At 37.1% G+C, this 72089-nt stretch overlaps 4 protein-coding genes across 4 annotated transcripts in view; 1 reads left to right on the plus strand and 3 right to left on the minus strand.

Moving 5' to 3' along the window:
• The window catches only part of afg1la (AFG1 like ATPase a), a 10767-nt gene extending 1793 nt beyond the window's left edge, over positions 1-8974 (minus strand). The window contains exons 1-10 of the mRNA XM_052145850.1: positions 8866-8974; positions 7141-7358; positions 6998-7049; positions 6802-6903; positions 6485-6615; positions 6223-6322; positions 3442-3500; positions 1441-1523; positions 1173-1243; positions 762-862 (exon numbers count right to left, since the gene is read on the minus strand). Coding sequence (XP_052001810.1) covers positions 762-862; positions 1173-1243; positions 1441-1523; positions 3442-3500; positions 6223-6322; positions 6485-6615; positions 6802-6903; positions 6998-7049; positions 7141-7358; positions 8866-8974 — 1026 coding nt within the window. The remainder of the gene's footprint in view (positions 1-761; positions 863-1172; positions 1244-1440; positions 1524-3441; positions 3501-6222; positions 6323-6484; positions 6616-6801; positions 6904-6997; positions 7050-7140; positions 7359-8865) is intronic.
• Positions 8975-20930: 11956 nt separating this feature from the next.
• On the plus strand, positions 20931-32445 carry LOC127656689 (visinin-like protein 1). The gene is made up of 4 exons (XM_052145128.1): positions 20931-21213; positions 23623-23789; positions 27213-27428; positions 30776-32445. The coding sequence occupies exons 2-4, from the start codon at positions 23628-23630 to the stop codon at positions 30971-30973; spliced, it is 576 nt and encodes a 191-aa protein (XP_052001088.1). The 5' UTR covers positions 20931-21213; positions 23623-23627; the 3' UTR covers positions 30974-32445.
• Positions 32446-32622: 177 nt separating this feature from the next.
• smc6 (structural maintenance of chromosomes 6) lies at positions 32623-58997 on the minus strand. Its single transcript, XM_052145127.1, has 27 exons — positions 58955-58997; positions 58378-58530; positions 58145-58262; positions 55118-55223; positions 54893-55029; positions 54746-54807; positions 54223-54303; positions 52479-52580; positions 52267-52386; positions 52083-52178; positions 51825-51971; positions 51465-51553; positions 50900-51064; positions 48717-48895; positions 45274-45475; positions 44822-44936; positions 41595-41758; positions 41324-41459; positions 40849-40929; positions 40582-40752; positions 39532-39669; positions 39068-39213; positions 38135-38260; positions 37759-37864; positions 35835-35987; positions 35348-35445; positions 32623-32974 (listed from the first exon to the last, which is right to left on the minus strand). The coding sequence occupies exons 1-27, from the start codon at positions 58967-58969 to the stop codon at positions 32896-32898; spliced, it is 3285 nt and encodes a 1094-aa protein (XP_052001087.1). The 5' UTR covers positions 58970-58997; the 3' UTR covers positions 32623-32895.
• A 6337-nt stretch (positions 58998-65334) lies between these two features.
• The window catches only part of LOC127657233 (adhesion G-protein coupled receptor F1-like), an 11525-nt gene continuing 4770 nt past the window's right edge, over positions 65335-72089 (minus strand). The window contains exons 9-15 of the mRNA XM_052145932.1: positions 71511-71692; positions 71232-71417; positions 68023-69336; positions 67875-67916; positions 66148-66183; positions 65947-66032; positions 65335-65867 (exon numbers count right to left, since the gene is read on the minus strand). Of these exons, the coding sequence (XP_052001892.1) occupies positions 65970-66032; positions 66148-66183; positions 67875-67916; positions 68023-69336; positions 71232-71417; positions 71511-71692 (1823 nt within the window). The 3' untranslated portion in view covers positions 65335-65867; positions 65947-65969. The remainder of the gene's footprint in view (positions 65868-65946; positions 66033-66147; positions 66184-67874; positions 67917-68022; positions 69337-71231; positions 71418-71510; positions 71693-72089) is intronic.

The raw sequence follows: 72089 nt of genomic DNA on the forward strand, positions 1-72089 counted from the left end.
ATTTATTATTTATGCAGGTTTGGGCCTCCATAGCACGAAGATAGTCGCGAATTTGACCAAATATCTCGTAGTTCTTGTGTGTTGCATCCAGTTGTCCCTGTATTCTCTCGTCTGCCCAAATTTCCAGTAAACACTGCACCTATACCGTAGACCAAAGTGATCCATTGTTGCATCATTGACGTCATGTTTCGGGTTCCAGTCACGGTTAGCGATCACACTAGCTGCCATGCTTGATCCAACTGAACCGTGCCCGGGCCCACCTCTTCAAGCGGGCCAAGGCATGGTTCGGCGTACCGTTCCTGGTCATGGTACAGAGCAAATTACACAAGTCAAATGAACTAAAGGTAATAATAAAAGGTATGAAGTTCCATTTTGATATTGCCTGTTTTCATTTGTACTCCTGCACAAATAACTAAATTGCTGTTTCTGGAGGATTGCTATCATGAAACAGAGATCGGATATCAATGTTGAACCCATAGACCTTTGAAAAGATGTATCATTTGTGAACATTATTTACATTTATTGATGGTAAATTATATATTAAATGTAAGTAGAGTGACGTCACTATCGCGTGCGGGCGATTGCGTATCAACAGGTTAAAAACATATATACACACACTAGCTAGACCAGTTGTTGTTTTGTGATTTAGTATAAAGAAGCACAATTTATGAGCCATTATCAGAGATTTTATATCAGATTTGACATGACATGTTATTAAAACATAAAAGTGAACCCACTTGACTTTAAAGACACAAGCTTACCCGGTCACACAGCTCCTCGAAGGTGCAGTCTGCAATGGTCCCACAAGCTTTATTTAGTGTCAGTATCCTGCCGTGTACCTTTAGAGATCTGGAACGGGTAACTATGAAAAACAAAATGAATCTGAATCAGATTTGCAGACCTCGAACATTCACCAGCGACAGCTAAATCCAAGCAAAGATCGTGTTGTGAGGGCACGGCCTTTCTTATTGTTGTCATTTCACTAACAAACACGCTGCAATAATGAAAACCCGTGTTCAAATGCGTAGGGATATTACAGTACGTATTGGTCTGTCATAGGAAATCATTTGAACAGATACACCATCTATGAACAACTACTTAAACAAGATATTCTGCATTTGCGTGGCATCCAAATTGAAAAGTTGTGTTGTAACGCATTGAACCCAACTTACTGTCATTCTGTTTGAAGGCAAGCTCATCAAACAGCTTATCGAGTGTCGCATCAACACTGGGTTCACTGGAGCTAAAGGAAAAGATGAGACATTTAGCCAATGAATAAGCATTAATATCAACAGTAAATACCACAGAAATTGACATAATAATTTGATAAAAGAAGTACAACTTCAGAATAACTCTATTGAAATCAGTTAACAATGCTCTGTCATTAAACCTATGCACTAACGTTTCATTGTGTATGATGAAATTAGTTTATTTCCTCACAGGTAGAACAGTTTTCCGGCTGCAGGGCGATTTCTTCTCCGATAATCTATTCCAGAATCCAGACGCAGTGTGTTGCAATATTCCTGTTAAAAAGAATTTTGAAAATTGTAGCACGTCCCAACAACTATGTATTTTCAAAACACAACAACCCAGATCTTCACATATTTTGTCATTTATACCTGGAATGCTCGATTACAATTGTTTGGTTGCAACATTCTGCGGTCAAATATACTGTATAACGTAGGGTTATGATTGACCATTGTACCAAGCAACTCATTTCCAAAATAGCTAGATAGTTCTAGATTTCTTGCATCACTCTGTGCACTCTTCTCTCATAATCAAATTATTTAAACTCAAATCAATAAGTCATGTACATTTATTCATTTGGTAAGTACACTGAAAAATGTTTAACACTTGCTTTGTAAGTTTTTGCACACAGATTTTCTAAGTAAATCTTATAGGTATAAAATAGAGTAAAATCTCTTTAACTTCATAACATAATATTGATTAAAATAAGTGATTACATTTAACATAACATTTCAGTTAATACAGTAACTTTTTACATTGTATTGAAACGGTTCACATTTTGAACTTTCCTAAGAAGAACTTTTTTTAATCATGTACCAAGTGGCATGCAAAAGCCTTCCACAGAAATGCTTAACACATGTAGTCTATTAGACAGCATCACCTTGCATTTCTGGTGATAGAAGCAAGATCCAGAGCTGCGCACATCGATCTCAACACTTGGTGCATAAAACAAAAAAACATGCATTTGTTTTGATCATGCATGGGTCATTTTGAGTAGAAAATGCTCTTAAAAACTTAAGACTAAAACAAGAAGTCACCATACGTAAAAACAAAACAAAAAAAATAGAACAGTATAAATAAACTTGCAAACAGTGAAACCATGCAAGCTCATTAATTATTCAAGCCCAGTGCATGCTGGGAACACTAGCTTCGAAAAGTTAAGAAAAATTTACTTGTTTCATTTAGCGGTAACATTTACTCAAATTGGCGAATAAATACTATTTTCTACTAAAGGATTGAGACATGATGACTCATTGTAAAGATAACAAGCAATCATAAATAATATTCACTTATAAGTCAGAATTGCAGGGGTTCTCAACAAGGGCATTCAAAGGATGCTGGGGGGCACTCAGATCAAATTAGTAGAGAGGGAGGCGTTAGGTTACAAATGGGGGATAATAATCCAATATATCGTCAAGTTCCTCTTTGCATTAAACGTTTATCTAGACTTAAAGTATATCAGTTGGTTCTCAATTATGGGAATGAAGTAGGGGGCGTTCATAAAAGAATAGTTGAGAAATACTGAGCTAGAGCATTCATTTTTGCATGTTTGAATGGAGTACAAATTTAGAATTTACTTAATATTTTCAAGTTCACACTTAAATTAATGTATGCAATGTAGAAAGTAATCAGTGGTGGTGGCGTAGGGGGCTAAAGCACAGAACTGGTGAGCAGAAGGTTGCTGGTTCAATCCCCACAGCCGCCACCACCATTGTGTCCTTGAGCAAGGCACTTAACTCCAGGTTGCTCCAGGAGGAATGTCCCGTTAATAAGTGCACTGTAAGTCGCTTTGGATAAAAGAGTCTGCCAAATGCATAAATGTAAATGTAATCATTTCTGCTTTATTTTACTTACTACTACCAGCATGATAATGTTTAGGCAGCTGTTCTTTTCCACAAAAGAAACCTCCTAGGATTCCTAAATACAAGTCATGATCCCCTTGTCAAGGCTTGTTTTGCAATAGTGACTGGCTGACTGTACATTACAGAAAATTTAATGAAAAAAAAAAAAACACCCAAAAAGAAATAAAAATAAACAAAACACACAAAAAAGCAAAAACAGAAAAATAAATCAAGTGAACAAGTTCAACAGGGGAAATGAATCAGTACAGTAAGTAATGCCAATACACATTTTTTTCACATTCGTCATGTCTTGTTAACTATTAGATAATAAATATGCTGCTGTAGCACTTACCTTTAGCACAGCTATGAATGGCACAAAGTTCACCCTCTGTAATCCGTTTTTGTACAGATCTGTAAAATAATATATTGTGTTCAGTACAGACAAGAAGAGTTACTGAATCAAACAGCCAAATGTAGTACTGTGACGGCTGGCACATGTCAGCCCATTAATAAAATAACATACAGGTCAAACTGAATAATTAGACATGTGTTGTTATGAATAATAAATCAACTGACTGCTTGATTATGCAACTACTGTTGCCACCCACAATATTATAATACAAGCTTTTCCTCGTTTCTAATAATGTATGCTTTTGGAAGTTCTGTGCATTTAGATAGTTAAGCAGATATTTTACAGAATTATCCCCAAAAAAATAATAAAACTTAATGTTTTTTGCTGAGGCACTTATAAGAGATCTATGCAGAGACCAGGCAGGATTATTTTTTCTGAAATAGTTTTGCGTTCCCTCGCAATAAATTTACAATGGTTTTACCAGAGTAACTATATTTTAACCATATATCTGTAGTGAAACCACAGTGAAAATACAGGAAAACTACTGTAATAAAAATTATAATTTTGTGGTTATTATGGTTTTACAGTACCATAGTTTCCAGTAGTGGCTTAACTTTTTTTGCTGGAAACATGGCTTTACTATTGTAATATTGTAGGCTTTAGTAACCATAGTGTTTTGATAGAAACCATAGTTTTACTACATTTACATTTATGCATTTGGCAGACACTTTTATCCAAAGCGACTTACAGTGCACTTATTACAGGGACAATCCCCCCGGAGAAACCTGGACACAATGGTGGTGGCTGTGGGGATCGAACCAGCAACCTTCTGATTACCAGTTCTGTGCTTTAGCCCACTACGCCACCGGCACTCCATACTATATTTACTATAATAATAATAAAACACTACAGTACTAAGCGTGATTGTAGTAACTTTGTTTTTTTAGGGGAAACTATGGTTTTAGGGCCGGCTGTGGCTCAGGTGGTAGAGCAGGTGGGCCACTAATCGCAGGGTTGGCGGTTCGATTGCCGGCCCACATGACTCCACATGCCGAAGTGTTCTTGGGCAAGACACTGAACCCCAAGTTGCTCCCAATGGCAGGCTAGCACCTTACATGACTGCTCTGCCATCGTGTGTGTGAATGGGTGAATGAATCACAGTGTAAAGCGCTTTGAATACTGCTAAGGTTAAAAAAGGTGCTATATAAGTGCAGACCATTTACCATGGTTTTACTATAGTAATATCGTAGTAACTATGAAATTTTTACTACATTATTTTGGTGAAAGCATGGTTTTAATACATCCATATAGTAACCTTGGGTTTACTATGGATTAATTATGATCTTGTTGTTATAAAATTTACCATGGTATTTGTAGTAAAACCATAACCACAAAATTATGATTTTTATTACCATATTTTTCCTGTATTATTACTATGGTTTTACTATAAATATCATGGTTAAAATATGGTTACTGTAGTAAAACCATTGTAAATTTATTGCGAGGGAACGCAAAACTCTTTCAGAAAACAATATTCCCACCCTCGAAGGAGCTCAGTGAGATCATACGGGAAAAGTGGTATTTTTCCCTCTTTTTTAATAAAGCTCGAGAAGTGCATGCTGTGGATTAAACTCTGTATAAGTCCTTATTCACAAATAAACATGTATAACAACAGTACGGATACCTACATTTGCTCAAAGGTAAATTAACATTACTAACACAATGCTAATTCATTAGCCTACTGATTCAGGTCATAGTAGAGACAATACTGAATCAAGACAATAGTTGTACATTAGGCATAAGGTATGTGTTTGTCTTGATTTTCATTCCCAGTCAGTAGTTTTTAAATCATGTTTCTGCTAAATTTCAGAATCACTTTAAAGGGGACCCATTATGCAAAATTCACTTTTACATGGTGTTTGTACATAAATGTGAGTCGGCAGTGTGTGTACACAACCACCCTACAGTGCAATGTTAAAAGTCCACCCACTCCTCATTCTTATATTTCTATTAATCCATGACATCACGTTAGAGCAGGCCACACCCACAACTGGTGACAGACTCCACCCTATTATCATAGCTCCTCCCCTGAGTGATCTACACACAGTCCGCCATTTATTTCTGCACTGGAGCAGATACAGTGAAAGGAATAATGTCTCAGCTCCGTAAGCGTCATAAGTGTTCTGCTGTAAAAGTGAACATAAGAGTCTTCATGAACTCCCGGCATCAGAGCCACTGAAGATGCAGTGGGCAAGATTTGTTTTTGAAGGAAATGTGCCCCAAAACATTCAATGTCCGAATGTGCTTGTTAGCTGATTCAACGGCTAATGCAGCTAAAGTTACCATTGTCTCGGATTGACCAGAGCTATGTCGGGGGCGGGGAGCAGCAGCTCATTTGCATTTAAAGAGACACACACGAATACAGCGTGTTTTTGATTCCACCCAAAAAGAGGCATTTATAACATGGTATAATAAATCCGTGGGGTATTTTGAGCTGAAACTTCAGACACATTCTGGGGACACCTGAGACTTATATTACATCTTGTAAAAAGGGGCATAATAGGTCTTCTTTAAAGAGAAATGGCATAATGATAAAGATGTTTTACAATGATACACTTCATTCCAGCCCATTTTAGAATGACATCCATTCAATTTCATCCACTGTTCAATGAAATCTACAAATCGTTCCTGTGGAAAGCTCTAGGGGAGCAAAAATGAGGGGTGAAGCTTATAAATGGGTTATCTAGAAGCATCGCACATGAGAACATTTGAATCTTTTACCATCTGGAGGACGATTAGACGTGGCAACAACTACAACCCCATTTAGGAAGAGGTTTTCAAAGAGCTGCTTCAGAATCATTGCATCTGCAATATCGGTGACCTATTCGACAGAGAACAGAGAAGAAACCTTAAAAATCAATACAGATTTATTCTCTGTATTGACTTTAATTGTCATTGGAAAGATAAACAGATCTTAGCATGTGGAAGTGATCATGAAGCTTGAGTAGATTATAACTGTACGGTTACAAAGTGTAACATTCACCTGAAATTCATCAAAACACAGAAGACAGGCCTCTTCACTGATTTCTTCAGCGACCGGAGCAATAGGATCATACGCTTTTGCCATTTTACCCACTTTTCTCTTGGGCATGCTCTGCTTGAGACGATGGATTCCTATAAAAACATGATTTTACCCAATCAAGAGCAAGTAAGCAACTTTACTGACCATCTGCTTACATTTCATGATATACATAGACATAAACTAAAATGTCAGTGCTTTAAAGTCAGTGCGAGAGGAGATTTGAGGAAAATGTGACCTCTTTAGATAAAACAAAAGCATCAGAAATCAAACTAACTCACGTTTATGCACATCCAACATGAAACCATGAAAATGGACCCTCTTTTTCTTCTCCGTCTCTACATGATTATAAAACATGTCCATAACCATAGTTTTCCCCGTACCTGCAAACCAGGAATTATTGATAGTGTTGACCTCATTTCTGTAACAGCAACACAAACTTTGATTGGTACCACAACATGATGATCCAGAACTTACCAACATCCCCATAGATGTAGTAACCTTTTGGTGGCTTTTGCTTGGAGAAGAACTGTTGCAGATGTAAAAGTAAAAATATAGGAAGTTAGTACTAGACAGCAGGGTATTTTCTAGCTACTTATGGCCATACAACTTTTTCAAACCTTTGAAAAAAACGATGAGCGTTCGTTGCTGTAGCCTCTAACTTCCTTTTGCATCTGATCCAGTTTTTGCATGACAGCCTTTTGCTGTAGATCTTCTCGTAACACTCCATCTCGAATAAGACTGTCGTAATATTCCAGAGGTCCACTAAAACTATTGTTTCGAAGGGATGTGGAACTGGGCTCTTCAACGGTCGTAGAAAACACATTTGCAGCAAACTCTGTAAGACAGAATAGTGTTCTTTGACGTTTTTAACCTGAACAATTAAGGTTGTTACCAATGCGTCAAATAAAAATCAAACGCAAAAGTTGTTGTAAATAATGCACAAAAGACATCACAACTCAATAAACACTCTAGCAGAATTAATTACCATTAAATTGACAATTACTAAATATCTGTATACAGCTTTTACATTCAGTGTTCCAAGTTTTTCATTGTAAGTATTTTGAACACTTCAAACACTAGAGTGAAATTACTCCAATAATTTCTATGTATAAAACCAAGATAAAGACATTTCACCCACATTCATACACCAATGGCGGCAGAGCTGCCATGCAAGGCGCTAGCCTGCCATTGGGAGCAACTTGGGGTTCAGTGTCTTGACCAAGGACACTTCAGTATGTGGAGTCGTGTGGGCCAGGATTCGAACCACCAACCATGCGATTAGTAGCCGACCCGCTCTACCAACTGAGCCACAGCCGCCCAATGTCTATAACATGGATAAAGAGATTTCCTCCATATTTACCATATCTATAACCAAAATCAAGACATTTCTCCAATAATGTCTATGTATAGCACCAAGATAAATACATGTAACCAATATTTATTATGTCTACAATCAAGAAAAATACACGTCTCCTATGTTTCCTATGTCTATAACCAAGATCAAGATATTTCAACAATATTCTCTATGTTTATGACCAAGATAAAGAGTTGATTCACATTTTTACAATGTCTATATGCAACATGAAGCCATTTCTCCATTATTTATATGTATAAAACCAAGATAAAAAAGCATTTCATATGTCTACAATGAAGATAAATACATGTCTCCTATGTCTTTAACCAAGATAAAGATATTTCACCAATATGCTCTATGTTTATGACAAAGATAAAGAGTTTATTCTCATATTTACCATGTCTATATGCAACATGAAGCCATTTCTCCTATATTTCTATGTATAACACTGAGATAAAGATATTTCACCAATATTCTCTATGTTTATGACCAAGATAAAGAGTTGATTCCCATTTTTACAATGTCTATACACAACATGAAGCCATTTCTCCTATATTTATATGTATAAAACCAAGATAAAAAGGCATTTAACCAAAAATTATTATGTCTACAATGAAGATAAATACATGTTTCCTATGTTTATAACCAAGATCAAGACATTTCACCAATATTCTCTATGTTTATGACAAAGATAAAGAGATGATTCCCATATATCCTATACCTACAACGAATATCAATAATAGCCTACTGTAATTTCTCTATAACCAAGATCAGAATCTTCTCATACATTTCTCATATATTTATAGCTGAGATACAGACATTTCCCTTACATTTATTCATTATGTTTAATTTCACAGGCAGCCTGTCAAACACACACTGTGTTCTGTATCTGTCAGGATGTCAGTGTCCAGAGACAAGATAATGCCATTTATCACAGAGTTTAACTGTCATTCAACATTTTTCACAACGCGACGTTGTAATATCTTACCTCTTCTAATACAGCTGGTGACACTAAAGCAAGTTGACTTCGATAGCAGTTTATTTTTCACATGAAACTTAAGTACAAGCGCCACCAAGGACGCTTTGCCGGCTGCCATGTTGATTCAAAATGCGGAAGCTTTATTGATAGGACGTGGGGATTTGTCAGGAGGTGGGCGTGGCATTGACTTGGCTCATGAAAATGAATTAGATTGCGTATGTCATTATATATTCATGAGATTTTTTTTACTTAATTTTACACATTTCCAGACAGGCCTTTTTCTGTCCTATTTTTTCTAAAAACATAGCCAGAAAGACTTGCTTTTGCTCAGTGAATTTTAAATAACATCTGTTTTAGACTGCGTGAAGCCCATTTATTATTATTATTATTATTATTACTACTACTGCTACTACTGCTATGCTATTTTTATTTATTGTGTATAAACTTTTTATGTCTGGCATTTATTTATGCAGATAAGATTTGTTTTTAATATGAATAAAATAAAATAAAAATGTTGTGGGGAATTTTCTTTCTAAATAATCATAAGGTGGGCGTGGTTTAACGTTACAGACGTCTAGCTCCAAAAATCAATGCTTTATTGGCACAATAAACTGGGTTAATGTTGCCAAAGCATAAAGTAAAACATAAATTCCACACACATACACATACTCCCACTGAATAATATAGTTAACACTGACATATAAGTAAAAATGCACATCTCCCCTTTTTTCATGTGACATTACATAATCTTGATAGAATGCTGTATTAAAAAAATTTGATGGGAAGTAGCCCAGGCTCTGGATGTATGTTGCCATGACAACAGTGGTTCAGTGATTTCACAGCATCATCATGCATACTATAGACACATGAACTGCCTTGCTTACTGTGGTGATCAGGAGCAACTCTGAAGGCTTTCTATCCATCCTATGCATCTTTCATCATTCTTAGACATTTCCCTGTATGCCTTGAGTTGAAGGTAAGGTGAGAAGGTAGTTTTAGCCATATGCATTGTATCTAATTATGTGTAGTGCTTTTATTCTCAATAGAGCCAGTGTCCATGGCTGCTTAATGCAGGAGCATGCTGAAAGCATTGAGATGTGCGTTTATTCATGTGTATCCTTGGTAAAACCACTTGTCTATCTCTCTTTAGCTGAATGCTTTAGTCTAATGCGAGTTCTGCAGGATGTATGCCAAACAACAGTTTGGTTTTAGTGTTCTATACATCTAGACAAGCATTTTGGGGGCGATTATGTTGAAGAAGAATTCCTAAAGAAAATGCATATCAGGCAATAATCAACTTCCTGGTTAAAGAGGGTAAATAAGTGTCTGAAAACTACAAATGTGTAAGGAAAGCAAGAGCAGTAACTAATATTGTGCTGTTCAAAAAGACACGACTGTGATTTGTGATTTCATAATTCATAAATATTTATTTCACTGTGGTTAGCTACATTTGATCACCAAAACAACATGTATTTGTTTAACAACTTTCTCAGTAATCAAAGGTTAATTTCATGAAAACGTGTCCAGGTCACATTTAAAACCTGAATTAAAGGGGAAAATATCATTGCCATTAAGATGTCTTGCATTGTGATATTCAAGCACATTTCCCTCTGCAATTTCTATTTACATTATGCGTTCAGATTTTTTACTTTTGTGGGGGGGTTTGTAAAACATTTTTTGTTAATTCTGTAATATAGCAATTTTTGTACAGCAAAAATGTAAATTACAGTACATTTTTATTAGAATAAATTAAAGACCTATAAGGGGCCAAATTACAAAAAAAATAAAAATATATATATATTTGTAAATATTTTACTAAATAATTATATCAATTATAAAATGTATGTAAATCATGATTGTTCAGTTTAAAACAATTTCATTATGTATTAAATTATAACTTTAATATTTATGTAATAATTTTGAGTAATTTGGCCATGTATACCTAACAGCAGTGTTGGGTGTAATCCAATTAAAAAGTAATTAGTTACTGTAATCTAAATACTGTTTAGTAAAAAGTAGTGTAATGCATTACATTTAAAATTCTTGTAATCAGATTACAGTCATTAACTTTCAGTTAATTTAATTACTTTTAAGTACATTATAGTGTTATGCTTATTTCTAATATATCATTTTTTTGAGTGGAAAAGTATTTTAGAAAGTAACTTTAAAGTAAAGTAATTAGTAATGTGATACATTTTTCAATTAAGTAATAAATAAAGTAATATGATTACAATTTTAGAGGAATAGTTAGTTATTTGTAGTGGATTACTACTTCTTTTTTTTTTTTTGGCATTATAATAATGAGAATCAGATTGTTTGTTAATGGTATTGATAGTGGGGGCTGATGATTTTCCCAGGCCCGAATTTTAACATTCCCTGATATTTCCCCAACTCAAAACAAATCACATTTTGACAGAGGCAGCCCTAAAGACCAATATCTATCACGTCAATATTCTCTGTTTGTTTTCTATAGATGTAATGTGTGCTCTTGTGGATTCAGCACAAAGGGCAAACAGCAGGAGTGAAATGCAATCAGCTTCATTGACCGACTCATTTGTCCACAGTCAGACAGGACATGTACCAGACGCAGGGCGGACCCCCACTGCACAAAAACACCATAATGGATTTCCCAAATCTTTATCCTGAGTCCCTCCTTCCAGTGTGGTTTCCCCCCCAAAAAAGGCATGTATGTCATTCTAATCTAATTATGATTATTTGGGTTTATTACAGCTCTCATCCACACCGGTATGGACTTTTCGTACAACAAAAACGGTGACATTTGAACAGATTCTCATTTTCCTACAATGCGTTTCATGTATCGATCCACTGTGAAAATTATTGTGTGAGATATATCTATTTATCATATAGTTTTACACACTGTAAAACAGTTGCTGCATCTCTCCATTGTGTCTATTATTGATTAGTCAGTGTGCCAGAGTGAGTAGGCCAATGTGCTTTTACTATAATTAGGAGTGATGGTGGCGTAGTGGGCTAAAGCACATAACTGTTAATCAGAAGGTTGCTGGTTCGATCCCCACAGCCACCACCATTGTGTCCTTGAGCAAGACACTTAACTCCAGGTTGCTCCGGGGGGATTGTCCCTGTAATAAGTGCTCTGTAAGTCGCTTTGGATAAAAGTGTCTGCCAAATGCATAAATGTAAATGTAAATGTAATAACACATTATGGTTGTACACTCAAATGTTTGTTGGTTCTCCTGCTGGCAGCTGTTGTCACAATAATGATACATCGCTCTTGGTATCTATGGCTATAGTCCCTCATTCGGTGAGATAATATTACAATATATAATTATAATACATTGTGGTAGCTATCAAATATATCTATCATAGTTCATTATCTTGAGGACAGAGGATAAGGGACTGCAGAGTAATTTCATGCAAGGTGTACCATTTGGAATGTCATGCGACTGTGGCAAAATTGTAGGTATTGTAACATGATTATATGAGACCAGATTGCCAATATTTCTTGAGGTGCGTTAAACAAAAAAATCTGCTATTAAGTGTTTTAAAGCTTAAATTCAAAATGTATTATACACTTATTCAGTTATGTGTATGGGAAAGAGATGCATGAAGAAGGTGTCACCTTTTGTGTTCCACAGAAAAGAAATAACAGCATATGGGTTTGGAATGACATTGGGGTGAGTAAATAATGACAACGTTTTCATTTCTGGGTGAAGTATTCCATTATAAAAGTGTTGGAATACATGCAACTGTAAAGCCATTACCGTGTAAACAACCTCCTGTATATCTGAAAACACTGAATTCACTCAACTTTATTTTATTCTTCTCTGTACTTGATTTCTCTTGACTTCACTGAAGCCAGCTGACTCACCAGAGCCCGAGGTTTATTGGATTGAGCCATCGTCGCTCTTCTGTGAACCCCAGTGATTCAACATACAGCACATCATGCTTGTCCCATCAGTCCAAACCTTCCTTTGGGTTTCACTCAAGCAGACGGCCCTCCAGCAATGGTGTTACCAGTCCTTTATACGGGATGCCCTTTAACTCCAATCATTTCTCAGGAGATGTCATAGCAGGTAAGAAGGAAATCCTGCTTCAAAACTCAAAGTATTTGTTTACAAAGTCTTAGAGAACAGGTCTTCCCACATTCTCTAGAGTAAGTTATATTGTGCTTAAAACCCCATAAAATGGCTTGATGAGTGGCAGTTTTCTTTCCTGTTAAAACAGGATGTTGGGTTGGGAAATGTTTTTAAATAGCCAACAGCCTTTACTTCAAGTAACATCTATGAACCATGATTTGCTACTTGCTAGTCAATCTAATGAAGGTGGGCATATTCTCATTCTAGAGGGCGTTTGATTGCCAAAAAATGGATATGCCAGTGAGTGCAAAAGTCAATGTTTTCCACCTGTTTACAAGGGAGAGAAAGATTGTAAATTTTAAGTGTGGATAGATGCTAAAAGATCAATTGTTCAGATCCGTCAACTTTCAGGAGTGCACTTGCATGCAGATGACCTCAAAGCTATTTTGATTTCATCTTTAAACACTGACAAACAATTTTTTTATGCTATTTCTCAATAAAATATCCAGATTCCAAGAACTTCCTCCACTTGGTCATCTGGTTCATCAAGGATCTGTTCTCAACACGTTAGGTCCACATGTAGATGTGTTTAGGAAGCATGTAAACAGATCATGTATTTGATATTTGATCATATAGGTAGTTCATGACATGTTAAATGTCATAGACGATATTTGAGGAAGGATTTATGATATCAAAGCTTATGCCCTTAGCATATATTGATCAAATGTGATTTATGAAGTTGTTGTGCATTCAAAAGATGTTTAAAGGGACTTTTCATGAATTTAACTGGTTGGCAGCTTCATGTTTTGTACAGTATTTTAAAATGTCATTTTATCTTCACTTTATGTTTTGTTCTCACAGGAGATTGATGGCAACTCTTTGCTCCTTTTAAGGAGTGATCAGATCATGAAATACATGGGACTGAAACTGGGACCTGCCGAAAAGCTCTAAATCATTGAAAGATTAAAACTAATAAACATGTAATGCTTCTCCATTGTCTTGCAATTTTCTACCATTATTTTTATATAGTGTTTTTAAGTCAGTTATTCCTTGCTGTCAAATAATGTCAATAATGTTGATAGGGGGCAAAGTTTGTTTGTAAGATTTGTATTTTTATGTTTGAACAAAGCACAGTAGTTTTCTGAAATATTTAGAGTTAAAGACGTTCTCCTTTGACACGTACATTTTGTATTCAATGTATTCAATCATGATAACAACTTAAAACCAAATAGAGGAGATAAAAGGAATGTTTCGGATTCAATACAAGTTCAGTGGCAAAACTAGGGGATGGCCAGGGGTGGCCGTGGCCACCATGGACCGAAGCCCGTCCACCCCATTGGCCACCCCACTCGCAATTGCTGTTTTAGTCATCTTTTGGCACAATTTAGATCTTTAGAGGTGAAATCATCTCTGTTCAAATGTACAAACCTAACATGTGCTCACACAAAGGTCGCAGCACTTCTCCGTCCCGGGTGTATCCACCCCCCACAATATAAAAATGCTGCCCAAACATTTCTGTGCCACCACAGACTGATCGCTTGCCCCTGCCTGGCCACCCAGGGGCGAAAATTTCATCAAAATGTTGGGGGGGACAATAAACATAACAATTCTCAAGAGCAATTTTTGAAGGGGACACCAAGGGGTTTTTTGTTGTTCCCCCGTTTTTTGTATTATTTTATTTCTTAAACAATTATTTTAAGAATATATCATTATATTATTTACAATACACATATTTTAATGATATTTTAGGGGGGACAACCCTCAGATGGGGGGGTCCTGACTCCCCCGACCCCCCCGCGATTTCCGCCTATGTGGCCACCCCTTTGAAAAACTCCAGACTCCGCCCCTGTATAAGTTAAGCTCAATCAACAGCATTTGTGGAATAAAATAACATAAACTTTAAAAAGAGAAAAAACAAGGTTACAGTGAGGCACTTACTATGGAAGTCAATGGGGCCAATCTGTAAACGTTAAAATACTCACTGTTTCAAAAGTATAGCCATAAGACATAAACAATATGTGTGTTAACGTGATTTTAATGTGCTAAAAACTCTTACTGACCTTATCTGTGTAAAGTTATAAAAAATGTACAACTTCGCTGCCTTGACGAAGCAATGCCATGAACCCTAAAACAGCCTTTGAAATAACAATTTAAATAATACAGATAATACACAAGTTTTTACAGAAGATTTAAAACAGACTAAGTGCTTTTATCAAATTTAAAGCTTCACATTTGAGCCTTTAAACCCAAGTTTATTGGCCCCATTCACTTCCATTGTAAGTGTCTCACTGTAACTGTGATTTTTTTAATTTTTCATTTTTTTATAGAAAAAGAGGGACGAGTCTATATCATTTTTGTGGTAATCAACATTATGCCCATGATGCTTTGTGGGAGATGTGGGCGGAACTTCCGGTTAAGCGTAAACAATCGTTATGTTATGCACTATCGCAGCATTATAAATGACAGAAACACGAGAACAAATAATCACAAAATTAAAGCAAGACTATGTTGTTCTTCCTCACCTTTCTATTAATGATTATGTGTTTGAGGATGATGGACAAATAGAAGCATTTTAGTTATTTTGTCGAGTCTTTATCCATCGATGGAAGAACCTGAGCAGACTAACCTGAAAAGCTATGTAGCCTATTAGCGCCTTCACAGCTGTAAAGTTGGACATGATTTAAGACATTTAATTATGGTTATTTTAAATCATATATCAAGTCTAGTCACAACCTGAAGAGTTTGTTGTACTGAGATTATGTACTTTCTGCAGATACAGGGGACGTCCAGAGAGTAGGATGCTCATGTATTACAGGACTCATGCGATGAGACTGTCCTGCTGACATGTTTTCGTATAAAATAAAATTATTTTGCAGGAGATGAATGTGAAGTAAGCTCAATTTAGCTTTATAATTGTTAGTTTACATACATATCCATATCTAAATGCTGTAACCTACATGCAATGTTTTAGTGTTGACTGAACAACTGATCCTGCTGATAATTGAAGTTATTGTCTTGTGTAGGAAATAACGATGTCTTGGCAGCCATACAATAAACTGTAACATACAAAAATAAGTACATGCAATACAAAAGTTTGATTTTAACTGTAAAGCAACTATAAAACAACATGTACTATTAAAAGCACTGTACAAATACATTTAATTTATATTGAATTAATGTCCATGCTGTTTTCCAAATCACCATTTCCCCTTAAGGGAAGACAAGCACATTCTGCAAAGACACTCAAAAGAAAGTGAATTGCAGGCAGGAAAAATGCAGGAAAGAGGAAAATCAGAATACAATTAATTTCAAACATGATAAAACATCTCACTACTGTATACATGTCATCTAAAAATGATGGTCTTCACCTGTAGAATTTATCAATTTAGCATTACAGCATGAAACAGTTGAAAACATTGTCACTACTCACAGACAGTTCAGGAAAAATGAGTAATAATGCCATTTCAAAACATGTGAATCATTCACAAAGGCCAACAATGAATAGAAATGCTCAAATTCTCAAAATGTCTAATGAACTTTCAGCACATGTATACACACGTTTGCACAATAATGCTATCGTTTATGTAATAAATTGCTCTCCGTTTCTAGATGTCTATCGTAGCCGACCGTAACGGTGGATAATATAAGCAATCCCTGCTGTTGACTTCTTGCCAATAAAGTGAAAAGTGCACGCAAACACATTATTCCCAGCTTTTTCTCTAAAGAGCGAAAGTAAGAACAAACAGACCCAAGAGTAGAGGAAACGTTTTAAGGATTTATTAACAACAAAAGAGAGCAGTCTCAGGGCTGTGGAATGTCGAAGATCCCGGCATTGGGTGCAGCAGCGGGAAGCGATCTCTGATAGCGTGCGTGCCATGGCCGTGCTAGGGGCAATTCGTGAAGGGCATGTTCGTAGGATGAGTGTGTGCGTTGTGGAAGTCAAGAACAGATTCGTAGAATCCTCCGCTGAAACTTAGTGACGTGCAGAACAACGGCCAGCTGAGATTAATAGGCATGAGGGGATTAACATAGGCATGAAGAAACAAGTGGAAGGTGCCGCTCACAGCTGAGAGTTGGCATGATCAGCGTTCCCATGGAAACAATCAGGGTTCCCATGGAAATGCTGATTCCGCATGCCAGCATCACCTGAAACATATGAGGGCAAAAACGTCAACATGCTTGGAACAAAACAAACAGGGAATGATGACAAATGGTGATGTTTTGTCCTCATTAGACAAAACCCCAACCTGTCATGGTGATAGGGCCGTGACAACACCGGAGAGCGCACAGCGGTAACTCACGCATGTTGGTAAATGTAAGCGCAGCACAGTTCTAGCGGGAAGACTAGCAGCTGTACATCATTGCACCATTAGGTGGGTAATTCCTAGCCAATCACATGTAAGCCATTGCTTTATAAGTCTTCTCACAATCACATTGCTGTTTCAGTGTGCTAACACAGCAACCTCCACCACCCCATCACCACCAGTTGAGTCTCGTCCTGCATGGGGGAAGGCTCCTCGCCCCTGCCTCCTATTTCCGGCAAGATATGACGGTTCCGAGTACAACTTCTTCGGACCACCAGACAGGGCCTACACCAAAGAGAGACATAACTTTTCTGTTTTATATTCATCAAATAAATGTCATCTTAAATTTCACTCAAGTCTGCGAGTCTTTCTGATAAAACTAACAACCAGACCCATGCACTCAAACAATGGACATACATGAAACACAAGACAGACAGGTTTCGATGATGCCACATTCCTCGTCAGACAAAACCCAACCTGACAAGGTGACAGGACCGTGACATTTTCAAACAGATGTTCCTAAGTCAATCCTTCTGTAGGCAGGCGATGGAAGAAGCAGCATCTGGGACTGGAGGGCTTTGTTTTGCGAGTGGTTTCTGATCATAGCATTGCTGTTCACTTGATTATTAAGATAACCATTAACTTCACACATTGTGAGGGGAATTTTAAAGAGATCTTACAACATTTAAAAAGCAAGAATCTAACCGCATGACAACCGGAAATTCTGCCCACCTGGCGAAATACAGTGGACTACAGTGGAAACAAATACATTGTGGATAGCATTATTTAGTGTACAAAAAGTTTCTTTTGGGTTCTATAACCTTTTCACCTGGCTCAAAGAAACCTTTAGGGTTCTTTAGATATAACCCTTAAAAAGGGTTCAATATAGAACCTTTTAGGGGTCCCAAATACGAAGCCAGCGATAGAATCCTTTAGGGTTCTTTTGATATAACCCTTTAAAAGGGTTCAACATAGAACCTTTTAGGGGTCCCAAATACGAAGCCAGCGACAGAACCCTGTAGGGTTCTTTTGATATAACCCTTAAAAAGGGTTCAATATAGATACTTTTAGGAGTCCCAAATACAAAGCCAGCGATAGAACCCTATAGGTTTTTTTCGATATAACCCTTAAAAAGGGTTCAATATAGAACCTTTTAGGGGTCCCAAATACAAAGCCAGCGATTGAACCCTATAGGGTTCTTTCTATATAACCCTTAAAAAGGGTTCAACATAGAACCTTTTAGGGGTCCCAAATACGAAGCCAGTGATATAACCCTTTAGGGTTCTTCTGATATAACCCTTAAAAAGGGTTCAACATAGAACCTTTTAGGGGTCCCAAATATGAAGCCAGCGATATAATCCTTTAGGGTTCTTTTGATATAACCCTTAGAAAGTGTTCAATATAGAACCGTTTAGGGGTCCCAAATACGAAGCCAGCGATAGTACCCTTTAGGGTTCTTTTGATATAACCCTTAAAAAGGGTTCAATATAGAACCTTTTAGAGGTCCCAAATACAAAGCCAGCGATATAATCCTTTAGCGTTCTTTTGATATAACCCTTAGACAGTGTTCAATATAGAACCTTTTAGGGGTCACAAATACAAAGCCAGCGATAGAACACTTTAGGGTTATTTTGATATAACCCTTAAAAAGGGTTCAATATAGAACCTTTTAGGGGTCCCAAATACAAAGCCAGCGATTGAACCCTATAGGGTTCTTTCTATATAACCCTTAAAAAGGGTTCAGCATAGAACCTTTTAGGGGTCCCAAATACGAAGCCAGTGATATAACCCTTTAGGGTTCTTTTGATATAACCCTTAAAAAGGGTTCAACATAGAACCTTTTAGGGGTCCCAAATATGAAGCCAGTGATAGGACCCTTTAGGGTTATTTTGATATAACCCTTAAAAAGGGTTCAATATAGAACCTTTTAGGGGTCCCAAATACAAAGCCAGCGATATAATCCTTTAGCGTTCTTTTGATATAACCCTTAAAAGGGTTCAATATAGAACCTTTTAGGGGTCCCAAATACGAAGCCAGTGATAGAATCCTTTAGGGTTCTTTTGATATAACCCTTTAAAAGGGTTCAACATAGAACCTTTTAAGGGTCCCAAATATGAAGCCAGTGATAGGACCCTTTAGGGTTCTTTTGATATAACCCTTAAAAAGGGTTCAATATAGAACCTTTTAGAGGTCCCAAATACAAAGCCAGTGATATAATCCTTTAGTGTTCTTTTGATATAACCCTTAGAAAGTGTTCAATATAGAACCTTTTAGGGGTCACAAATACAAAGCCAGCGATAGAACACTTTAGGGTTATTTTGATATAACCCTTCAAAAGGGTTCAATATAGAACCTTTTAGGGGTCCCAAATACGAAGCCAGTGATAGAATCCTTTAGGGTTCTTTTGATATAACCCTTCAAAAGGGTTCAACATAGAACCTTTTAGGGGTCCCAAATACGAAGCCTTTTTAAGGGTTATATAGAAAGCCAGTGATAGAATCCTTTAGGGTTCTTTTGATATAACCCTTAAAAAGGGTTCAATATAGAACCTTTTAGGGGTCCAAAATACGAAGCTGGCGATAGAACCCTTTTGGGTTCAATATGGAAACTTTTCTTCAAAGAGTGTACAGAAACAAAATGTTTCAATATCAAAAACTGAAAACTTTGAAAACACAAGGTTACTTGTAAATATTCAAGCCAATTAAAAGCAGTTTGAGTTAAATTGAACATAACATTGTTTATAAACAGTTGCACTGCTTAATTAGCTCATACAGCTGTTGAGAATATGATTTGAAAAGGAAATAGACCATGTTTGCAACTGATTAAACAAATCCTGCCCTTCACTTCAAACCCTTAATGAAAACCACAAGTCATTAATGTGTACAGACCTCAGCAGGGACAGGGGCGGTAGGATAAAAAAGGGCACTGATTTTTTTTAATGAGTTGTAATTATACTGTATATTTACTTTCTAGTATTATACTTTTGATGAACTTTCAACATGGAGTGGACTTTTATATGACCTGTTAGTCGTCTGAGGTAAACTGCATTTTTGCTTCCTTGAAGGGCACAGCTGTGGGAGGGGATGCCACTCGAAAGCTCGTTCAAAATGGAAGTGAGAACATTAATCTTTTCTCAAAGGGCCCTTCCACAAAACTGTTAGCGAAGGGTACATTCATACAGTAATGCCATATTTCCTTCAGAGTACCCACTTCAAGGCTCTGCACTTTGGAGTGACTATAGGGCATAGGGAGGATCACTTGCGATTGGAATCTGCACGCGATCTGCTGGTTTAATTTTCATTAACACACACATGATTTACAAAATAAATTATTAATGTTATTTTAAGATTATTACGAGATTTTGATTTTGTTTCATTTAACTATACTTTTTCTGGACAACCAAAAGGGCACCTTTAGATTTGTGAATGAAATTGGCAGGGGCTTGTGCCCCTTCTGCCCCCCTTCTGTGCATGTCACAGCCACAAGTTATCTCTGCTGCATTACTATGAAATCACTTAACCTATAATCTAAAACCATGATTTTCAATGCAATTTAAAGATTTTTGAGACGGTAATATAGACCCTTAATGCATGGTGTCATGCACAGTATAAAATAAAGACATTCACCAACAGACTCCCATGCACAACAGCATTTAAAGCATGCATACTGTGTGTGATGCTTAATAGATTGTTTACTGACACGAGCACGCTAAGAGCAGGGTTGCAAGCATACAATTTGCGCAAACGCACGCGAGGCTCCACAGCAGTAGCGAGGTGGTGATGATGTGTTGATGCTCCGTGTATGCCGCATGTCTTGCGTCGCATAACGCACACACAGACGGCAGAGGGTTCGTGGCAGAAGGAATTATCTTTATACATTATTTGGCATTCAGTAAAGGCGACGAATCCGAGGAATTTGGGTTCGGCACACGCAAACGCGTACTGGTTCTGAGCACCACCATACATTTCTATTAGCCTCTTCCAAATTACTTGAAGGTAAGAAAGAGGCGGATGCATGCATGTACAGCGGCGAGATTGATCTTTTTTTCTTTTTCTTTTGCAGTTTATTGCAATGAAATGATCAGGGTTACGTGTCCTCTGAAAACGCCAGGAATGAATGCATGAATGGATGGATGAATTGCGTTCTGCATACACTTGCATGACTGCGTTATACATGGCCTGATTACAGCATTCTGCGCACACTAAGAGCATATTTTAATTGAATCATTATTGGAGTATGAGAATATATTTGACTCGACGCATTTGAAACGCACACATTGCAACGTCACAATGCATTCGTGTTGTGTAATGAAGTGAAGAGATGCTTTGATGCTTCTCATGCTGATTGTTATTTGATTTTAGCGCAGTGCAATGCACAGACAAATGTGACTGCGTCTTTTCTCTGCGGGCTTTGTCAAAATGATCCAAATTCACTCATTTGAACAATAATTGAAAATGATTTTTTTGGGCATGTAGGATTGATTAGCTGTATACCGAAATTATGTTTTACCCATATCAAGACATGGAATTGGGCACATAATTTATGACATCTAATCCAATACATGAATGGTGGCACTTTACAGAATTCAATGGTCTCCTCAAGGTTTCAATAAATCTTCTTTAATCCTACATTTGAGATTTATGATTTTTATATCACTGTGCACTTCTTTCCTTTTTCAAGGTCATTTGTGCAGCCATTGGGGCTTGAAAAAGCCTCAGCACTTGGCTATTACATAAGAGAGACAATTGGGTTAGCAGTAATGACCATTTCTTTAATTAAGCAGCATTCTTATAAAACGTGTTTGAGGCTGTTCTGGTTTTCATGCTCATGTTTGATGCAGCAGACAGATGCTCCACATGGAAATAATAAGCTCCTCTTCAACCCCTCCCCATTTGTTGCCTATTTTACCTGATGCCCATTTACACACAAACTCTTGTGACTTAAATCTATTTAGGGAAACACAATACAGCCAGACTGGTTTGAACAATATGATCACATTTAACATCGCTGTGGTCACTTGACAGTGTCATTAAATATGACTAATGAATGCACTTTTGTAATAATTGTGTGAAGCTGCTTGTTAATAGATTTTGTATTGCTATTGCAGTTATATTTGAGCATATGATGCATGCCCATGTGTTTGTAATAAAGACATCAAGAGTTTAGGTTAAAATGTATATAAATTGTTATATTTTAAGTCCTTATTGACCCATGTGTAGTGGGCGATTCTCACAAAACCTGTCAAGAAAATGTCCTGGTAACATTGTAACTCAAAATAAATAGATATATTTTGCATATAGAAAATTAAGCCTATATTTTGGGCATTTATTTCTTTATTTTTTGCATTGTAAAGAAATGGTCAGGACACCTAAAAAACATTTTAAACCCAATTATCATTATTGTACCACACTCAGATGTTTTGCTTTTACTAATCCTCTTGTTAATGATTCTCACTATTTATTTATTTATTACAGTAAATATAGTATTCTTACCCTGTTACATTCAAGAAGATGCATTGCACAATTTTGTTTTGTATATATCAGCAGAAGTGAAAGGCAGTACCAAAGAAGTACTACTATGATGTATAAAAACTTTTTTTTTTATTTATTTGTTTTAAATACTATTAATATTTAGATTTTTTTCGCCCCCTCAAGTCATATGAGGTAACCAACATGCAAGAAGCCAATTTGTTGTTAAAAACACAAAAAAAAAAATTAAATAAATCAAATATTACGCGAGAGGACCCATTTAGAGTTTAAAAAATAACAGATGCCTTTACATTTTTATGAAAAGGCAAATTGTGTTCAGGTCATTTGGAGTAACCATGAGAAAACGTCTTGATATTCGTGACTCAAAAATTCATATTTTTTTATTTAAATATTTAATGAGGAAGTTGAATATTCTCTCATGTATTCAAGGTGAAGGAAAGTATTTTAATACCTTTTACTTGGTGGTTACACCACATGACAGTTTAAGCCACTATAGATGTTTTTCAAAGACTTATGACAAAATTTGACACAAAGATTACATTTCTACAAATCTGACACACTTTTAAATCCCATTATTTAAAAGATATCTAATTTTATCACCTCTGACAACTTTATATTTCAATTACCCCCTTACAATACAACAAAAAAGGCTTTTTAAACAAACTCTGGACATGGACCCTTTATTACTGAATAAAGTTATGCGTAATATAGATCTTCTAGAATTATTACTGAATGTTTATACCATTTCGATTTTAATCACAGCAACCTATTACAAGATCAGAGCAACTGCTGGAGGTGAAAATATCAATCAAGATGACGTTTCCAAAAATAGTTTCAATCTAAACTTGCATCCCTGATTAAAATGCATCTTGGAGAACTTTCCATCAGCATAATATTTCCTTATTTGTGATGCAGTAATCATGGGAAAACAGAATAGCAAACTGACCCCTGAGGTGATGGAGGACCTCGTGAAGAACACAGAATTTAATGAACATGAGCTCAAGCAGTGGTACAAGGGCTTCCTGAAAGACTGTCCCAGTGGTCGACTGAACCTGGATGAGTTCCAGCAGCTCTACGTGAAGGTGAGAAACAATCGACTTTTTAGGAAGCCAACGTCAAACCACATTAGTGCTGATGCTCTTACTAAGGGTTAGAGATTTTAATAAACCCCTAACCCTAAGTATTCAACTTTGGCACATAATATCATTTGTGCTACAGACCTTCCTTCACTTGTTCTCTTTGCTCATTGTGTGCAGAACAGATGCGTTTGTGTGCTTTTATTGCTTTAGATTTTAGTTTAGTTTTTTAAATGCTGTTCTAGTTCGTCCAAGTTCTTGTTTTTATGTTTGTCTCATTTTAATCTGAACTTAATTTCCAGGAAGAGTTCACCCAAAAATGATAATTCTCTCATCATTTACTCACCCTCATGTCGTGTCAAACTCGTACTACTTTCTATCTTCTGCGGAACACAAACTAAGATATTGGGAAGGAGGTATGAAGTGCTTTGGTCAATGGAGTCCAAATCTTTCAAGCTCTAAAAAGAATATAAATGCAGCATATTATGACTTAATGAATAAGGACTTACATTTTGATCTGTTTCTCACCCAAAGTGATCATATCACTTCAGAAGACATGGATTAAACCACATGAGTCGTATTGATTACTTGTATGATGCCTTTATTACCTTTTTGGAGCTTAAGAGTTTCGGATCCCATTGACTTACATTGTACGGACAAAAAATCATCATACATCCTCAAAAATGTTCCATAGGTTCCACAGAAGCAAGAAAGTCATAGGAGTTATAGACGGCATTAGGGTGCAAAATTGATGAGAGAATGATCATTTTTGAGTGAAATATCCCTTTAAAATGCTTTATAAATAAACTTGACATTTACTTCATATAATGCACAAAACAAGCCTAGATGGAACTTGTGACAGTAACCAGGTATTTTGTAGCCTAAATAAGACACATTTTAATTACCACAGATGCACAGAAGTCTTAACTATCACCAAAACGCAGAATGAGATGTTTTTGTGTGCAAGCGCTTTTCATGTGGAGTTCAATGATGCTAGCATTGACGCTCTGATGCGAATCATGAACGCAACTTCTGTTTAATGCACATTGCAATGAAAATGCAACCTATGTGGGGACTACTTTTCTCAATTAATCAAACTCCCACTTACACTTTGGGAAACATTTAATGTTACTTGAATTGGTGATATTTTAGAGCATTTCTATCTTAATACTGTGGAAGGCTTTGTTTGGGAAATGTTAATAAAGCTGTAACGAATGCAGGAGTGAAGGCAGACGAGGAGGTGCGGATCCAAAAGCAGGTTCTTTATTATAAATCAAAGTGAGGGCAAACAAACAGGAACAAAGAAATATCCACGAGGGGAAAACAACATGAACATGAAAAACATCCACAGGCAGGAGAAACAACCATAACATTCACGTACAACAACATTCAACGACCGACAAGGGAATGAAAGAACAAACAGGGTTTAAATACACAAGGACAAGGGTAACAAGGCCAATCAACAAACAGAACTCTGAAACAGGATAACGAGATAATTAACTAAAACCAATGACAAACAAGAACTGAATCAAGGTAATCAACCAGTGAACCAATAAAACCCAGATACAAAACATGGAGGGAAAACAGGATGTGACAAAACTAGGAACTGAACAGGAATTTTCAAAATAAAAGTACACAAAAGAACAAAGGACAACAATGAACATGACAAAAGCATTACGTTGTTACATATTGTTTTGCTTTCTTTCCTAAGAAATAAATAAATGCATTTTGACAGGAAAAAAAGTATATTTAGTCAAATTTCAGCTCTTTCAAAATCTGTTCTTGTTTATGAATTATTGTCTTTAAATAATACCCTCAAAAAATAAGTATTCTGTGACTTGCATTTAACAAGGTATACATTTTATTATACATATAATATAAAATCAAGACATACTTTTAACAAAGAAAGTTACAGTGCAATAAAAATGAAATGCCACTTTGTTGATTATTGTTGCAAGTAGCCACATACGGCAAATGCTCCAGTTTTAAAACAATGATATGCTCTGATTTGATAAAAAGTCATAAAAATAAGAGCAAAGCAAAATAAGTCCAATTTCAGTGTAAAATTGTAAGATTATACACTTCAAAAAAACCTTTTCCTGAAGAGATGCACAATCTTTCCTCAAAACTGCAGTCTATGAAATGTTATTCATAGACTTGCTGTGACATTGTGAGATATGTGAATGAGAACCTCAGTGAAAACACTCTTTTTAGATGCACTTTTAGTTCTTGTTACTCACTGTGTGATACCTGTTTATTTATTTGTAAATAGTTTGCCAAGGGATGCTTCTGACTAAACGAAGAACATGGAGTGGTTGCAAAATTGAAAAAAATCAGTAATGGTTCAAATTCCCTCTTCTCATGAATACTATCACCTACCCCAGCCTAATATTCAGGGGCAACCATAAGTGAATAAATTGTATTTTTCCCCCTAAAAGTGTAAACATTGTGTCTCTGTAGTGCTTCCAAAATATTGTTTGGTTTGTTGAAGGGATAGTTTACTTGAAAATGAAAATTATCTCACAATTTTCTCATCCTCATGCCATCCCAGATGTGTATGACTTGCTCACTTCTGCAGAACACAAACTGATATTTCAGCTCTGTAGGTCTATACAATGCAAGTGAATGGTGGTCAGAACTTTGAAGCTCCAAAAAGCATATAAAGGCAGCATAAAAGTAATATATACAACTCTAAAAAAATAACTGAAATATTGATTTGTTTCTCACCCACACCTATCATATAGCTTCTGAAGACATGGATTTAACCATTAATGTTATTTCCCCTCCCTGCCCTGTAGGAGGCGATAGGCTTGAAGAATGCGAATCGCTAAAAACAAAGAATGTGAAAGTGGAGAATTTACAGTAAAAAAGGACTTAAATATTGATCTGTTTCTCACCCACACCTATCATATCACTTCTGAAGACATTCATTAAACCATGTTGAATGGATAAATTTTATGCTGCTTTTATGTGCTTTTGGATCTTCAAAGTTTTGGTACACATTTACTTGCATTGTATGGACTTACAGAGTGGAGAAATTCAGTGTTCAGCAGAAGAAAGTCATTCACATCTGGGATGGCATGAGGGTGAGTAAATGATGAGCGATTTGTCACATTTGGGTGAACTATCCCTTTAATGTTCATCCTTTGAGCATCCCGACCAGACTGACATGACAACACTTTCATGTCCAATGACATGAGTTTGGGGCGAGACTATCAATTTGTCTGACCAAATGAATTAGAGGGGAACGTTCAGGAAACATGTTGGAATGCAATTCCATTTGGTACCAATTAAAGTACAAATTACACACGTCACCTTTAAAGCTTTATGACCTGAAAGATTAAGGACCATGACTCTAGTAAATAAAAAAAGGTAAATATTGCCAAACCGATCAATTGTTTGGAATCCTGTTTGTTTTTCCCCATGCAGTTCTTCCCATATGGTGACGCATCGAAATTTGCACAGCATGCATTCAGGACCTTTGATAAGAATAGTGACGGTACCATTGACTTCAGAGAGTTCATCTGTGCCCTGTCCATTACATCACGAGGAAGCTTCGAGCAAAAGCTCAACTGGGCCTTCAACATGTATGACCTGGATGGAGACGGCAAGATCACTCGAGTAGAGATGTTGGAGATTATAGAGGTACGATGACCGGAATCTTTAAAACGAGTTTTTAATTAAATGAATGTCAGTTGATGAACTGTTTAACTCAACCAGATCTCATAGAATCACGTTACTATACTTACATTTTTGCAAAATAATTTTTATATGGCTCATTGTATGCATCACGAACACTAGAGGTGCTAAAACAAACAATGACTTTTATTCACTTTCACACAAATCACGATTAAAACGGCAGATTATCAGTTCATAAACACTTATTTTTTTTTATTTAAGTGTTTCTGTGTTTTTTTTATGTTAGTTTCTCACCTCCAGATAAGCAGTATGCTCCATGGCCCAGTGTGATATATATATAATAAATATATAGTCTGTATGTGCTGCACACTTCAGAGTGCTCTCGGTCATTTCACACACAAGAGCGCGTGAACACATTCACGTTGAAGCGTCAATTGCAGCTTATTTCTTTATTCAATTAAATCAGAGACTTTAAGACATATCACAATTTTAATTAGATGAATTGTAGATTCAAACATTAATTTCCAAAAATGTCATATTCAATGACATTCTGCATTTTAATTCTAATGCCATTTTTAAGACTAGTTTATGTGTTTTCCGCATACTACATGTGGTAACCGCGGGACAAGCTGACTCGTTGAATTATTGAAAATTAATTCACATCCTGAGGTATTAAGGCCGAATCATCCAGTGTGAAATAATAAATAAAAAAAACAGTGGTCCAACTGTCATCGTTGTCTGAAGTTTATAACTCACAGGGATGCAAACTCATGAGGGGCGAAAAAAAGTTGAGGCAATCACTGATTCACGGAAATATTTTCCGGGGTTATCATTATTATTTATTTTATATATATATATATATATATACAGTGAGGAAAATAATATTTGAACAACCTGCTATTTTGCAAGTTCTCCCACTTGGAAATCATGGAGGGGTCTGAAATTGTCATCGTAGGTGCATGTCCACTGTGAGAGACATAATCTAAAAAATAAAATCCAGAAATCACAATGTATGATTTTTTAACTATTTATTTGTATGATACAGCTGCAAATAAGTATTTGAACACCTGTCTATCAGCTAGAATTCTGACCCTCAAAGACCTGTTAGTCTGCCTTTAAAATGTCCACCTCCACTCCATTTATTATCCTAAATTAGATGCACCTGTTTGAGGTCGATAGCTGCATAAAGACACCTGTCCACCCCATACAATCAGTAAGAATCCAACTACTAACATGGCCAAGACCAAAGAGCTGTCCAAAGACACTAGAGACAAAATTGTACACCTCCACAAGGCTGGAAAGGGCTACGGGGAAATTGCCAAGCAGCTTGGTGAAAAAAGGTCCACTGTTGGAGCAATCATTCGAAAATGGAAGAAGTTAAACATGACTGTCAATCTCCCTCGGACTGGGGCTCCATGCAAGATCTCACCTCGTGGGGTCTCAATGATCCTAAGAAGGTGAGAAATCAGCCCAGAACTACACGGGAGGAGCTGGTCAATGACCTGAAAAGAGCTGGGACCACCGTTTCCAAGGTTACTGTTGGTAATACACTAAGACGTCATGGTTTGAAATCATGCATGGCACGGAAGGTTCCCCTGCTTAAACCAGCACATGTCAAGGCCCGTCTTAAGTTTGCCAATGACCATTTGGATGATCCAGAGGAGTCATGGGAGAAAGTCATGTGGTCAGATGAGACCAAAATATAACTTTTTGGTCATAATTCCACTAACCGTGTTTGGAGGAAGAAGAACCATGAGTACCATCCCAAGAACACCATCCCTACTGTGAAGCATGGGGGTGGTAGCATCATGCTTTGGGGGTGTTTTTCTGCACATGGGACAGGGCTGACTGCACTGTATTAAGGAGAGGATGACCGGGGCCATGTATTGCAAGATTTTGGGGAACAACCTCCTTCCCTCAGTTAGAGCATTGAAGATGGGTCGAGGCTGGGTCTTCCAACATGACAATGACCCGAAGCACACAGCCAGGATAACCAAGGAGTGGCTCTGTAAGAAGCATATCAAGGTTCTGGCGTGGCCTAGCCAGTCTCCAGACCTAAACCCAATAGAGAATCTTTGGAGGGAGCTCAAACTCCATGTTTCTCAGCGACAGCCCAGAAACCTGACTGATCTAAAGAAGATCTGTGTGGAGGAGTGGGCCAAAATCCCTCCTGCAGTGTGTGCAAACCTGGTGAAAAACTACAGGAAACGTTTGACCTCTGTAATTGCAAACAAAGGCTACTGTACCAAATATTAACATTGATTTTCTCAGGTGTTCAAATACTTATTTGCAGCTGTATCATACAAATAAATAGTTAAAAAATCATACATTGTGATTTCTGGATTTTTTTTTTTAGATTATGTCTCTCACAGTGGACATGCACCTACGATGACAATTTCAGACCCCTCCATGATTTCTAAGTGGGAGAACTTGCAAAATAGCAGGGTGTTCAAATACTTATTTTCCTCACTGTATATATAAAAAATTATAATAAAATCGACCCAATTTGGAATGCCCAATTCCCAAAGTCTTCGTGGTGGCATAGTGACTCGCCTCAATCCGCGTGGCGGAGGACGAATCGCAGTTGCCTCCGCGTCTGAGACCGTCAATCCGCGCATCTTATCACGTGGCTTGTTGAGCGTGTTACCACGGAGATGTAGCACATGTGGAGGCTTCACGCTATTCTCCGCGGCATCCACGCACAACTCACCACACGCCCCACCGAGAGCGAGAACCACATTATTGTGTCCACAAGGAGTTTAACCCACATGACTCTACCCATCCCTAGCAACCGGGCCAATTTGGTTGCTTAGGAGACCTGGCTGGAGTCACTCAGCACGCCCTGGATTCGAACTCGCGACTCCAGTGGTGGTAGTCAGCGTCAAAACTCGCTGAGCTCCCCAGGCCTCCCTTGGGGTTATTATTTTAAAGAATAAGCTAAAAGTGTCAACTTAAGCTATTTTAGTTTTTTAGTATTTTTATACAATGATTTCTTTTATATTTGTATTATTATATTAGTGATAATATTTAGGGGCCTTTACCAGCAAATATTGATATATGTTATTAATTCGATAAAACAATTGAATTGGTTGACAGCCCTAGTTTAAAACGACCTATTTTTCACGCTGTTGTACTTTTATGTTAGATTACAATTTGGATACAATTAAATTGAATTGAACTTAACATATTTAGAAGCTCTCACTATGAAAAACTGCTTCTAATGCTGTAAACAAAAGTAACTGCATTTGTGGAAAGTGACTATAAAAAAGTGTGTATACAATATATATCTTAATGCCTATTTTAATGTAATGCCATTAAAGAAAATATATCGTCTTTTTCCCTCTTGTGCGAAGGCGATTTATAAAATGGTGGGTACGGTGATCATGATGAAGATGAATGAAGATGGTCTGACACCAGAGCAGAGAGTGGATCGAATCTTCAGCAAGATGGATAAAAACAACGACGACCAAATCTCACTAGACGAGTTCAAAGAAGCGGCGAAGAGCGACCCGTCCATCGTACTGCTGTTGCAATGCGACATGCAGAAGTGAAGGTGTGCATGCTAGCATGCGCCGGACTGAATCCGTTAATATCCGTTTCCACTCATTTCCACAAGATTAACATGTTTGGACTACTTTTAAATGAACTTTCTTCTTGTGATCGAAAAAACTAGTATGCATGAGAATGTTAAATGCTAAGAGTTTAGAGTATATACGTTTACTTTCCAACATGCAACAATGTGAGACGTGTAAATCAAACAAGTCCGGGTGTTTTCACGCATTCATCGTCAGTGAAGTGATCCGCCGTATTTCATTTCTAGTTGCAATATCGCCAGATCACGCACACCTCGTTTGCTGCAGTACTTCACGCAGTAGTTTGGGAACCGAAATCAAAATGTCACACTAAATGTATCGAAATGAAAATCAGTCTGTTGAACTTCAATATTCAAAATTAAGGAGGGTAGACGGGTTTATGCGACCCTCCTTCCAAATGTGCTTGTACTTGAGAATATAGATGTTATTTGCATGCATGTCCTAAGTGTAAAACTCTACTCTCTCTCTCTCTCTCTCTCTTCATTTTGGCAACCTTGACAAATAATACAAGGGAGGCCTTATATAAATGATAGTATCGATAACAATACTAATGTGTGAGATTTACATTTGTTACTCATCTACCCACTAGATGTCCATGCTTCTTCTCAAAAGACTTACAATGTATGTTGTAAATGCTTTCTGTAAGGCTCATGTTACTACCCCAACTCTCATTATTTGGCTTCTGTCATTAGCTTTAGCTGGTTTCACTATATTTTGCACTGACACGAGGACGTAGCCAGTCTAACAAATCCTTTTTTCTTAGGTTTACCAACGTATTGCTGCTCTAACACCACAGCTAACATAAAAAAAAAAACATTTTCTATTGTGATATTTTGTTTCTTTCACTTACGCATTGTCGTCCTCATGCATGAATGGTTGCTTGTTTTTTTGTTTTCAGCAATCATACAGAAAGGGCAATAAAACATGTTAAACGATTTTCCCCGGAGGGCGTTCAATAAAAGAATCACTTCCCCCTAGTATTACAAAAAAGCCGCCAAATGTGTGCTGCATTTTTATTGACGTGATTTTGTAAAATGATATTTCTACTCAAGTTCCAAGCATTTCAAATCATTTTTAACGCCACTGCATCCCTCAAAAAGAAATTGAATATTTGTTTTTATTATTTTGTCATATTTTCTGCTTACATAAGATTGAAAAACATCCCCCAGATTTATTGCTCGCCACATAAACGGCAACAAACTAAATCCCTCCGGCATGGAATAGGCGCATCTTTGTAAAAAGCAAACGGCCAATATATAGAGTACATCTTTGCCCTGTACAAATGTTTACCTAATATGGTGAAGCCAAATTTAAGCAGTCATTTAACTGTGTAATATGAGGTTTGTGTATTATTTGTGGCATGTCTTCAACTCGGTATGTAACAGTTGCACTACATTGTGATTAAAATCAATAAACTATCAATGGGTTGTTTTCAGAACACAGGTGCTTTTGGCCGTATGTGACCACAAACTAAATGTTTAAGAACATATTGCAACAGTCATTTTTGTTCAGCGATGTGGTTCACAGAGAGGATGCCGGTATTAACTGAAACAATGTGACAAATATTAACAACGAACAAACTCAAGATAACAGTCATGAACAGGTGTTAACGGTTAACTGCTTTCTTTAAGAACACATCAACAGGAAGTTGTGTGAAGGAAGCAGGACGATTAAACTGAGGTCTAACAAACCACATTACGTTTACAAATTGACACGGTGCAAAATTAAATAATGATGAATTTCATATACATGCTAAGCATTATAAAGTCCTCTGAAGAGAACTAAAAAAATGTAAAGGTAAACATACAACTTCCTTAAAAAATAAATAGAACAAGTTTAAACACAATTTCCACTACAGCTTTTCTTAGCAATGTCCGTACCTAATGCACATCCTCTTCTGGTTCTCGTTCGGGATCTTGAAGTTGGTGGATTTTAATATGGACACTTTTAGGCAGATTGCTGAAAGACAATGTAAAGACACATTCAAATGCATACACAGAAACATTCAAATGAACGTATATTCAGTGTTGACAGAATTTGTGGCATAATGTTGATTTCAACCAAAAATGATTTCGTCTCACCTCTCCTTTATTTAAAAATAAAAGCAAGAAATGCTGTTACAGTGAGGCTCTTACAATGGAAGTCAATAGGGCCGATCCATAAATGCTAAAATACACATTGCCACAAGATGTAAACATTATACATGTTAACATGATTTCAGTGTGATTAAATCACTTGCTAACCTTATCTTTGTAAAGCTATATCTGATATTCTAACTTTGTTGTCATAACAACAAAAGCCTGTAATCCTGGTATAGGACATAACTTTACACAGATAATGTTAGCAAGGGAACATTGTATCTCTCTAATATCATGTTAACAGGTTTAATGTTTCATCTTGTGGCTTTAAATTTAAAACAATGTGCAGTTTAGCGTTTACAGACCAGCCAAAATCACTTACATTGTAATCACAACTACAATGATTTGCTTTTTTTTGGCCCGGGAGAGGTAGGTAATCATTTTAAAATACCACATCGTTTTTTGTACAGGAACCAAACTTCCTTGACTTGACTTTGTCAAGACTATTAAAATACACATGTTTTTTTTGTTTTTAAATAAAACTGTTTAAGTGATATAATGATTTAAATATAATTATTAGATCTTTTGTGTTTGTGGGTCAATTTGGCTTTAACATTATATTATGTAGACTGTTTTGTTCATCTATGAATTCAATTTTTACTTATAAACTCTTTACTTACATTTAGCCTCTTCTCACTCTCTCACACACTTTTTTGTCTCTCGCTGGGACAAACATGAATATACACACACACACACACATACATACAGTCACGCACACACATACAGTCACACACACTCACGCGCGCACACACATACAGTCACACACACACATACAGTCACACACACTCACACATTCACACACACACACACACACAGACACACACACACACATACATACATAGTCACACACACACACACACACACACACACACACATACAGTCACACACACACATACATACATACAGTCACACACAGACACACACACACACACACACACACACACAGAGTCTTACACACACACACACACACACACACACACACATAAACAGTCTCACACACACACACACACACAAACAGTCTAACACACACACACACACACACACACACACAGTCACACACACACACACACACACACACACACATACATACAGTCACACACACACATACATAAACAGTCTCACACACACACACACAAACAGTCATACACACAGTCACACACACACACACACACACAGTCACACACACAAACAGTCTCACACACACACACACACACACACACACACACAAAACAGTCTCACTCACACACACACACATACAGTCTCACACACACACACACACACACACACACACACACACACACTCCTGTATAAAGCAGACATAACAGATGTAACAAATATAACAAATAAACTAAATCAAAGGTACAACTGTCTAAAGGGGGTGTGGCGAGACCACAATGTCATGCACACATTAGTCTAAATTAGGCTTGAAAGAGGAAATTGTCCACATTTTTACTCTGCAGCAATCTGATGCCGAACCAGCTTACAGCAAACTCACACATCAACATGCGGCAGTTCATCAAAGTAAATAGAATAGATTTAACTGAAAAACATAGTAAAGAAGAATTAGTTGTACACTTGAGTTGTACAGTTGTTTTGAGGATGTTTTGACCACTATGTTCTATTGAGCAGTTATGAGTAATTACCAGAAAATTCTCACAATAGATGTTAATATAAATGATATATTATGTTATTTTGCTGAAATGTTGATAAAACAAAATATCATCACATGTATCAAACTGGTTTTGCTGTAGTTTATATATATTTTGAAATGTGAAATAATTTGTACATTTTATTATTTAAAAACAAAAATATTAATCAATAACTTCTATATTTATCAGTTAACATGCCAATAATATCAATCTTTTTGACACTTATTAATGACTTGCAATATAGTTTTTAATTATTTATAAGCTTGAATTTCACCGGGTCAAAATTGACCCGCGAATGCAGAAGGTGCATGCAGATACTGAACGCAATGAACGGGCCAAATCAAAATGATTTATGCCACAAATGCTGTTAATAGTGCTTAGCTTGTATTGAACCCAAATCATGCTTTTATTAAATAAGATCCTGGGTGAAAACTGACATTTAACATTTCTTAGATAGGAATATAATGTTTTGTAATTCTTGCAGTTATGACAGGTGAGCTGAAGTATTACTCATATGACCGTGAGGGATGGGAGTGTTTCTCTACCTGGTGCTCTGAGGAGTGATGAAGATGAACTGTCTGAGATGTTGACGTTCAGAAAGCTCCAGTAGAAGATCCATTGAAATGCGCCGATTGTGCATGTCCTTGTACATACAAATGAGATTTATGAAACCTGTTTTACTATACGTTACATCAGTGGCTCTTAACTGGTCTCAGGCAGCAGGTTAAACAATGTAAATAATAAAAAATTCAACGAACCACATAATTGGGCAGAGATAGGATAGCCAAATAAACAGGCTTATCAACTTTTATATCTTTTGTTGTTGACATGCTATACTTCCATTCAAATTCTACATTACTAGCTACATTACACTGAAATCAACATGGATAAACACATTTATTGGCTATGTCTGTTCACCACTTTAATCCAATGTAAAATCTGCGTCCTTAAGCGAAACCATCTGAGAACCACTGTCTTAAATAATAATTCTCAACACATGACAAATGCCATTGTGCATGCAACAGTACGTACCATGTAGACATCAAACTCGTCCAGGCACCTGAAGGGCGATTCAGTAATTTCCCAGAGCGACAAAATAAAACAGACGGTGGAGAAAGAGCGCTCGCCACCCGACAGGGAACGCATGTCACTGATAGTGTCATTTTCCCGACCTGGAGGCTTCACCTGGGACAAACCAATTAAAAGACATGACGAAAGAGTCTAACACTCATAAAATATCAATTATATTTTGCATAAAGATGCCTTTTTTCAGGACCATAAAGATTTTCTTGCAATGTGACATTATTTTTAGGACAATTAAATAGTTCTTAAAAACATATTTGTAAAAATAAAAATAATAATAATAATATATATATATAATTCTTATTACATTGCATTGATTTACATTGCATTTATACATATTGTTGGTATTTGATGCTTTCTTTAAGCTGATTTTAATCAAATAATAAAAGGAATGATTGTATTACAGTAACAATCACAAAATAATTTCATATTAAATAAAAATTACTTTATTACAATAACAAGAATTTACTAGTAAAATTTTTTTTTTTTAAGAAATTAGAAAAAAACTCAAAAGTAAAACATCTGGACACACTACAGAAATGAATATTTGGCGGGAAAATATGCTTAATTGTCAACAAATTGCAGCAAAAAAATCTAAATAAATAATGATCCTATCACTTTTCCACTGCACGTTACGATTCGACTCTGCTCGCTTTATGTTTCTGAGCTTGTATTTCCACTGCAGTTTAGTGCCGCCTCAACGTGGGTGGGATTATAGGCTGATCGTCATAGTTGCGCCGCCTCTACTGCCGTGACATCATCTTAAACCTGACACAAACTTATCAAAACAATAACACGACCGCTAGCTGTTAGCTACTAGCTCATTGTGCTGCATAAAGCAGTTGTTGCATGGTGATTTTACACAAGTGTAACAGTTAAATTGGCCTGGTTGTTTTAGAAGCTTCCAGTAGCTGGTCAACTAAATAAAGTGAAGCTTTCATGCAGAGTATAGACTTAACGGAACAAAACGTACCATCCTCCATCGTGGACTCTAACGACACTGTGGCCGAGTCCAGCGCACTCTCCCTCCCATTGCTCGCCGGTTTAGATAGCGTCCATTTGGTCGAACCACTTCCACATTTCCTTGATGGTTCTGTAGTCACTTTTAAGTTTTTGTTTACTTTTCCCTACACTGTTGGTAGGTACGGTGGTAGCCGTGTGCAGCCAACAGCTGAGACACTTCCTGAGAGACTTTATCGTTTTACATCATTTCGCTCATCTCTAACGAGTGGACCGTCTGCACCTCGTTTATTCACCACGGCGGTGTTTTGCGCACAGCCATTTCTTTTTTCACAATTCGAAAGTCGCATGAACAAATGATACTGTTGCTGTTGCTAACTTTAAACTAGCGGGTTGATGTCGCGTGTCGGAAATCCAGTGACGATGGTAGTGACGATTCTCCCTGACCAATCAGTGATCTGCAGGATATTGACGTCACATTTAGTATCACCTGAGCTCGCTTGGATACTCGACCGAGGTGGTACTAAAAAAAAGTATCTGGTACCAGGTACTATCCACAGAGTCGAGTTGTACCATGTAGCGGAAAAGCCCCAGACTACTAGACAATATAGACCCAAAAATTGTATTGCAAAATTGCAATTGAGATTTTAACTGTGAATATGGCAAATGTTTTATCTTATTCACACATTGTGCATTCAAAAATATATTATAGTGTTCAAAATCACATTTCAGGAGAGAGAAACAACTGTCTTTGCATATATGATAGGGTTGGTTATTTCTTTGTGCCTTATTTTTGTGTGCGCTGCATTCTGATTGGCGAGATCTCGACAGTGAGCATAAAATGTGCACCGATTAAAGTGCCGAACTAAACAGTCACAGAATTCTGAATAAAAAATGCATCAATTGAGATTACCGAAATGGACAGTGTTTCATTGTTGTGGTCGAACATCATCGAGCCACAGCATTGTAGCTTTATCATAAAGTCGTTGAAGTACAGCTTGCATCTCACAGAAAGCGATCTGACAAAACGACACAAACAATTCATACATTACAAAACATTTACATTTATGCATTTGGCAGATGCTTTTATCCAAAGTGATTTACAGTGCACTTATTACAAGGACAGTCCCGGAGCAACCTGGAGTTAAGTGCCTTGCTCAAGGACACAATGGTGGTAGCTGTGGGGGTTGAACCAGCAACCTTCTGATTACCAGATATGTGATTTATTCCACTATGCCACCACCACTCCTAACACTCTTACGTCACAGAATTCACACAGTTCACGTTACCGTCGCAGTAGTTTGTATCGAATCTGCCGGTCGGTCATGATGTTGTCGAGTCGATCAATAAACCTCTTTAGATCCCTCAGCTGGCTGGATTTGCTTTTGTAATTACTGTGAGCTTCTGCGTACTCTCTGAAAAAAATCAATTCGTCAAAAGAATCACTGAGGTGATTGTTTACAGTTGTTATATTTTAGTAAAGCATTACACGGCTACCACTGCACAAACAGCAAATGTACTGGAGTAAAATGTGTAGTTCACCCAAAAATTTAAATTCACTCATCATATACTCACCCTTATGCTATCCCAGATGTGTTTGACTTTCTATCTTCTGAACAAAAAAACTACGATTTGAAGGAGAATTTCTCCGCTCTGTATGTCCATTCAATGCACGTCAACAGGGTCCAAAACTTCGTAGCTTAAAAAGCACCTAAAGGCAGCCTAAAAGTGATCCATACGACTTCAATGTTTAAATCCATGTCTCCTGAAGCGATATGATAGATGAGAATCCAATTTTTCCTTTACGATAAATTATCCTCCCTGCCACTAGGTGGCGATATGCACGACGAATGCAAATCGCCAAAACTAAAAGAAGAAGAACTCTTAGGAAAGTGGAGATTTATAGTAAAAAAATGGTCTTAAATATTGATCTGTTCCTCACTCACACCTATCATATCACTTCTGAAGTATGGATTAAACCACTGGAGTTGTACAGATTACTTTTATGCTGCTATTATGTGCTTTTTTGAGCTTCAAAGTTTTGGATCCTGTTGACTTGCACTGTATGGACCTACAGAATTTAGATATTCTTCTAAAAATCATTATTTGTGTTCTGCTGAAGAAATAAAGTCATACACATCTGGGAGGGCACGAGGGTGAGTAAATTGTGAGATTATTTTTATTTTTTGGAAAACTATTCCTTTAATTGATGTTGTGCGTACCGGATTACTTGTTCCTTGTTGCCGTGGCTACTTTCTTGTGTGCTGATTTTTTGCCACAGGCGTGTGATCTCGGCATCAATACTTTTGGCACTTCGATCTAGCCGCTGTCGCACAGGACAGATCTCTGTGGCTTTGGCTTCAAAATCCTAGATACAGAAAATGAATACATTTCAAACAATTCCAATATTTTGGTGTACAGCCAAAATCTCATTTGGATGAGAAGCCATTGATGCTATGTCATTTATTCAATGTTAAACACTTTCTCCTAAATAAAGGAAGCCATTGATTTCCCTGAAAAGTGTTCTCCCCCAAACACTGCTCTGTTTGTTTAAGAGGTCCGACATTGCAACAAAGTGGAACTTTGGAATCTTTTTTGTCCAATCAATGACAGATAGGTGGAATATTCGAGGAAATCACCTTTAAGCACAAACATTCCTCACTGAAAATATGGAAGATATAAATACCTGTGCTTCTTCAGTTTTGAGAGCGAGCTCGGCTCGGAGTTCCTGAATATTTTCCTGGTGGCTCTTGAGTTTCTTCTCTAAGATCTTCATGGTCTGATCGAGTTTACTGCACTCAGCCTCCGCTTTCACTTGATCTTCCTTTTGTAGACAAACCCATCTACTCATAAACTTTTATTCAATCTGATCCACACTTAAAGGTGCTCTAAGCGATTTTTTCATGGATAGGTTTGCAAAAAATGCTTCTGCTCTCTGAAAGATATTACTGAAATTAGTATCCTGAGATATCTCAATGGTGTCTGTGACAGCACTAAACTCTGTAAACAGCAAACAAAAAAATTTCCGCGAGTTGCAGCCTCTGAAGCTTTCGACCTGTCAATCATTTTGCGCATTCTTGTATTGTAGTTTCAGCAAATTATTAAGGCTTACTGCCATTTTTATGCCATGTTGCTCATAATAGTTGTCAGTTGAGGGCGCTGTTTTGCTGCTGTTGTTTTCAACGACTGTTTCTGCGTGATGTCGGCCTCAATAAAGCTCATTTGGTATCTTTGAAGTGCAGGGTTTTAGAAAAAGGGGGCGTGGCTAATTTAACAGCTCAGTCTGTTGGAAGTAGAACGGCTAAAATCGCTTACAGCACCTTTAAAGGCATAGTGCACCCCATAGTACACTTTTTCTTCTGTGAAACACAAAAGGAGACAGAATTTTCAGTCTCAGTCACCATTCACTTTCATTGTATAAAAAAATAAAATAAGATGCAAAGAAAGTGAATGGTGACTGAGGCTAACGTTCTGTCTGACATCTCAAATAAAAAAAAGAGCTGCCAGGATATGACAAAAAAGTGTGTCCCACAAAAGAAAAAAGGTCGTACAGGTATGGAACGACACAAGGGTGAGTAAATTATGACAATTCTTATATTTGTGTCAGTTATTCCTATTAAGTTTTCACATATACTTCCATGTCAGTATTTAAAAACATCATAATAATCTTAGTGATATTATGATTGAAATCTTTAAAGCAATAAGTGTTTTGATATCTTCCAGTGCCGTCTCTCACCTTCAGCTGTTCGGTCTCATCTGACAGTTGCTCCAATTTATTTTTCACATCTTTATATTTCTGATTAATATTCATCAGCACTTTCTCATGATTTGTTAATTCATCTTCAGCTTCTTTAACATTTCTCTTCTCTGATTCAATCTTCTGTTCATTCTCTTGTGCATCTTCTTCCTGTAAATTTCAAAATCAGGTATTCTGATATTCTTCTCTGCCATTAAAACAATAAACTTCAATGTTTTTGGCTGGTAAAATGTATAGACTGCTCACCAAAGAGCTGATGTCCTCAGCCTCAGTCTCTTCAATGTTCTCAAGTTCTGTTATAGAAGCTTTCACTTTATTTATACTTTCCTAAAATCAGAGTTTAAATTGCCAATAAACAGTCAAGAAGATCAGAATACATCAATGAAATATAATCACTGGGAACACAACGAAACCGCCCAAGCAAAAGGCCACATAACACTGACGTTACATGGATTTATAGAATAATAAATCCAAAAATTATAATAACATTTAGCTTCAAGGAAATTAGTTTGTAGGTATTGTACATAAAGGCATACTGTAGCAGTGATGACATGACCGTTTAATACTCAATGGCTAATTCAATGAGCTATAGATTTTGTTTTATAGCTTTGTTGCCAGCTTGCTAGTTGGCTTTAAAGCATCTTGCAATTACAATGGTCTATTAAGGTAGAGGTTTAGCCCAGTTTAACATCTGGTGATGCCTGTGCAGTTAATGCAATACCTGATTCTTTTTGCTGGCCATGATGACACTGCGCAGTTTCTCCTCCAAGAACTGAATGTCTTCCTTCACAGAACTCAAGTGAAGCTGAAACCGAGAGAGCTGAGCCTGGTTATTCTCCACCTCTGACTCCACAAGACTGTGAATTAGGAGAGAATAAAACACATATTCAAACATAACTCACCTCTAAACATACATTAACCTCACAGATCTGGATTGAAAGGTTTTAGCTTGAAAACATGGGATAAAAACATAAGCTAAAGTTGGCACTTGCCGGATTTCTGCCTCCGGATCCCCACCGAGGTACTTGACCAGAACTTCATTTTCAGGGGTGTAATATCGATGAGTGAAGACCTGATCGCCCTCTGCCGTGAAGGCCTCCCGACAATTCCTTGGTGGTCTCGAGCCCTGCAAGACTTTCCTTGCACAAGCTTTCTCCTGAGATGATTTGAAAATAATCATTTCAGTCTTTGAAGCTCGAAACATTTCGTTCACATTGGGCCTCACTAATGAAAGTTTCGTAAATATATGAGTACAAATGGAGTAATTTGCATGTGAAATTTACCCTCCGAAAACTTTCCGCCATATTCACAAACGCTTCGTATTCCCCAGAATTGTTAGTAAAACGTATGATAGTGAATTCCAAACATTTGTAAAGAGGGGGCGTGTGCACGTTCATTTACAATTATCATAATCCACGCCCATGAAAACACCATATAAGGAAGTCACCAGACTCGCTAGTAAATGCTGTTAACATCTATGTGTGACAGTAATGAAACAGTTTTTATGAATGAAGTGCATTCACGTTGTTATATTTAGATTTAGCAACTACAATAGCACATTAAAGAAAGTGAAGAACTTACTGTCATCGCATGTTTTTGCTGTCATATGACACTCTTGTGAATCAAACAGTTCAAGAAGTCAATAAAAATAGTTTGACATGAGTGTAGATAATGTTCAGTTCATGCCGGGAGGAGGATGTCCATCACCATTAACCTTCTCCGGTTCAGTTCGCAGCGCATCACCAGCATCACTTGTGCAACTTCTCGGGGTAAATCATGATGGTAACACTGAAATACTCACAACTGGAAGAATCTTCTGAGAAAATAATTTAACGCCCGAAGAAGATCTTTGACTGAAACGCTGTAAGATAGTGCAGATTTGCAAGCTATACATCAATGTGTGTGCTTTTACTATTTTTCCCTGTTGTTTTGTGAACACACATGTCTGTGATGTTTATTTATAGATTTAACAGCATTAGCATTGAACATAAGTCATCATCAACTGAACACGATTTACCGATGCCTATACTCAATTATGAAACCTAAATTATAAAGCTCATATCAAATAATAAAAAACTGTCCAACCAGTTACGATAGAGGGCATTAAAATTCTTCCAGAAACATCAAGCACTTCTGCTGGAAAAAGGATAAGCGGAGTTGGGAAAAATTATACTTTGAAAAAATTAATTAAAGCAGCAAAGAAATGTTTCTAAATAAATATAGGCTATGGTTTAAAAAGAAAACAAAGCTTTCCCCACTAATTTATGTTATTTTTTAAGGTTAATTTCACTCATTCTGGATAGCACTCTTTCTTTCGAAGCCCATGTAAATAATATTACGCACCATAAATCTCTTCATCATAAAACTCTTGTACATGCTATCCCGTTTGGACAGTTTTTTAATTTTTTATTTGATATGAGCTCCATAATTTAGGCTTCATAATTGAGAATAGGCATCGTGTTCATTTGATAACGTATGTTCAATGCTAATGCTGTTAAATCTATAAATAAACATAATTTGGTCTACCACAAAAACTTCAGTATAAATTACAGCTGGTACAAAACTCAGCTGCACGGATTATTCACAAACTTCTAACTCTGTCCATATAACTCTTATTCTTCAACAACTTCACTGGCTCCCTGGTAAATTTCGTATCGATTACAAGATTCTGTTACTGACTTTCAAGGCACTTCATAGCCTAGCACCTTCCTATCTTCTAGATCTTCTTCGTATATATTCTCCAACCCTACTCTTAGATCCTGTTCCTCTCTCTCTCTTGTGATACCTTCGGTTCCTCTGACTTCTATGGGGTCCAGATCCTTTATCCGTGCTGCTCCATGACTCTGGAACTCTTTACCGCCAGATATCCGTAACTGTGACTGTCTTTCCACTTTCAGGTCTCTCCTCCAAACCCACCTTTTTAAATTGGCTTACTACAAATACCCTTTATTTATGAATGTATTCATTTCTATGAGTGAGGCCTACTGATTTATGTATGAATCTCTTTACCAAACTTTTTAAAATGGATTAAATTCACCCTTTTAAATGGATGAGTCGGAGTGGCTTTAGAAGGACAGTCAGACAACATGTGTGCAGCATACATGTGATCATCTTCAATCATGTTTAAAAAGAAACTCAGGATGCAGCTCTTGAAGTTGGTTGAGATAATAAAGTTTTCAGGGCGACACAATTATGTTGTTCAAATTTAAAGTTTCAAGTTTCCAGGTTTGTACGTTTTTCAGTGCTAAAATACTTTTTGCAACATTGCACATTGACTTAGACCAATGTGTGAGATTGGGGGCGGGGCTATCTGTTTGTTCGACCAATGGCAGATGGAGGGATTCATCGGAAAATCTATTTGAAAACAATATTTATTTTTGCGATTCCTAAAACACATTTTAGCATTAAAATAGATAGTAGGCCATGGTTCTCAGCAGGAAACCGATGGAGTGCGTACTCCAGATAGGGAAGGAGGTATTGCCCAAAGTGAAGTAGTTCAAGCACCTCGGGGTCTTGTTCACGAGTGAGGGGACAATGGAGCGGGAGGTTGGCCAGAGAATCGGGGCAGCGGGGGCGGTATTGCACTCGCGGTATTGCACTCGCTCTATCGCACCATTGTCACGAAAAGAGAGCTGAGCCGGAAGGCAAAGCTCTCGATCTACCGGTCAATTTTTGTTCCTACCTTCACCTATGGTCATGAAGGCTGGGTCATGACCGAAAGAACTAGGCCGCGAGTACAAGCAGCCGAAATGGGCTTCCTCAGAAGGGTGGCGGGCTTCTCCCTTAGAGATAGGGTGAGGAGCTCAGTCATCCGTGAGGAGCTCGGAGTAGAGCCGCTGCTCCTTTGCGTCGAAAGGAGTCAGTTGAGGTGGTTTGGGCATCTGGTAAGGATGCCCCCTGGCCGCCTCCCTAGGGAGGTGTTTCAAGCACGTCCAGCTGGGAGGAGGCCTCGGGGAAGACCCAGGATTAGGTGTAGAGATTACATCTCCACACTGGCCTGGGAACGCCTTGGGGTCCCCCAGTCAGAGCTGGTTAATGTGGCTCGGGATAGGGAAGTTTGGGGCCCCCTGCTGGAGCAGCTGCCCCCGTGACCCGACTTCGGATAAGCGGTTGAAGATGGATGGATGGATGGATGGAAATCCCGAGTTTTGGACCTCACTGTATCTGTGCTCTTATCATAAACATCTACAGTTTCGTTGTAGAAATGCAAATTACTCACTTTGATTATTAGAATGCTCTCAACACCTCTCATATCAATGAGGCAGTTTGTTATCACTGGATTTTCGATATTGAGGGAGTCCAGCACAGACGGAAACTCAGGATGATGGACCCCCCTAACAGCAAAACACAGAAACATTATGATTATGATATATATATATATATTTTATACATAAGATTACTTCTTAAACTGTTAAAATGCTTTCTCCTATCCCAGCTTAATATGAAGAGACAACTATAACAAAGCCATTTATAGTAGTCTCTGTGAGACTACTTTCATCCAGCCTGACACAACAGGACTGGCGCAGGACTATCTATTTGATCAACAGCAGACGGGGGTAGACTTTAAATGGCTGTTTGAAAACAATGGTTATTCCCCCATTTTTTCCTTTTTTTCCAGAAATTACACACTTCAGCTTTAAGCTTCCAACACTTCTCACAAATATTTCTTACCGGTTTTGAAGGTTATAAACCCGGTCTGTGAACGGGCACACCATTATCTGAGGCCTACTGCCTTTGGGGAAGTATGGTGCCATCAGTCCCTGCAAAACTTTTTCGTCTTTGTAATTGTCACAGCAAAAGGTTTTCATGAAACCTCGTATGCAACTTTCCACAGCCACGGCTAAACTGGGGTCCTTTAGACTGATGCATGCACCTAACAAAGAAAAACAAAATGTCATTACTGTTAAAGGAATATTCTGTGTCATAATGTTGATTACCACAAAAAAATATTTTGATTCGTCCATGCTTTTCTTAAAATAAAAAATAAAAAAGCAGTAAAAATCGAGGTTACAGTGAGACACTTACAATGGAAGTCAATGGGGGCAAATTCTGTTGGCTTTAAAAGCAGAAATGTGAAGCTTATAATTTGATTATAGCACTTACATTAATTCTTCTGTTCACACTAAAATCATGTTAACACACATATTGTTTACGCATTGTGACTATGCTTTTGAAACAGTAAATATTTTTGCATTTTTCGGATTAGCCCCCATTCACCTCCATTGTAAGTTCCTCACTGGAACCCATATTTTTCCTTTTTTTTTAAGAAAAGGAGGGACATGTCAATAACTAATTTTTTGGTAATCAACATTGTGCCACAAATGCTGTTGATTGAGCTTAAATTGTATTGAATCCGGAATATTCCTTTAAATTAAACAGCAAACATAAATTTTTACTTATGGGTTTATATCTGTGACGAGGCAGGCAACGAATGAGGATCTAAGTGCAGCTTTAATGCAAACAAATGATGAACAAAGTAACTCAGAATATAACAAAATGCAGGAAACCAGGCACAGAAGATGACAAAACTTGCAAAAACTGACCAACTAACCGGGGGAAACAGGGGCTTAAATATACAAGGGAAAAGAAGGAACACCTGGGGAAACAATCAGGGAATGTCGGTTCCTAAAGGATACTTTTTCGATACTTTGGTCGTAATACTTGGTATTACCGCTGGTTGGACGCTAGGTGGTGCTATGGGATAATGTTCGGTAAACATGGTTAGGGTTAAGCTAACACAATCAAGCAAGACACCTTGATTTCAAACTTTGAACTTTATTTTTTATTTATTTTAAATAAAAGTTCAAATGAAACTGGAAAAAAATAAGTGCATTTAAAATGTGTTGTTCAACTTTTTGAAAGATGACAGTTGTGAACATATTTCTGGCGATGAAGCTTCATCCGTGCATTCTCCACCCGTCGAGGAAAATATATCATGTGTGTGAATAAATTCGTTTAGTTTCCTCCTTCACGATATATATATATATATCCAATTACATCGGAAACCTCGGGCTGAGGGATTAATGAAAATTCTTGCTTTATTGATTTTGCATTTAAAAAATGAAAAACTTAAATCAAATACATTTCTAAAGTCAAATTGCACTCCAAACAAAACGAAAAAGCAAATAAATAAATAATAAAGTGATAAAATAATATATATATATATATACGTAACCAACTTTCCATTTACCGTCAGGCAAGAATCCGTCTAAACATGCAGGCGGAAAATAACTTTAACATAAAAACAATTATAAATGTAAAAATAATCATTATAATGATGATAATAATCACTGAAATATAATCATGGTTCGAGGTGAACGTTTTTTGTATTATTTTATACATTTTGAATTATTTTATATAGTTTGTATTATTTTACAGGCTGCAGAGTTGCGTTCACAATAAACTGCTCTGTGGAAATAAAGTGAACTGAACTCAAAGCACCCCCTGAACTGAGATGTCTGAGGTCATTTGCAGAACTCATAAAAAATAAAAATCGGAAGGCAGAAACAAAGTGTGAGATCCTTAGACGCACGTGTTCCACGAGACTGCGCACCTCCGTATCAGAACGTCATATATGCCCATATACGGCTTTTCTGTCATCTGTATTTAATAATATAATAAAGAGTGTTTCTTCAAACGTGTGTCTTTGTGTCTGCGGGCAAATTATTTGTTATATTAATTTGATAATAATAATAATAGTCTAATGATAATAATAATAATATTTTAATAGATTAATGGGAAAACGAGCCAAATATCGTCATGACATGGTCAAAGGCATCAGCTTTGGCGATCACTCTGACAATCATTGATCCCGAGATCATCACGTTTGCTCAACCCGAATGTGCATTTCGCCAATCACCAGCACTTTTAGATTTGGGCACATCTAGCATGCTACTGTAATGAATGAGGCAGCGAAGGCAGACGAAGGTTGAGGATCCAAACGCAGTTATCTTTATTGACTAGTAGACAGGCAAAACACAAAGGAAAGCCCACAATGGGGAAACAAAACATAAACTAGAAAACTCGGGCAGGAGGATACATACCAGGCTAACAACATACAACGATAGACACCGATTGAACAAACAGACAGGGTTTAAATACACTGACAAGGGAAGACAGGAACCAATGAACAACAGAACTCAAAACAAGATAACAAGGTGAATAAACAGAAACCAATGGTAAACTAATGAGGACAGGTGAAAACAATGACAGAGAACACGAACGCTAACAGGGAGACTGTGGAGCTAAACAAGGGACAAAAGTGAAAAGTACGGAACACAAAAGGGACAAAAATGGTAAACAAAGGGGCAACAGTAAAACAAGACAAGGTATATGTAACAGCTACATGCTTATCACTGACGTTGACGAGATTAGCCCCTTCGATATCGGAATTTGGTACCGACCGATAAGACGTTTCTCGATACTCGATTCTTTAGAGGCAATTCGGTCAGTGCCTAAAATGTATCGAGCTTGATACCCAGCCCGAATCAGAGATGAACCATCCTTTGTTCTGGCTTTATCGAGATTAAGAGTAAATATATGGAAAACGTTGCACAGTGGTTCTCAACTAGTTTTGCTGCAGTTCACGGATTTCACATTTAACAATGAAATGTATTAATATAACCATGAATACCATGTTTAACCATCTTTTTATGCTCTCAGCAGCCATTAAATCACCACACAAAACACACTGTGCTTGACATGAACCATGATTATCCAAGATCCCGTATTTAATGCAGTGTAGTGTAGATTTGTTCATGGTTTTCGAGGATGAGGTCATGTCACGAAATCTGTCTATGTTGGCGTTTGACTAATTTGTTAAGCTTATACTAAAGGAAATTTGAATTTGTGACAAAATACCTTTAAGTTTAAACGTACACAGCATTTGATGTCAACAACAAAAGCTATGGGAAGCGTTTTCTCCTTGGTTTTAAAAGTTAATCACAAGCCTATTTATTAACTACGCATGATTATATTAGTTGCATCTTATTATGTTGTCTATGACCCTATCAGAACAGAGCTGCAACCCATTTTAGGTCACAACCCACCAGTTAAGAACCATTGATTTATCAAATAACTCAAAGATTTCTTCCAGGCTTTGGAGGTCTTGTCACCTATTGGTCCAACAGGTTTCTTGATGAATCGCCCTTGAGCAAATGCTTTGTCAATAGAATCCAACAACTCGGGCATGTGATCACCAAACCGTCTCAGTCGGTTGGATCTGCTCGCCATAAGCTGCTTTCTTCTCTTTAGTTTCGACTCCAGAGAGACCTGGATGTTCTTTTCCTCCACACTAAAAGATGAGAATGTAACAGTCTTATACAGGTAACATCGAAATACAGAAAGAAACACAAAAGGTTTATGTACAATAGGTTTTGTCTTTAAAGGAATATTCTGGGTTCAGTAAAAGGTAAACCTAATCGATAGCTATATAGATAATGTTGATTGCAAAAAAATTAAATTCGAAGCATCCAACCTTTTCTTTAAAAAAAGCAAAAATGGAGGTTACAGTGATGCACTTACAATGGAAGAGAATGGGGCCAATTTTTGGAGGGTTTAAATGCAGAAATGTGAAGCTTATAATTCTATAAAAGCACTTAAATACTTCTGTTAGAACTAGTGAATTATCTGAGCTGTAAACTTTTGTAAATCGTTTTAATGGAGAAATTTATTGTTGTCCAGATGGTCATTATAATATGATACAGTTTTATTATTATTACTTTGAAGATTTGTTGTATACAATAGTAATATAGTTCTGTCTTATTTACTTTCACCTGGAGCTTATTTTCTAATGCTGCAGTGTATTGTTCATCATGTTGCAAAAGGCTGTATTTTATGTAGGCTAAGCATCATAGCTAACATTCATTACAGTATTGTAACAGTAAACATACAAGCCACAGCGGCCCCTCAGCACACTAGAGCATAAGAACCCCCAAGGACACTTCGGCATGTGGAGTCATGTGGGCCAGGAATCGAACCTCCAACCCTGCGATTACTGGCCGACCCGCTCTACCAACTGAGCCACAGCTGCCCCAAGAATGGCTCAGTCCACCTCTGAATGGCTCAAAAGTAGTCAAATTAAAGTTTTGGAGTGGCCTAGACAAAGTCCTGACTTGAACCCAGTTGAGATGCTGTGGCAGGACCTCAAACAGGAATTCATGCTCAAAAACCCTCCAATGTGGCTGAACTAAAGAGTGAGACAAAATTCCACCACAGCGTTGTGAAAGACGGATCTCCAGTTATCGGAAGTGTTTGGTTGCATTTGTTGCTGCTAAAGGTGGCACAACCAGCTATTACGTTTAAGGGGGCAGTTAGTTTTTCACATGGGTGATTTAGGCGTTGGATAACTTTTTTGCTTCAATAAAAAATAGATATATTTAAAAACTGTATTTTGCATGTAATCCCTAATGTTTGGTGGGAACCAAAGTTTACACTGTTGTGTTCTCTAGACTTCGATAGAGCGGAGCACTTCTATATTCCAAAAGGTTGCCGCCGAACCGCGTCACAGCTCATTACCATAAGGTTGACTGCACTTGAACTTTCATATGACGCCCACACCGCCCAAGACTCGCCGCGCCGCGCCGCTTCTCGCCGCCGAGAGACGCTGGCTGTCATTGAAAATGAATGACTTCCGGTCGATTTGACGCTCTCGCCGCCTCTGGTGTGAACGCACGGTTAGTATGAAAAATACACAGAAATAGAAGAAATCAGGCTGGGCCAAATATACTGTATTTTCACATTACTGTACAGAAAAAGGACACAGGGCCAAGAAATAAATATTACAACACGGTTCCGAAAGTATAAGTCCCAAGCATACAATAAAATATTAATTGCATACAATAAAATATAAAACGTGCTTATATTAAATCTAATGTGATGAAATTGCTCTCTAAACTTGTCTGTGCAAAGTTAAATCCAATATTACCAACTCCAAATATATAACCATCTAAAGCCGATGACTTTCACATGAGAAGTCAACACAGGAATTCTATCGGTGATGAATAACCCAAAATTCAACCGAGCAGAACAATAGTCCCACCGCGAAAGTACGGCTCAAATAATCCACATTATTTCAGGTAGAATTCATGCACAATTACATTTCTGCTTAATTTCATCCTTTGAAGTTTACATTAATCGAAAGTGCATTACTGTATTACACAATGTTTGCTTTTTAAAACTAACTATGGAAAATCAACATAAAGTCACAAAAGTTGTCAAGAGAACTTGTAGTGAACCCAGAACATTCCTGTAAATTACAGGCACAAGGCCCACAATCAAATCAAACCCCTGACTTTACCTCAGTTTATCATATTCTTCTCTTCCTTTAAGCAGGGCTTGTTGTTTGTCCTTTATATCCTGATTTAGCGCACTGGAGTCACCCTCAAGTCTTTCCAGCTGCTTTTTGTAGGCTGATATTTTATTTAGATGCTGTGTGTGCTCGGTTTCAAGGCTTCTTTGGCCACTGTTGCAAACGAGACATTCACAGCGTCTTCAAATGAGTAATTTACCATTTAAACAGAAATGAACAGCTTTTAGTGACTTCACTAATATACTGTATCTATGAGGTAGCACAAATAATGCAAAGTATGAATATTAGACAATTGGTAAAGTGTTGAAGATATTTAATATGGATGTTTTAACACCTGTTTGCTATTCTGCATTTTATATGCAAACTGGAAACATTTTTGCATGTATGAAAAAGCACTAAATGATGCATATCCTGTTGATGTCATGAACAAATGCTAATGAAGAAATGGCAGCACAGATTGCAAATATTATTTGTAAAGATATGATACACAATTTGATTGACAAGAATTGCATGAAATTACATTCAAAGGTGTTCTTTCAACAAACAAACTCACCCATGACTTATTTTGTGAATTCTCTCCTGAAGAAGGCATTGCTCCTTTTCTAATTGTTTCAATTTATTCTCAGCACGGAAGTAAACCACCTGAAAAACTGGCACTCTAAAAATCTATACAAAATCTTTACAAATCAACATGGGCCCTGATTAAAACAATGTGCTGACGTAAGAGTGAAAAATCACTTGTTAATCTAATTCTGATCTTAACCGTCACAGTACCTGCTGTGGATAAATATCAAATGTTATATATGTTTGCAGGGTATAAAGCTTGAGATGTTCCACTACTGTATATTTATGAGAATGAATCTCCCCAAACTTGATTTATATACACAAACAAATAATGAAGATGGAATCTCACCTCCTGGTTTTTCTGTGCTTTGGTTTTTACTTTAATTTCTTCCTTCAATTTACGGCTCTCTTCTAACAAACAGTCCTGTTCTTGCCTTACCGTGCAAAGCTTCTTTTGAATATCTTGCAATCTCTTTTCAGCAGTGGAAACTTTGATCTTAAAAGCAGAGAGAAAGACTTTGATGGTTATTAAGTTATCGTGAAAAATTCTAAACATTTGTACTTTTTCAAAGCAAATTTATACGGCTGATCACCAGATCACACAAACCTGACAGAGCTGCAGCTTTTCTTCATGTTTACATTCAGATTCTTCTTTTTCAATTTGTTCCTTCAACTGTTCAACTTGCCATTCCTTCTCTCTCACCTATAAGCAAGAAGCAGAGACACTTCAACAGCTGTCTGTCAAACACCGGTGACGTCACACTTCTGTAAAGCCTGTCGAAATAACGTACCAAACACCACGCCATCTTTTTTTTCAGGTCCTCCAGAGTCTGTCTCATATCATCTAGGGGTGACAACCGTTCATATCTTTCTTTCTTTTGCAAGAACAACTGCCTGAGGTCTTTGAGACACTAAAAATATAAAGGTATTATTGCTCAATGATGTTACAGAGCACCACAACCATTACACGTATAATGAAGTCACAAGTAATGAACAGAATCACCTCCTCTTGTCTTTCCACCTGGTCACGTGTCACAGCTTTAGTCTGCTTGATGTGGATGTAGTCTCTTTTCATTTGCTCCAGAAGAGTTGCTTTCATGAAAAACTTTCAAAAACATTTATGTCAATGGTGTGAAAGTAACACTGCACAGACAGAGTGAAGAGTGTCTTATGAAGCCAGAGTTAGATGTACAAAACTACTTCAGGAGGGTGCAGGGTGAATCTCACGAAACTTGTCAAGGACATGTTTGGGTCAAATTTCACCCCCAAAAATTATATAATGTGTATATATATATATATATATATATATATATATATATATATCTTCAGGAAAATTAAGCCTATTTTAGGACCTTTAAGACATTTTTGCATTGTGAAGAAAATGTTTACATTATTCCACTAGGTGATTATACATAACGGTGGTATTGCCATTAATTTATACTGATTTAAATATCCCAGGAGGTCAGCAGTTACAGAAATACTCAAACCAGCCAACAATCATGTCACGGTCCAAATCACTGAGATCACATTTTTCCCCATTCTGATGGTTGATCTGAACATTAACTGAAGCTCCTGACCCATATCTGCATGATTTTAAGCACTGCTGCCACATGATTGTCTGATTAGATAATAGCATGGATGATTGTCAGTGGCAGATGAGCTGGTTTGAGTATTCCTGGGATTTTCACACACAACAGTATCTAGAATTTACTCCGAATGGTGCCAAAAACAAAAAACATCCAGTGAGCCAGAAATGCCTTGTTGGTGAGAGAGGTCAACAGAGAATGGCCAGACTGGTTCGAACAGACAAAGTCTACTGTAACTCAGATAACCACTCTGTACAATTGTGCTGAGAAGAATATCATCTCTGAATGCTGTTCTGAGATGCGGGTTGGTGCTGTTTTGGCGGCACAAGGGGGACCTACACAATATTAGGCAAGTGGTTTTAATGTTGTGGCTCATCTTGTGTGGTTTGTTCTCTGTATAAGCTGCGTGTTGCCTGTACAGCTGGAGTTTCGCTTACTGCCCCCTGGAGAAAACAGGTGGTACTACAAGCTTGAAATGCTCAGATATGAGGAATCTTCCTTTTCACAGTCCTGGGACATGATTAATTTAGTATATTTTTATAACTGTTATTTTTATAAGAATTAACGCATTAAATCGGCAGCCCTAATTTAAATATAATCATGAATATATTTACTTTATACTTTGTCTAAAAAAGCTTGATAGAAATTGGTTAGTCATCATTTATTTAAATATGTGCATGTTAAAATGTTCCATTTTATTTCCAGTTATTTAGACAGATTTTTACATATATAAATATTTGATACAAGTATATGTTTACATGCCATATAATTAATGGAAATCCTGCAGTTAAAATTTGGGCAAAATCTTCTGCCTTTTCCAGTGGACTGTCTTTAATAATAGGATCAAATGGGCAGATTAATTTCATATCAAGCTTTAATGGCAAGATAAACTTAAGTGCATTACCAATGCATCATAACACACTATAAAGATATCCACTAAACAAATTGAATGAAGAAGTTTAATTTGCTGAAGCTTAAAATCTCAAAACTATTTTTTTTTTCTCTGGCTGCCATTTAATTTCGCTTTATAATACCAGTTCAGAAGACATTAAGTGTGCGTTTTCGGGTGATGTGAAAAGTTACGGCAGCTTGCTCTTATTCATGGCAGAATTGATTTGAATATATATATATATACTGATATCTCACTGAAAATAAAATCACCTTGTACTTGTCTGCCTCACTCTTTGAATGCAGGAACTGTTTACTCATTTCCTGATTGAGGATTGACACGGGGTTGTCAACCTGTAAAATGAAATTAATTTAGTGCATACAACATAAAAAGAGAGCTTTTGGCCATTCAAACTTTTTTGAATTACAGATTTGTGTGTATCTTTTAATATAACAATATGAGGCTCTGAGTAACGTAGCTAGACATAACATGCAACAGTCATGCACTGGTGCACATGCACATCTGAAGTCAAACAGCCTGACACAAAGTTGAGGTTAACATATTCAGGAATTTTAAGTTAGGTCTTTATTTGAATAACTTGATCAAAAGTCATTTTGAATGCTAAAAGAATTATATTTAAGCAAGTAAATATAAGTAAAATGAATTTGACTTACAACAATATTGTGATTGTGCACCTAAAATCACTTTAGAAGCTCCTTTCACTCTTACACAGCTCACTATGCTACAGACAAATTCAAAAATAAATGACATTTGAATGGCCAACTAGAAAAGTACCTGGATGCTGAAATGGTCCAGTATAGCTGTCAACTCCTCCTTCTTTGTGGAGACAACATGCCCTAAAAATTGAGCAAACCTGAATGTATGTTTAACTAGAGAGGAAGTCACTTGACATTTCTACAAAGTTTAGATGGTAGATATTACCTGTTTTACTCTTGATCTTACAAGTCCTGCAACCATCACTTGTAATCCGATGCTCAATGCAGATGCTGTCTCCATAAACTTCACCTTTATAGGGATCAGTTCCTCTGTTTTTTAACTTTACTTTAATATCTGCAGAGCTGTAAAGAAAAGTATTAGAGAGACTAAAACAATGATATCACACAAAGAAACCAGGTTATTACCTCTACTCTTCTAAAATATACTAACCTCTCTCCATATTTTACAAAACCCTTCAAAGATGCTCCTCTGTTGGTCGTGGTTGCTTTTCCACCAAGGCCCACTATAAGAGCTGTCAGAATGGCACTTTTACCACCTATATATTCAAAGAATTGCACCACAAAATAAAGAAAACAGTATGTAGTGAGAAGTTATGACACAACATTGTAAATACTTTTTTGAGACAGGAAGAGAACCATTCAATTACATACTACTAGTTATGGCTGAACGATTATGTTGTTGGAATTGAAACCCTGATCATTTTTTTGATGAATTGTGCAGCCCTACCACCAGTCAAAAGTTTGGACACACTTGCTGAATCTTAATTGTTACCATTTTTTCCCATTTTACAATTATAGTAAAGTTATCAAAAAAAATTATATATAAAAAACACAAATGGAAGAATGGCAGTTTTGTAGTGACCAAAATGTTTAATTTCGCTTCGCTATATGCAAAGCATAATTTAAATTCATTTACACTGACTGATCTCAGTTCAGAAGACTTTGGGCTGACAGTGTCATGTGACAAAACAACATGGCGCTGACCACAGCGGAGTTTGTCTTTGGGAGAAACAGCAACAAAACTACATCTGGTAAGAAACCTCATTACGTTTTTACATTGAAACCTGTTTGAGTCAAAAGATTAGAGTCTGCAGTTTGATCCGATATGCTATTTTAAAAATGTGAGCGATTTATCATGAAACGCCACACCGCTAAACACAATGTACACTAATGTGTACTTTAGCACATTTTTACCTTAGAAATCCTATATTTACAGTCCTTTATCGCATTTAGAATCAATGGTTTCATCCAAAAAAGCTGAAAAATGTTCAGGGGCATCATATGGAGTTATTATGAAAATAAGGTGCATTTTGAACTGTTCTGAGACCAGTGCAGACAGACAGCAAACTGGAGGTTTTGTCATTTACAAGCCTAAATAGGGAGCAAGGGAGCATCCTATAGTTAAGTGCATTCAATCCAAACTTGCTATCAAAAGTTCAGTTTCAGGCTTCAGGTGATGTTCAGACCACTCAACAGAGACATGGAACAATGGTAATCAGTACATAGATTCAGAATTTTAAATGTTTAATTTATTTTATTTTAACATGGTTGGCCCTGACTGCAATATGCTGACCATTACTTTGAATTTTAATTAATTATGCTAATTTCTGATGTAATGTCTGTAACGTCTCAATAACTTGAACCTCCAACACTCCTGGAAACATAATAATCAATTTTAATTAAAAACAATCTGCCTTTCTATAGCTTGGCGTTATTTAAAATTGAACAACTAATGCCGAGTTTACACTTCATGATTTTAAACCTGATTTTCACTCGCCGACAGTTTTGTGGAGATCGCCGGAAAAGCCTGAAATCGTAGGCAAATCAGAGCTCGCTCCCGTGAGCAACGATCGCAATGTAGGAACTATCAAAGACGTGATTTGAGAGAAGCATCGAGGCATCGCCGATGTCAGCGAGATATCTAGAATATTAAATATCTGGACCTGTCTGCGATTCCACATCATGCAGTGTGAACTAAATACAACTACAGCGTTGACCTACAGCCAATGAGAGAGCAAGAAACAGGCCAACGGGAAGTTTAAGTGCGAGGAGTCCTGATGTACCTCAAGTCAAGTCGAGTCAAGTGTTTTTTTATTGTCGCTTCAACCATATACAGTTAGTACAGTACACAGCGAAACGAGACAACGTTCCTCCAGGACCATGGTGCTACATAAAACAACATAGGACAAACACAGAACCACATGAAACAACACAACGAAATAAAATACCTATATAAAGTGCACGTGCAAACATGTGCAAAAAGTACGGGACAGTACAAGAAATTTCTGACAATGAACAGGACAATAGGCACAGTGAGAGACAGTGCAGCGCCGACCAGTACACAGTAGTGCAAAAAGATGACTGTTTCTAAAAACATAAACATAACATACTATGAGATAGTGTTCTATGCACATAGCATTTATTGAGGTAGCAGACAGTTATAAAGTGACAGTAATTAAAGTGCAACTCAGGACACGTGTGTGTGTGTCAAACTAGCCTCTGAGTATTGAGGAGTCTGATGGCTTTGGGGAAGAAGCTGTTACACAGTCTGGCCGTGAGGGCCCGAATGCTTCGGTACCTCTTGCCAGACGGCAGGAGGATAAAGAGTTTGTGTGAGGGATGTGTGGGGTCGTCCACAATGCTGGTTACCTGAAACAGAACATCAACTAGCATGGCTGCAGAATCAAGAAAGTCTCATTGGACCGAAGAAATGGAGGAACAACTAGTGGAACATTGGCAGGAGCACTAGCGCCTATTTGATGTTTCCGCTGAACTGTAGCGCAACCGGGTGGAGGAAGAAAAGAGTTGGAGAGAAACTGCTAATTCGCTTGGACAGTCAGGTAAGCAAATAGGTCGATTTTTCAGTAGGAGGAACTTTTTCATATTGTAACCAATAAAATATGATTAAAAACATACACATCATATTCTGAGATGCATAACATATGATCATGCATTTGTTTTCGTATCTCGTATCACTTCTCACGTGTACTCTATTGTGAAACGTAATTTGGAGTCCAGGCAGAGTCGTCTAGGATGCGTCAATAGTGAAATGTTTCGTAATGTGTTCACCCCTGTCGCCGATTCCTCGTGTAATTTGAAAACGCTACGACTTCAGTGACAAGACAGACAGTTGTGTAATATGAATGGTACCACAATCCGACATCTTTGAAAGTTGTGTAGTGTGTAGGAGACATTAGTCCCAATTTCCACATATGTGGACATCCATTTTTAGGAAAACTATTTGGCGTAGAAAAATAAATTCCCTGTTTATTAGGTGCTACAAGTCAAAAAGGAAATGGAAAATGCACCCAGCAGTAACGCTAAAATACAACAAAATGCAACACATAAATAAATAACAATTGGTTCATGTGTGCCCAAATTTTGAATGGTGCACTTTCAAATCCTGAATATTGTATAAACTCAATAACTTCAAAATCATAATTCTGATGGTACTTACTTCCATTGTTACCAACAATGAAGTTGACATTTGGCCCAAATTCAAACGGTCCAAGCAGATGGTGACTCATAAAGTTCTTCAAAGTGATACTTTCAATCACACCAATATCTCCCGTGCTCTGCAATAGCACAAAATAAAAGTTACTTGGATGTGTGCTGTTCCAATACACATTATAAAAACACTATTATGCCGATCAGGTTCTGTTTACAAGATGACTGAATCATTAAACTGACCGAAGAAGAGAATGAGTGGTCTTCTTCTTCTTCTTCATGAACAGCCTCTTCTTCCTGGACATGCGTTTCACCCTCTGTCCTGGGAGTCTTAGAGGGTTTTACGCCATTGTGGACAAAGGACTTCCTCTTATTCATGGCAGAAAGATGCTCAACCTAAAAGAAACACACAATATTATCTGTTATTTCATAGAAACAGATATAAGAGGGGGAAATTAAGTATGCATATGTAATTACTCTAGTAGAGGGATGCATAAACAGACTTTATAAGTTAATCTGCTGTCAAACTTAGACTGTCTAAGGGAGCAGTAATGCTGCAGTTTCATGCAATGCGATATTTAAAGCTTTAAAGTTGATCTTTTATGTCAGAAACTGTTTTAAAACATCAGTCAAAGAACAGAAATGCATTAGTAAGCAGAAAGGTTGCAACACAAAGTGAAACAATGGATGCACTAGCGAACAACTAAACATGACTCAACTCAACTGACAGGGCTGAACAGGTGGCCAAATTGCCGTCCCATTCGCATGCTTATTCGGAATGTTACCGTATTTAATTAATCACAAATTGGATAAGACTTACTTCATTCCAACGCATAAGGAAAGCGAATGCGCATAATTCAGGACTTCCTGGTTGTAAATGGACAGTGGCGACAAAAGAAAACAGCTAACTCCACCCTGTGTGGCTAAAACCTCTCAGACGGTTTATTTAAAAAAAAAAACATTAAGTCCACAGTGTCCATATTTAGTGAAGAACCCTTCCTTAAATTGCCACGGAAGCCTCATGACTGTACAATCATAACAAACATACTTCACCGGTGTAAGAAACTTTTTTGGTTAATTTTAAGGCCAGTTAAATAGTATATAAATACGAACATACGTTTTAAAGCTTAGATTACTATACTATCTTTTGTATTGAGCTCTCGAGAAATGGTTCTCATTTGACTTTATAAGCTCTACCAATCAGTCATATTGCCTGTGTATACATAGCATAGCATCATGTGGAGGTAGTTCATTCATATCGATAAATTAATTGTTTATTAAAATTAAATATGAGGTGCAATGGTCAAGTTAAAAAGTGCTCTTCAAAAACGTTTATGTTAACCCTAAGTGATGAGTTCTTAAGCAAGCACATGGCAGGGTTGGGGAGTGACGGAATACATGTAACGAGATTACATATTTAAAATATGAAATATATTTGTAACTATTCCACTACAGTTACAGTTTAAATAAATGGTAATTAAAGTTACATTCGAAAAGTATTGTGATTACTGAACCGATTACTTTGCCATTTTTAGTATTTTGTTTATTTTAATATTTAGCCCATTCAAATGGAAAATATGTATAGCTACATATAAATGATGCGATCCAAAGTGCATTTGAACAAAGGTGAAACACTTTCTTATGATGTGTTACATTTATACGAGCAGACAGAGAAGTACGTTTGAAGTAAGTTTTGAGCAGAAGAAATAGAAATAATACTTGGGTAAATTGTCAGCTTTACGCTAAGCTAAAATGCTATTTCTATCGGGAAGACATGCAGGCTTGAGTGAGGTTTAAGATGCCATTTATTTGATGAATGTAAAACAGAAAAGTCTCTCTTTGGCTTAGCCCCCGTCTGGCGGTCCGAGGGAGTTGTACTCGGAACCATCATATCCTGCCGGAGATAGGATGTAGGGGCGAGGAGCCTAACTCCGTGCGGGACGGGGCTCAACTGGTGGTGGTGGGGTGGTGGAGGTTGCCATGTTAGCACACTGAAACAGCAATGTGATAGATTGTGAGCAGACTTATAATGCGATTGGCTAGGAGTTACCCAGCTAATGATGTACAGCTGCTAGTCTTCCCGCTAGAACTATGCTGCTCTTACATTTCTAGCCATTTTACATGTACGTTACCAGGCACGATCGTATATTTATAGCAAGAAAATTCAAGCTGGCTACCTCTGTTAACTCCGTTTGACAATGCTTTGCCAGGTTTTATCTTGGGTTTTTGTGTCTGTTTTAAATGTATTTTCTTTGGTCTTTCAATCTATCTAGCTCCTGACTTTTCCACTGCATAGTAATGAATATGTATTGTGTATTGTGGGTATATTAAAATCAAATCACTTTAAAAAAAAGGTTTGTCTTGTTTAAAAAGCTTGTAGTTTTAATGTTATACAGGCCTCACTGTCAGACAGACAGAACGCTCAATAATTATTATGGCCTAATACTTCTCTGTAGTTCCTTAAAGAAGTTCCCTGAAAATGAAAATTCAATGTCATTTGACCTGTATGACTGACTTCTTTCTATGAAACACTAAGATTGTTTTGAAGAATATTCTTGCTGAATATGTGGAATTTCTCAAATAACTTATAACCCTAACTTTCAGTCTGTTTTTCACACAAAGCATCATATGGCTTTTACAAGACTTGGAGTATAGCTTTACAAGTTATCCAATGGCCATTGGTCAGTTTTGTGTTTGTATTTTCTATACAGTATTTTCCTTTTTTAGACAAACTTGATTGTTCTCAGTTAAGTGATGCTCATGTTGATTTATACTCATTGCTGCTGGGTGATGTGGTGAGTGCAGAGTATACTGCTGATGTAGCCTAGTAAAAGAGATGACATGGTTCAAGTGCAATTTATAGGCGACACTTGCGCCCCTTAAAATAAGGCAACTTGGCAAGCAGCTCCTCAACTCTCCCAGGTTCAGTATTCATTGCTCGCTTGAGGACAGTAAGAGTGGATGAAGCAGTGATTGGACCAAGTAAGAGGTGATGACTTTCAAAAAAAGAAGTTGTTGAAAATGGTGAGAAGAAAGGGCTTCATTTGAGAGGGCTCATCAGCTTGGCTGGTCAGTTTAGAATACCAAGGCACTGTTTTGAAATGCCCATTGGTTAATTCGAGCAATACCAGGTGCTCGGACTGAATCACAAAATTGCTGCACTGAAGATACACAGCCATAAACATTCAAGGGGCAAACTGTAACCCAAGGACAAATTGTAGAAGCATATGTTTCATCTATTATTGGGCCAAACTATTTCTGGTGCCAGATCAAAAACTCAGCAGAACTTGACAAGATTTCTCTGAATGCCTGAGAAATTGGAACTACTCTGGAGACAAAAAGCCAGGAATGCTTCCTGAAATTGTCAAGACAGATATAACCCCCAAGCACACACCAATAACCCTAAACTATGATTACAGCATTTACCTTAAGCAACAGATCTTCCTCTTTGCATTATAGAGCTGGATACTGGGTCAGAAGTTTATATTTCACAAATCAATAGACTAACAAGTATTTTTGTACAACTGGCAGAAAGTGAGAATGCATTGTTTTCTCTCACTGAACAATTTAATTCCCCTCAATCATCTGAGTAAGATGTCATCCAAGCGAGCACCATTCAGTGGTTTCCTGATGATGAGTCCTGGTATTGTGCCTTTGTGAGGTACACAACTGAAAATGGTATGGTCAAGGTAGAGTTCATAGATTTTGGAAATGAGGCAACTGTTTCTCCCCTTCAGATTTGCAGACTTGATGAGCGGCTTCTGAAATACCCAAGGTTTAGTATTCACTGCAGCTCCAATATGGGCGATCGATTTAAAATACAGCAGGGATTGGAGGAGGGGATATTTCTCTGTTAAAAACTATTTTGTGACACAGGTGAGAACAAACTTTCTTGCAAGTTTCTTAAAGAAGCTATCACCACTTGGGAAGTTAAGATGACTCTCAAGGGCAGTGAATCAGACTCCTCGTTGATTGAAAATTGGGACAATTTAGACTTAAAGCCAGTACAGAGCCACTGTCCAATGTAAATGCTGTCTCAAGCAGTAGTTTCCACACCTGTGAAGGATACATTCAGGGAACCAGAGGTGTCTTTGGAACAGAAGGTGGAAGCTTTTGCCTCATGCATTCACCAGGGGCGGTTCTAGCTTGTTTGGCGCCTTAGGCGAAACCCGCTTCAACACGCCCCCCTAAAGTTGTTGACTGGGGGAGGGGGGCGGTGTAGCCTCCACCGCCTCGTGATGCCCCCCGCAAGATGCCGCTTCAACACGGCCCCAAAGTTGTTGACCGGGGGGGGTGTTGCCTCCAAACCCCCGTGCTGCCCCACTGCAAGATGCCTCCCTGGGCGAATGCCCATGTCGCCAGTGCATAAATCCGCCACTAGTTGGACAGAATTATTTCTGGTGCCAGTTTGATAACTCTGAAAAACTTCACCAAATCACCCTTATTGATAATGAATATAGAAACTGTAGGGAGACAAAGACATTTTAGGTAGATCAATTGGATCTTGGGTTACACTTTATATTAGGTAGCATTAACTACTATGTACTAACATTAAATACATACAAGAATATGTATTTACTGTGTAACTACGTGTTGTTTTGCAAAATTCCCACATTTGCTGCTACTGAGGTATGGGTACGTTTAGGCGTAAGGGTAGGGTTAGGGTTAGGGGTTAGAGTTAACAGAGTAACTTCAAATGTAATTTAATGCATGTACTTTAAATGTAATTACAATGCAACAACATGTATGTACATAATAAGTAAATTGTATCAAATGGTTAAGTATATAGTAGTAATATAAAGTGGGTCCGGATCGTTGGTTCGAACCCCACGGCCACCACCATTGTGCCCTTGAGCAAGGCACTTAACTCCAGGTTGCTCCGGGGGGGATTGTCCCTGTAATAAGTGCACTGTAAGTAGCTTTGGATAAAAGTGTCTGCCAAATGCATAAATGTAAATGTAATGATATATCAAGGGTGATCCTTGAGAGCTCTACAGGAGATAATCAGACTATTGAACCTCAATGTGACATGCCAAATGCATAAATGTAAATGTAAATAAAGACATGGAAGATGAAAGATGTGAAAAAGGTTAGAGTACATATAAGTACTTAATTTAGTTTGATTGGATGCAGTAGTATATTGTTAATCATGTGATGCTTCTTTTCTCCTCTTCTTTCCACTTCAGAAGAGTGGAAGCTTGGGCAGCTAGTTTCAAAAATCTAATATTGGGGTCTCCCGGGCTTCGTTTCCAATTCCTGTGAAGTCCATGAGACCGTAGGTTGTCCCATTTGACATTTTAGCAATCAGAGGGGTGCTCACAAGCACCCCCTTTGCACCCTTCGGCTGAGCCCACATCAGTGCGAGCCTGACAGCTGACTACTACCAAAGTCTATCTAGCAAGTCAGTCCACTGTCGGCCATCTTTGGAATGCTCTCAGGAGGCTATTTCCAGTCATGCCAGTGCAGCTCCTATCTACTTGAATGGAGAAAGACCAAAATCTCAAATATGGTTGGTCAAGATTACGATCAAAGAACATATTTCAAATCAGCACTAAAATCTGACAAAATGTGTCAAAATTTTACAATCATTAATTGTGATTCTTTACCTCTCATTGCGCTAAACAACAAAAAATGTCCAGCTTGTATAGCTAATGTACGGAAGCCCTGAAGGTTTTTTTTTTCTCTCTTCAAAATTTTTTTTCCTCTCTTCAAAATGTTTTTTTTTTCTCTCTCTTCAAATTTTTTTTCTCTCTATTCAGAAAAAAAACAATTCTCTCTTCAAAAATAGTTTTTTACTCTTAAAAAAAAAACTTTTTTTTTACTCTTCTGCTGATGATGTTTGGACCACTCAAATGTTTGGCAGACATGGGACAATGATCATCAGTACTGAGATTCAGAATTTATAATGTATCATTTTATTTTAACATGGTTGGCCGTGACTGGATGATGTTGGCCATTACTTTGAATCAGAATTAATTATGCTAATTTCTGATGTAATGAGTGTAACATTTAAAAAACATGAATAACCAAACTCCTAGGAACATAATTAACAATTTGATGACTTTATCTAGCTTATTATGTAACATTTCACAACTCTGTCCCACATTTGGACATTAATGTTTAGGAAAAGTATTTGCTTTAAAGTTTTTTTTTCTTCTCACATTTCATAAGTGCTACTAGTTACAAATAACAAAAGGGAATGGAAAATGCACACAGCAGTCGCACTCGGGTCTCAGTAGATTAAGACCGTTAAGAACACCTCCCACACAAACTTCTCATTACTGTAATGCAAAAACTCTCATTCTCATAACAGTGATGCGCAAAAGTAATATGTTATTTAAAAGTATATTTATACAGTACATAACAATATTATTTGCTGTTTTGCCGATAATTTATGATGGCTTAAATAAAAAATGTTTTATGTGTTTTTCAGTAAAAATAATAAAAATTCAATACATTTAATGTTTCCATGAATTAAAGATAAATTAACTAGTGAATTCTTAAAAATCTGTATATATATATATTAATCTTTTCAATCTATTAATTTCATCTATATTATCACAATATACAAACATTTGTAATTTGTATATTTTTACATTTGAAATTTTCTAAATATTTATGTCTTGAAATGTGATGTGGACATTGTGATCTTGTCTAAGGCCAAACAGAGGTGGTTAGGATGCTGATTGAAAACTGAGCGAGGGCATGTTTGAGGACGGCTAATGGATGGACGACTTGTAGTACAGCGACGCCGAATTCTCTCCATTTCCCTATAGACAAGGAAGACTCTTCTGGGGATTACCTGTGAGAATTGCCGAGATCTATGGACATGAAGATTGTGTTCATTTTCATTGTGAAGTTTTGTACATATACTGTACTGTGTACTCTACTGTACTTAAAATTTAAAATTATAATCTGATCTAATCTAGTAGCATTCAGTTTTATAATAGTATTTAATAATAATTCAAATTATATTCAATAACTTGTTGTTCTTTGTACTTTCAGGACAGAGGTTGAGAGCAGAAACTATCATCAAATGGTGAAGTTAAATGGGCTGTCCTTTAATGATACTGATGAAGAATGGGAACAGGAAAGAAAAGAGGGCAATACACAGGGAAAAAACAATTAAAGAGCAGATTTTATTTTACCATTTAAAGTTACACAAGTTACATAAAAGCTAAATTACAACTGAATGGACACACTCTTTTTTTTTTTTTATTATTATTACTTTTTAAAATAGTGAACAAGCAGAGAAAGTGTGCAGTAATGTACACACCAAAAATGTTAGTTTACAACATGAAAAAAAAAAGAATAACTTGCACTTAATTAAGGCCGTGTCTTAAAATAAGTTTTAAGTAATACAGAGTAGGCTATAAACTGTATATTAACATAGACATGCATGCATCAAATATTTAATCCCTCTCTAAAATCTATCTCTCACCCTTGCAAAGAAAGTAGATACATTAGGAATATACTAAACTAACACAAGAAGGTATCCATGCTTGAATACATAGATATATTTGTACAGTATCGCACAGTATATTTCAACTAAAATATCTATTATTTAGTGTTTAATGTTAAAAAATGTCAAAAATTCATTGTTTAATAGATAAAACAATCTGCATATGAAACATATAAGACACAAATGTGAAAACTAAAATTGTCCTCGTATTCTGTCTCTTCTTGTCCTTTGGTACATTAGCATGCATTGACTTAACTTGTCATATCCAGATCTGGGATAAAAACAACATAAATAAATACAGTAGGTGCATAACAAAAATATTCACAGCAGCACAAAACCTGGACACTTACCTGGAAAATCTAAAGTCCAATCATTATTTCTTCATCACTGAGGACACTGCTTTTGTTGAACTTTCATTTTTGGACTGTACAGATTGCTAATGTGCAAAATAAAGAGAAAATTACCACTATGTTATTACATCTACTTTTTGAATTATACATTTTATATTACGATTTCAGTCAAATTGTATATTTGCCATTCTAAATACTAACCTTGCCTTTGAAACGCTTTAGAAGTGCATCACGGACCTTTGTGGACAATGACATTTCTGTTATACTCAGGCAAGTATCTTAGTGTTTTTAAAGGAATATTCCAGGATCAGTACAAGCTAAGTTCAAGTGACAGCATTTGTTGCATCATGTTAATTACCACAAAAAAATGATTTAGTCCCTCCAAGCTTTTCTTTAAAAAAAGAAAAAATGAAGGTTACAGTGACACACTTACAATGGAAGTGAATGGGGCCAATTTTTGGAGGGTTTAAAGTCAGAAATGTGAAGCTGATAATTTTATAACAGCGCTAACATTAATTCTTCTGTTAAAACTCATGTATTATTTGAGCTGTAAAGTTGTTGTTTTTACAGTCGTTTTAGGATGTTTTGATATTGCATCGTCATTTAATCAACAAGTTGTAAAATTGGCTATAACTAAACACAGAAAAGGTTAATTTTTAAGCGATTTTATCACACTAAAATCAGGTTAACGCGCATATTGTTTACGTCTTATGGCTGTACTTTTGAAACGGTGAGTATTTTAAAGTTTACAAACTGGCCCTGTTCACTTCCATAGTAAGTGCCTCACTGTATCCTCCATTTTTGTTGTTGTGTTTTTAAGAAAAGGAGAGATGATTCGAAAAAAATGTGTGGTTATCAAAAAATGGGGGCGGCTGTGGCTCAGGTGGTAGAGCGTGTCGGCTTTTAATTTAAAAAAATAAATAATAATTTGTTTATTTATTATTTATTTTTTACTTTTTTGTTTATCTAAAAACAGGTCCTCCACACTGATAGCAACAACATAACACAGATGCACAAAAAACAGAGAACAGAAATTACTAAACATGTCTGAAGAGTTTGCAGTCGAAGAATTGATGCATTTATATGCCCAGCCTTAAGGCTGGGCATAGAAATGAATCAATTTGTCGACAGCATGTGTGGCATAAATGGTAAATGGTCTGCACTTATATAGCGCCTTTTTAACCTTAGCGGTATTCAAACTGCATAACACTGTGACTCATTCACCCATTCACACACACACACTAATATACCAATGACGCCAGAGCTGCCATGCAAGGTGCTAACCTGCCATTGGGTAGAGCGGGGTCTACCACTCATGTGGTAGAGCAGGTTGCCCACTAATCGCAGGGTTGGCAGTGCGATTCCCAGCCCACATGACTCCACATGCCGAAGTGTCCTTGGGTAAGACACTGAACCCCAAGTTGCTCCCAATGGCAGGTTAGCACCTTGCATGGCAGCGCTGGCGTCATTGGTGTATTAGTGTGTGTGTGCATGGGTGAATGAGTCACAGTGTAAAGCAGTTTGAATACCGCTAAGGTTAAAAAGGCGCTATATAAGTGCAGACCATTTACGTCACACATGCTGTCAACTGAGCTTCACTTGTATTGAACCCGGAATATTCCTTTCAACTGCAATCATGTCATAAGAAATTGGTTTAAGAACACGTAATACCTAGCAAACAAACTAATGCAAAAGAAAGCAGCTAAATATGAATATTTTCAGACTAAATTCCCAGTACTTAAATCGATCAAATATAATTGTAACAATAAGTTTCCATTCACTGACATTAATAAATGCATTATTAATCTTGGTTAATGTTAATGTATTAAACATACTGTTGTTTATTGTTAGTTCATATTGCATTAAATGTAAAAGTGTATTAACATAATTAGAAATTAGCATTAATCATCATTATTAAATGCTGTTACCTTTTTCTCTCCAAAGCAGTTTGTAAGCAATATGAAAAAGCCCTGAAATACAATAGAATAAAATGGTTTGGTTGCAAGACTTTTTAATTGATGTACGTGCAACGAATATAAGAAAATAATGTTTCAAATGAGTAGGTGCTCAACTCACCTGTAGTGTATTGAGCAATGTAAATGCATAATTCACAATGTAGGATAAGGGATATGCTGTAAGGTCAATAATGAGCACAAACAATCCAAAGATCCATGTGATCCCAAGGACAGGGCAGAGGAAGACTAAAGTCTTCAAGATGCTTTTGGCCACGTCCTTTTCATCCCGAGCTTTTGCCTCTGATACAGTAGGTGTTACTATCTTTGTGATCACCACAAAAAGTGTGAACATGTTTATGAACACAATAGTGCCAACCGGAATAACAAAGGCAAAGATGGATCCCTTGAGTGCTCCCTTGTATGTTAGCCAGCACGTCTCATTTGAATAGTATTCACCATCCTTACCATTATCAAAGGAAATAACGGTTATTGCCACAGACAGAAATGGGCATACATAACCAAGAGTGATAGATAATCCCACATAAACCTTTTTCCGTAGCTGACTGAAGACAAAGATTATTTGGTGAAGCAGCACAAAACTCAAGCACAGCATCCAGAAAAAGACGGACAGGAAACTAAAATGTTTGAAAACTGTGAGGACCACGCACCAATTTGCTGGGGTATTCTTTGGGTTGGCAGATGCCAAAAATGCAATGTATGCAAGCAGCAAGCATATGGAAATGTTGACTAATGCTATATGCCGAAAATTGGAGACGTTCGATTTTACAACCATATCCCATACCAAAAACTCGATCAGTAAACACAGAACAAGTGAAACGATTGAAATTCCCAAGCCAACATATGTCAGTTCGTCCATATACGGAAGGCTCTCTGGACTTTTGGACATCAGCATGGTAAATGAAGTGTTGTGATCACATGTGCAGGTGTTTGGATTTTGCATACCACCCCATGAACACCCCTTCTCAGACCAGTCCATCAGATTTTCATCCCAGAAAACACAAAACATTTTATGGTTACGAAGTCTTCGATCCGCATAACTGAACGACAGCATAACATTAAACACACCTGTCCCATTTATTTGATTTGCACTGATAACCGACAAGATGGGCGCATCTGATAAATTGCTTTTATCCTCCAGGGGTCTTGGTAAAATTTTAGCCAGGTTCCTGAATTCAACAGCTACAATGTTGTCATTTGATGTGACGCTGGCAGTGGAGATGTTGCAGTTATTGCTAATATAACAGAGCGCTAGATTAACATTTTCTGTAAGATTGAAAGACTTAGATATGTTTGCGTTCCTTATCGTGCTCTCAACAGTCTGTAGATATTTTATAGATAAGTTGTAATTATCCTTTTCATATTCTAGCCAGGGTTCCGTTACATTCAAAAGATTACTTGCAGACTTGATAAAATCCTGAAATGTAAAAACAAAGAGAAAAGTGGAATTATTATTATTATTTTTTAATTAAATGGATATTTCACCCAAAAATGTAAATTCAGTCATTGTTTACTCACCCATGTGTTGTTATAACCCTATATGACTTTCATTCTTAACACAAAGGGAGAAATCGTAAAAACAAAAGTGATGTCATAAATGGCAGTTTATGGTGACCACCTCTTCAAGATTCCAAAGAATGCAAAAGTATAATTCAGAAGTCTAATAAATTATTCCATGAGTCTCATGATTGTTATGAAAGCATACGATACGGTTTGGTGTGAAAAAAAAAAAAAGAAATCTGATCTATTATTTAGAGAAAATGTTCACTGACTGTTGATCTCCTCTGCGTGTTCATTATAGGGCACGAGAGCAGCCTCCTCGTGACATGGAGAATTTAAGAAAACATTTGTTTTGTTTATCTAAAAACAGGTCCTCCACATTGATAGCGACAACAGAACACAGATGCACAAAAAACACTAAACACTTACTAAACATGTTTGAAGAGTTTGCAGTCGAAGAATTTATGCATTTCTATGCCCAGCCTTATTTTTTAAGGGGCGGCTGTGGCTCAGATGGTAGAGCGGGTTGTCCACTAATCGCAGGGTTAGTGGGTCGATTCCCGGCCCACACGACTCCACATGCCGAAGTGTTCTTGGGCAAGACGCTGAATTCCAAGTTGCTCCCAATGACAGGCTAGCACCTTGCATGGCAGTGTGTGAATGTGTGAATGAGTCACAGTGTAAAGCACTTTGAATACCGCTAAGGTTAAAAAGGTGCTATATAAGTGCAGACCATTTACTTTAGAGTACCCAGAAAATAAACAGAAACCAAAATGAGGCTACAGGCAACCACAGTCATCCCACCTCCAAACGGTATATATAGTTTTTGTTCTAACCAGCATTGATGAGCGACAGTACATTGTCTTGTTTTCTATTTTTGACATCGCACATTTAACTCCGTCCACTGAGAACTGGCACCGGTCCAAAAGCTTTCAAAAGATTATCTTTCGCTGTCACTATTACTGTGGAGGACCTGCTTTTAGATAAAAAAACGAATCAATGCTTGAACGCTCCATGTCGCAAGGGTACTGCGTGAACTGTTGCTCTTGTGTTCTATCGTGAACGTGCACAGGATATCAATGGTCAGTGAAAATGTTTACTAAATAATACATTCGAGTTCAGTTTGTTTCTCACCAAACCTTATCATATGCTTTCATAACAATCATGAGACTCATGGAATAATTTATTAGACTTCTGAATTATACTTTTGCGTTCTTTGGAAGCTTGAAGATGTGGTCACCATAAACTGCCATTTATGACATCACTGAGCAAAACATCTTTACACAATTTCTCCCTTTGTGTTAAGAAAAAGTAATAACAACACAGGGGTGAGTAAACAATGACCGAATTTTCATTTTTGGGTGAACTAATCCTTTAATGATGTACTTTAAAAAGAGTTGGCCACATAAATTCCCACTAACCATGTAATTGTGCAAAATAATTTGTTTTGTCAACATTTAAAAAAGGCTTCCATATCTTTTGTCGTTGACTGCATCCAGTCAAACTCTTAATACTAATGCAATATTAGTTATGCCCAGTGCTCGTTCCATGTGACTTGTAAATGTCGACAATTGTAAATGTTTTTGTTTAAAGCATTTCTATTTACAGCCTTTCTTGGCGATTATTTTGCACATATTTGGGCCTCTGCATTTGATGAACATTTGAATATATTTTCACGTTTGATTTCTGACTTTTTACAGTTGTGCAATAAACTTGATGTTAAAATCTGGCTCCAGAAGCAAATCCAGTGTAGAACCACCGTATTCAAATATGACGTTTTAGAAATACAGAACTAGAGACAAACAGACTTACAGGTATGACGGTGTCGTTCCATTGATTTGACTGTTTTTGAGTCACAATATTCATGCCATCAAGTATATTCACAGATGCATTAATATTTGCATAGGAGATGATGTTCTCATTAATGGTTGTTTGATGTAACTGGTTGAAAATCTTGCTTGCTTCCTCCTTAATCATCCCAAGTCCTTTGATTAGTTCCTGTTATTATTGAAGAGATCATGAGTTTAATACTACAGTAAGGTCATCTGGCCAGCAGTGAGAAATATGTAAATGAATGCAAAATAATGATACCTGTACATTCTTTTGAATATCATATAGATTCAGATTTACACAAAAAGAGATTTCTTTTTGCCATGTCCCATCACATAGTCTCTGTTTTTCACCAGTACTGGAGTAATCGCAAGCTATTATGGCTTGGTAAGTGTTTTTTGTGATTGGCCAGCTCTTTTCAGCTTCACAGAATAATGATTTGTCTATATGAAAGAATGAAAAAGTATAACTTTTTATGTTACTGTAAATATATACATATCTGTTTGAAAAACTGAATCCAAAAGAATGCATTGCTGCTACCCAACATTAAAGATGCCCAGTTCATAATGATAATCATGCTCTAACTGTGCATATGTTGATATTGCAGTCATGTAGTTTAACCCAAAATGAAAATGTTGTCATTATATACTCACGCTCTTCAATCGATTCATTGAAAAGATTCAACGCAAAAGAATGATTCGTTCACGGACAACAGACATCGCACTAACGATGCACAAGGAGAGCTAGGCCAAATGTCAAGATATCATTTTCAGTGGATGACGTCTTTACACGCTTTTTGAGCTTGACAGCCCCAGTCCTCGTTTACTTTCCATATAGGGA

This window comes from Xyrauchen texanus, chromosome 16 (genome assembly GCF_025860055.1).
Source record: "Xyrauchen texanus isolate HMW12.3.18 chromosome 16, RBS_HiC_50CHRs, whole genome shotgun sequence".
In the NCBI taxonomy this organism is placed as follows: domain Eukaryota; kingdom Metazoa; phylum Chordata; class Actinopteri; order Cypriniformes; family Catostomidae; genus Xyrauchen; species Xyrauchen texanus.

Bases quoted from the DNA above. Each gene is read 5' to 3' on its own strand.
- LOC127656689 (XM_052145128.1), top strand. From the start codon at position 23,628: ATGGGAAAACAGAATAGCAAACTGACCCCTGAGGTGATGGAGGACCTC. The intron at 23,790-27,212 runs GTGAGAAACAAT...TTCCCCATGCAG, and splicing joins TCCAGCAGCTCTACGTGAAG to TTCTTCCCATATGGTGACGC. The intron at 27,429-30,775 runs GTACGATGACCG...TCTTGTGCGAAG, and splicing joins AGATGTTGGAGATTATAGAG to GCGATTTATAAAATGGTGGG.
- smc6 (XM_052145127.1), bottom strand. The intron at 40,930-41,323 runs GTATTGCATTAA...CTCTGATTTTAG, and splicing joins TGGCCAGCAAAAAGAATCAG to GAAAGTATAAATAAAGTGAA. The intron at 38,261-39,067 runs GTACGCACAACA...GATTTTTTTCAG, and splicing joins AACAAGGAACAAGTAATCCG to AGAGTACGCAGAAGCTCACA.